Raw genomic sequence first — 72089 nt, 5'->3', positions numbered from 1 at the left:
TTAGCATAGGAGATTGCCTTTGGAATGCCTGTGACTTGTACTGGCCACATTTGGACCATTGCTGCAGGGATTGAGCACCTGAGTATTGTTTGGTGACAGGTGACCCACACTTACACACCCAGCTCTTGTCACGCTGTGGTAATTAATTCCGGGCCTAATTAATTCGGGTTGCTTTTAATGGTCCGATACTTGAGACTGAATTGACTTCACTGAATCTTTTTTATTTTTTTAAATTTTTTGCTCTTGGATACATTCTGAGGGAATAAAGCTTCCTTCTGATTTAGCCTGACTGGATTCAGAAAAATTACCTTGGGGAAAAATGGTGCAACCCCCCTCCCAAAGGCTGTTGATAGACGATCTGTCTTCCAGGTTCCAAGCTTTGCAGCAGCTGCCTGGGAAGTGAGACCTTGAGAGGGGCTGGGGAATTTCACATCCTGTCACATCCATTGTTTGCTCATTCATATTCCCAGTGCAAGTGAGTGGTAACAGCACCTTCAGTGACACAATAACAAGGGAGTTGCTACGATGAAAAATGTTTCTGATGTTTAAAAAAAAAAAAAATTATTACATAATTGATGTTGATATGATCTTGGAAATGTATTTGGTGTAGCCTAGCTCTTCCACATCCCAGAGTGAGACCAGGAGTCTCATTCACCTGTGGGAGGTGATGATATTGTATTGATCTTGTGATCAGGTGTGATGCATTCACTGTTCAAGTTTTTTGGAATGGTTATCCTTCCCAAACTATTTCAGTTATTATGTTAACATTAAAGAATGGCTATGCTGCACATTATACAAATTATTATATAGAGATTCCATTTTAACTGCATATTTTGTGTTGCTGCCATTACTGTATGACTGGGGATGTGAGGGGTTGGAGTGGTGAAAACACTGTAGTACTGAATCTACTGTATTTGTTCTTTCCTCAAACTGGTAAATCTGAAGTTCTTTGGTGGTGAGATGGTATAAAAAGTAAGTGTGATTACTACGTTCATCTGTGAGGCGTTATATAAAGTTCACATTCCTTTTCCCTCCAGCAGAGTTAGACCAATGTTATCAAAGATACAAGTGTATCCTCATATCTAATGCATAACATGACTTTCAAATGTATCTTCTGTTCCTTTGTGAAACACATACAAGGAAATGTGGAGACTTTTTTGGGCTGGGGTCAGTTATTCGCTTTGATGTCTGGTGGTATTATCATAGGGAATGTGCAGGCATAACACTTTTGATGTCCAGCAGCCTATTAATATTCCTGTGACCATGTGCAAGTATGGCCAATTTCAGTTATACAGTACTTAAAAAAAAAAACATTAGCAAACTAGAGGAGTCTGCTTCGGTTCATGTCAAAATATTGAACCCATATTTTTAGTCAATCTTTTTTGTCAATGACATTAATTGCCATTGTTAAATTAATAGATAACAGTGGCAGTGGGGGTTGTCTAGTTTGAACCACAGTGGAGATTGATGCCATTTGCCCATCATTAATTTCAGTTTGAAAACACAAGGAATTCATGAGTGAATGCATCTGTCTAATTGTTCAGCTATATTAGCTGGATTTCCTTTTATAAATATAAAAGAGAAAATCAACAAGTTCCACTTTAAATGACTATAGCTACTGTTCTTCCAAAACGATATACCCTAGAAACAAATGTCCTCAATGTCCAACTATTCTGTACATTGTGTTCTTGGCAGCAAGCTAAAGCTGGCGTTGAGGGAAGGTCTGGTCATGAGTGGAGAAGCAGTGCCCACTGTGTTTCCCAGGGGAGAGCTACACTGGCTGATTACTGCCTGGGGATCTGCTCAGAAACCCAGCCATTCTAATGTTACCATTAGTCAAAATGAACCATGCTTTTCAACTAAATACATATATTAAATCTGTAAGATATGGAGGCAATTATTTTTAAGAGCCATTTAGCCATACGGGTGGGAATCTCTAAACACATTTAATAGAGACCTGTATGTGATGGTGCATATACAATGAGTTATTACTGTATTACTGGTTTGGACTGGATACTTGAATCATTCTGAAAAGAACACCAGCTTCTTTGTTCACGGCAAAGAAAAGATGCAGAATTATTCAAACATGTTATTTTTGTATTCACAGGTGTATTTGTGATGAAAAAAACAATGCAATTTCAAAATGCAATCCTCTAGGTGCCAGTGTTGGTGAACTGTAAGTGTATGCTAAATCAAGGAAGACCAATATCTATACAGCACAATCAATGAACACAACAGGGTAGACCTTCTCCTCTGCCAGAAGCTCCTGGAAGGCAGATCAGATGCCTCTGGCACGTGATAGGATATGCATGAGTGTCTTCACTTAGGCCTACACTCATGAATGTAATCATGTTCCCTGTGTCCTCTGAGAACATGGCCAGGAATACGATTTTGCTTTTACTACCTAGATTCATGTGAGAATGAAAACAATACAGAGGTCAGACTGAGAGCAAACCCAGAGAGAGATGTGATGTAGATGCATGGTGTCTTGGCAGGTGCCTCTCCGGAGTACAACCGCTTGAACACACCGGCGCCGGCACGTGTGAACACACAACGTGGAAAAATAGTACTCATTATTACACGATGGTGGAGAGACCATTGTCGTTCTTGTGCTCGCTTCAGCATTCTCAATCGATCTGCAAACATCCTTTCAATGGTGATCCTTGACTCTGTGTCAGTAGATATAGTCTGTACTCCCTTTGAATGCATCCGGTTCATTATGCAAGTTGCTTGGATCAATACCAAATGGCATGGCTTGAGAGGTTTGCTGGCTTGGCAGGCGTTTTTCGGTGTGCTTGGCAGGCCTTGTGGAACGGTTGAATAGGTACTTCTGTCACATTTCACCCATTCACTGTGCCTCTCTAACTTGGAACATTGCTCCCTTGGAAAGTCTCAAGATGGATGTACACAGGTGGTGTTGGAGGACCTGGTGACATTTTCAACTAATTGTCACCCAATGCCAATCTTTCCTCATAAGGCCAATACTTGATGGGTGAACTTGGAACTTTGAGGGAGATAGCTTTTCAAATGTCACCGGCAATGAAAAATAACTCAACAGTTCCTAGATTCAATAAAAGGATGGACTTTCCGCCCTGGGCTTGAGGAAGTGTTTGCCCTAGACATTGGTTTTAAAGCACACTACTTTGCCTAGTTCCTGGCTGCTGTCCAATATATATTGTAGTAGGATTTGGCATTAAAATGAGCCATCCAGATTAAAGACTTTGAACTTGCAAGACTTCCTTTCTCTATTCATGTTACTCTTCTTCATCAGTCTCTTAACCAATTCATTCTTTTTTTCATTGTAATGTATTTAAAGCTCAATGAGATAACTTTTGTATAGTTCAATGTTCACCTTTACTTGCTATTAGTTTATGAATTGGCCTTAGCAAGTCCCTTAAAATTGTTTTCTTGACATGAGACTGGATGAGACCCTGTGAATTTATTATTTTAGAATTTTGGTGTACTGGCTAGTACACTGGCGGGAAATCTTGTGATGGAACCGCTTCCGCCATGTTTTGTGTGTCACAATATCAGGAAGACAACAAACACTTTGCCCTGCGAATTTATCTACATACACATAAAAGAAAGAAGACCAGTAGGTAAATACTGGTCTTCTTTCTTTTATTTGTATGTAGATAAATTCTCATTGAAGCCATCCTTCCAGAAAATCAATTGAAGTAGCTACAATCTTCCAATCCAGTCTGCTCCATACATGTTTGTTATCATATTTTTTCCCATCATTACAGCGACTGAGTGGGGAATTGCGGGAAGTGTGGTTCTTAAAATGCAGTGCCGATTTTATCATGACCAGAGGGGCCGCAAAAGTGCCAAGATATCTCATGTAGCTTTAATGAATAATTGACATGTCAGTCATCATTTTATTTACAAAAGAAAATAAGTGTTGTCATACCTAAATGAGAGAATTGTCATGAACACATTCACGTCCATCATAGATCCTCATTAACTTTTTATGAGCTGTTTATTCAACCTCCACAATAATTAGCTTGCCATTCTACAATCTGGAGATTCATAGATAAGTGGTCTTTGTAGAGTTTGTTGATGCAGTAAGGCAGACAGTAATAAATGAGGCAACCACAAATGTGCTAACAAAACAGCTGCAAGCAGACTCAGTGTGAGAGTTATTGAGGAGCTCTGTGGTAAATTATCTTCAGTAGTGGCTTGCCCTGGGAAGAGACTCTCAGAGTTAAAAGCAGGAACCGATCCCCCCTCCAGAATGTGTTCCTCTCTGGTTCGTTCTCTGACTGACAGCCATTGCAGTGAAATAAGAGGCTCCAGGCAGAGCCAGGGGGAATAACACCTCCATTGATTCTGATCCAATTTGCGGCAGGCAGGTTACAGACTTGTGCATCCATTGAAAAAGACAAGGCCTCGGAATTGGTATTCTGAGAGGTGCTCGGAATGTGGACGGGCAGTGTTGCATTTTGGGGGATCGATTGTGTCTTTTGGCTGGATGTGGAGCGCACACTTGTCACTCAGCGCCTGTCTAGGCTATGGGTGATGGTGGATATTCTGCTACGGATGAAGTGGGGGTCCTAATCCAGCCCTCTACTGAAAGCAGCCTCCCCAAGAGCTCTACTTCCCCGTGTTAGGAATGCCTCTCTTCCCTGTAATTGGGGTGGGAGGAGAGAGCAGGCTCAAATCATTTGGTTTTTATAATATGTACGGCATGGCAAGTTTAAACCCTACATTTCTGTTTCCACACAGTCCTGCTCAATTCTTAGCTTTCATTGTTCCCAAGCTATCACTTTGCTTTAGTCACTGTAAATTCCTATCTCAAGTATGGACCGCACGTGACCACATGTCAACTCGGGTAGAATGAGTTTGCTGAGTAAGTCTTATTTCATTCAATCAATTGTTAAAGGCTGTCCTTGTGTAAATGAGTGTGTTGCCCAGGGGAAGTGAGATGCAGTTAGATGTTGGTGAGAAACCCCACCTGACTGGGGAGGCAAAGTTTTTCTCAACGTGGAAGCGCTAGACATCGCCCGTTAGATCCCCCGAGTGTCTCTTCTTCCAGCCCTCCCCCCTGATTGATGGAACCTGTCATCTGCTAAACAGATCTGTTTTTCTCCCCCCTACACCATATGTTAAGGGACGACTGTATATAGGCAAACATGCTGTTGAGCTCCGTGTTACAGCGGCCTCTCTGTAACCCCCCCCCCTTCTGAGCTCTCCTTCCCCAGGTTGGAAAGTTGTCCTGTGGTTTTGGAGAACACCAATGCTGTTTCACTGAAAGCAGAGGAGGGTGACTAATAAAGCCGTGCTTTCAGATGTAATCTGCATAACGTTAACAGAAGTGCAGAGAGACGAGCAACAGAAAATATCAAATGGCAAAGCTGGTCCTCAGAGTTCAGTAAAACCATTAGCTTTAATTTGGACTCCACGTCCTGTTTTTTAGGGGCCAAGCACAAAGTGCGAAGCCCCTATTGTTATTGATGGTATTATTATTATTCTTCCGCCATGGGAGTCAATGGCAGCCTATAGAACGGAGTGGTAACTTTTTACCAAAATTTGCATGATGGTAGAGGATGATGTGCTGAGTCCATGGAGCACGACCCAGATCGATTAGCCAATAGGGGGCGCTATAGCAGCCGACTGAAGTTGCGAACTTTGAACAGGCATATCTCAGGCCCCGTTTGACCTACAGACATGACACTTTGCACACATATGTCTCTCCTCATGATGAACAAATTTGCCTCAAGGACCCATAACTTCCGGTTATATAGATTTTCCGCCATCTTGAATTTTTTGAAAAACGCTTAAAATCTATCTCCTCCTAGAAAGTTTCACCGATTCACATCACGCTCGGTAGACAGAATCTAGGGAGTAATATCTAAAGTTCCATCTTGGCACATTTTGGAAAAGTTGAATGAAACAGAAACTATGAGCCAATGAAGATTGCAGAGGGCGTGGCTTTGCATGGCTTTTTACATAAAGGGGTATATTTTCTGAAGGGTTGTACAGAACACCATACATATTTTCAAGGATGTTCGCACATATAAACCGAGGCTAGCCCTGCATTATGGGCTCGATCAAACCCAATGGGGGCGCTAGAGAGCTCATTTCCCGTTTAGGCCTAACCGCCAGGCTGATTTTTCTGAAACTTTTTACACTCGTACCAGAGCATATGTTGAGGGATCTTGTGAAATAGGAAGCAGATTGGCCACAGGGTGGCGCTATAACAAGCCAAAATGCTTAAAAGTGTCTAAAACGGAATCGATTGCTGTGGCGCCCCCTGTGGCCAAATGGGTTTTGTAATGGTTGTATGGGTAGATCATCTCATGTTCTACAACTTACTCATTGGACTCTTAATTATTAGATGTAAATTTGATGTCGATATAAGCATTTTAGTGAAAAGCCAGCCATCACTCTCTCAAAGACATATGACAGGCATATCTCATGCCCCGTTTGACATAGAGTCATGCGACTTTGCCGACATATGTGTGTCCTCACGATGAACAAATTTGCCTCAAGAACCTATAACATCCGGTTATGGAAATTATCCGCTATTTTGCAAATTTTGAAAAATGCTTAAAATCTATCTCCTCCTAGAAAGTTTGACCGATTCACATGCCGCTTGGTACACACAATGTCAGGAGTAATATCTAAAGTTCCATCTCGAGACATTTTGGAAAAGTTGCAAAAAAAAGAAATGATTAGCCAATGAAGTTTGCAGAGGGCGTGGCTTTTTACATAAAGTGGTATAATTTCTGAAGGGTTGTACAGAACACCACAAATTATTGCAAGCACGTCCTCACATATACCCTGAAGCTATCCATGCATTATTGGCCCGATCAACTCAAATGGGGGCGCTAGAGAGCTAATTTCCTGTTCAGGCCTAACCGCTTGGATGGTATTTCCGAAAACAGATATAGTAGTACCAGAGCATATCTTGAGGTAACAGAAGAAATATGAAGCAGTTAGGCCAAAGGGTGGCGCTATAACAAGCCAAAATTCTTAAAAGTGGCTTAAATGCAATTGATTGCTGTAGCGCCCCCCGTGGCTAACTGGGGTTGATAATGCTTATATGGGTAGCTGATGGCATGCTCTACAACTTACTAATTGATGTTTATATAAGCATTGTTGTGCAAAGGGACCCCCCTTGCACTTTCATTGTATTTTCATTGCTAGAATTAAACCAATGTGTCGTCTCTTCTTATATGAAGAATGTGCTTGTTTAACTGAAATAATCAAGATCACTACAATTGAATGCATATGGACTCCACTTTAGTTTGACAGTAGTCATTCAGGTCAATTGGATGGAAATGTAGACCTTCAATTACATAGCCTACTTACACCAAATGTATGGGTAGGAGAGGGGCATTCTTCTGAAAACTGTGAGGTTAAGAGAGAAACAAGAATTGTGAGTGTTGTTCACAGATTGCTGAATTGTCAATCTATCCCTGCAGTGAGACCTGATGGTAAAGGTGGGTCTCCCAGGCAGATGGAAGGCCTGGAGAATGGCCATGTGGGATGTCGACATGCAGAGAAATAGGTCCTAAAAATATGTCCCAAAATAGAAGAAATGTGTTGAGATGCTTAAAAGGACCTGACACTCACTTGACATCATCAGATTAATTAACTGTGAATGTGGTTGTATGATGATGCTGTTGCATGAATTTAACCTGATGTACCTTGTCAGGTGACAAAGACAGTCACATGCATAGCTCAAATGTGGCTATGGCAGATGCCAGCCATGTTTCTGTTACACAAATTCTATCAGCGTTCATAAAGAATTGATGTGTGTGTACATCTTTAAAGTGTGCTTTAAGACTCTGGATATTGTGTAGAGCCATTATAAATGAACTGGCTTTTGTGGGAGTCTGTGTGAGAGAGGCATTTAGTGTAACATTTGACATAGTTGTATAATGATGATGATGATGATGATCATGGTGATGATGATACTGTTGCATGAATTTGACCTGATTCACCTGGTAAGGCGACATAGATGCTCACATGCATAGCTCCAATGAAGCTATTGCGTGTTTTCCTCGTTGGCTTTGATGCGTTCGTTGCGCTTGGCCCCGTTATTGCTGCTTGCAGCTATATTTTCACTTATATTAGTATGTGTGCGCTCTATTAAATGAAGAGCAGAAAATGAAGATTTGATGCAACGGTGTCTCTGCAGAGCATGTTTTATGTATTTGCCACATCGCCTGTCTGCTGTTCACTTTGCTGTGCTGCTTTATTCATGTTCTGGCTGTTTTGCCTGCTGTTTACCTTTTTATTAGAGCGTTAATCTCAATTGAATTGAAAAACAGAAAACCGCCATTGGCTGTACCTGTTCATGGTGGTGGCTCCTTGAGGCCAAGTTCTTCTGGTTTACAGCGTTTAGAGAGCATAGCTCATTCTCATTACTGCCACTGACAAACTGTTGAGGCATTAAGAGATTCTCACATTCCCATGTACACATTGCCATCTATTTAAAAACAGCTATATTCACCATGAACAACTTTTATGAATGAATGAATGTCTTTAATGTCATTGTGCCAAGGTACAACAAAGTTAAATTAGCCTCAACTTGAGTGCGCTGGACAACATACACATGCGCTGGAAAACATACTACTCTGCATTCGGGTGCTCACTCAAAGTAGTAGTATTTTTTGACTATGAAACTGGGGACTGTACCCCGTGCACCAACCAAAAGAGAAAGCATGGCTGTGTGCTGGCTATTTCTACATCTGGCCAAATTGCAGTAGGCCGTGTAACGTTAGTGTGTAGAGGGCCCAGACCGGGTAAAAAACACTGAAATGATATTCTGTTCAGTTTTAAAGTAAAGAAAAAACAAAGCCAAAAGTGAAACCAGAGAGTCTGACTAATCTCTGAGACTATAACTGCTTTCGGTAAGGTAATTTATGACATTCAACCCCCCCCCTTTCCCCCCAACAGCAGTCCATGTTCAATTCCTTTTATTGCAAGGCAACAAAACCATGACAATAAATACCCTGCTGTAAATAAAACATGCTCTTCCACCTCTAGCCATGAATACCGGAGAGATCCTGATCGGAGGTGTGGTGCACCTCCACAGTCTACCAGGCTCACCTCTGGCTCTGCACTCTGATACCCTCTGTCAGCTCCCCAACACTTCCTTTAGTTTTGTATATTGATTGGAGTAGTTGATGACATAGCAGAATGTTCCTTTATCCTCCTCATCCATCTACTACAAGGTACTGTATCTGGGAGCCTTACCATACGGCCATTCCCTTGCACCGTATGGCCTTCCATCTTTTCTTCTATGGCCTCTACAGTGTCTGCACACTTATCATCTTCATATAATCCCAGATTTCCATATGAAACCTCGTTCATTAAATGTTGGATTATCATCTTGATGGAGAGGCACATAGCTGAGTTAGAGTTAGATCCTGCAGCATGATCTGGCAGTATTGTGTGCCGATGTGATTAAAGGATATGCCTGGTGAAAGCCCTTTCAAGGCCATATGTGGCTCTAGGCAACAATAATTACTTCGCCACGAGAGTGGCACGGCACACTTCAAACGGACTCCTAAGATTGCGGTGCCAGACTAGATAAAATGAGGAGATCAAACCCTCTCCACTTTCCTTATCAGGGGGTGCAGGGCTCTGTAATTGCTGTATTTGTGTGTGTTGTTAGAAATTCTTTATTAGGAGTTACCCCCTTGAGATGTGCCATCTCGTTTTCGAGGGGGTCCTAAGGCAAAAATACAATAATAAACAAAGACCAAAGTTGACAATAGGATACTAAAGTGACAAACATAAAGTAAAAAACATTAAATCCAACAAGCATGAGACAAAACATAATAAACACAGAACTGGAACAAAGAAGGGAACAACAGGAAAGACCAAAAACAGGACCCTAAACAATACAAAAAACAACAACAAAAAACAACACCAACGCAGGCTAATGAATCAAAATAGGAACAAAGTATTAGAGAATGTTTTTCTTTTAAATATATTTTGTTTCTCTCTACCATGTAATTTATTTAAAGCTCAGAAAGTTTGGATAAATGAACAAAACAATCACAAGCATGACAATGTAAATAAAATAAAAATGAAACCCCAAATTATAATGTATATGGTTGTTTTTCTTCCACAGGTAACTTCAGACTCGTTTGGCATGGACGACCAGGGAAGTATGAATGAACTTAAGTAGACCTAATTTAAATGACTTAACTAATTATGGCTAATATCCATTTTAACTTAAAGATTTGTATGCTCTTTTTTGATTGATTGATTGATTGATTGAAACCTTTATTTATACTCAGGTGAGCTCTGAGGTGAGGCCACCTCATTTGCAGAGCTGCTGAGTGTACAACAAAATAGAACAACAATGTACAGTGCACTTAGTTAAAAACAGTTACAACATGTATCATAAAGAAATTAAATCAGGCATTTAAATTCCTTTAACTTGGACTGAATGTCATTCCATGACTTTGGGGCTGCATAAGTAAATGCTGTCCTGCCAAATCCTGTACTAGTCCGTGGAACCTTAAGTGTGATCCAGTCACTAGAACGTGTTTGATGGGCTGGAGCATTCCTGTCCAACAGGGCAGCTATATACGGTGGTTGTTTGCCGGTCAACGCCTTGAAAATGAAGAAGAGCCAATGATAGTCTCGCCGAGCTGCCAGGGATGGCCAGCCAACCTTACTGTAAAGGAGACAATGGTGTGTGTCATACCCATCCCCAGTAATACATCTAAGTGCAGAGTGGTACACAGAGTCCAGGGGTTTCAGGGTGGTAGCTGAAGCGTGACGATAAATGACATCTCCATAATCAAGAACAGATAAAAATATTGACTCAACAACTTTTTTCCGACAGAATCGAGGGAATCTTGAGCGATTTCTGTACAGAAAGTCAACCTTTTGGCGCAGCTTAGAAGCAAGTTTCTTCTAATGAGAAATGATATGAGATTTAAAAGTTAACAGATATTTATATTCAGTGACTCTGCTAATTTGTGTACCATTTAGTGATGCTATCTGTAGACTATTGTAATACACATTTTTTGCCCTGGAAAATATCATGAATTTTGTTTTATTAGAATTGAGAACAAGCTTAAGTTGATATAGGGCATCTTGCAGAGCAATAAAAGACAGCTGCAAGTTTTCAGTAGCTAACTGCACAGAATCCGGCATACAATAGATAACCGTGTCATCAGCATATAAATGGGCTTGACAGGATCCATTCAAAGATGATAAAATATTGTTTATGTAGATTGTGAAGAGGACAGGGCCCAGCACCGAACCCTGCGGAACTCCCTTGCCTATGGACAGAAACTCTGACCGGATATGGCCAACTCTCACACACTGACGCCTGGTTGTTAAATAGTCATGAAACCAGCTAAGGGCATTGTCATCCAGACCAATACTAGTTAGACTATGCAGTAGGAGGAAGTGATCGACTGTATCGAAGGCCTTCGAAAGGTCTATGAAAAGTGCTGCGCAATGCTTTTTATTATCCATGGCTGAGCTAATATCGTTCACAACCAGTGTAATTGCAGAGGTTGTACTATGCTGGGCTCTGAAACCAGACTGATGAGGACTAAGCACTGAGTTACTTGAAAGAAAATGTTTGAGCTGATTGTTTACTAGTGACTCCAATACTTTTGCCAAACAGGGCAGCCTAGAGATCGGTCTATAGTTATCTAAATTAACTCTCTCACCGCCCTTATGTAGTGGGAGTACGCTAGCCGATTTCCACTCAAGAGGAAGCTTACCAGAGGCAACAGAGATATTAAAGATGTAGGTCAACTGCTCGACCATAACTGGAGCAGCCAGTTTGATAAAGTAAGCCTCTAGGTCATCTTCACCAGTGGAACACTTATTGTCTAATGATATTACTGCATGATAAACCTCAAGTGAAAATGGGATGAGAGAAAAATTAGGATGAGGCGACATTTGACCCTGACTATCAGTTGCAGCAGCTGACAGAGACCCAGTTATATATTTCTGTCAAAAAGATGTCCTGCCTCAGCAAAATGCTGGTTAAATGACTGACATATGTCATTCTTATCAGAGATCTCACGGTTGTTGATTACAAAATGGGTGGGGAGGGAATTAGAGGATTTGTTTTTGTTAACATTTACTGCACTCCAGAATTTAGCAGGATTAGAATATGCATTAGTAACTAGATCAAGGTAATAATGTTTTTGCTTTTCTTACAGAATTTGTACACTTGTTCCTAATCTGACGAAATAGCACAAGACCAGGCCGAGCTCCTATCCCTAAACAACCGAGATAACTCAGGGCTAAACCATGGTGTGTCCTTAATGCGAACCCTCTTGAATGGAGCGTGTTTATTTACAACTGTATTAAATGAGCCTATAAGTGAGGTCAAGGCTACCTGAACATCAGGCTCTGACATGGCCTGACTCCAGTCACAGTCAGTCATGTCACCCTTAAACCTCTCTGCATTAACGTTTTTAAAATTCCTCTTTGAGACCACCCGAGACCCTGACTTCCTTACATGCACATCCCTTAAACAAGCAATAGGACAATGATCGCTCACACCTAGATCAAAAACACCACTAGAAGGATATTTGTCGACCTTATTAGTAAAAATAAGGTCTATCAGAGTAGACTTAGAGTGATCTTTGAGGTTTGGTCTAGTTGGCGCTATCAATTGGCTTAAGTTTAGGCCACACATTAAGTCTTTAAGCTGCAAAGAAGCATCACTCAGCCAATTCAGATTAAGGTCACCCATTACAAGCAATTCATCAGCAGAGTATTCAGAAAGCATGTTCACTAAAGTAGCAGTAGTATCTGAATCTGCTGATGGAGGACGGTACACTCCTACCAGTCATAGAATCAGGACCATGTTGAACCTTTAGAGCAAGAAACTCAAAGCACTTTGGAAGAGAGACAGCATTTAAAATTGTCACTGGAAAACTAGACTTGACATAAATTCCTACTCCCCATCCCTTGCCTATACAATCCATTCTATTGAAATTATAATTACAAAGAGCCAAATCTGAGTTATCAATATTCTTACCAAGCCAAGTGTCACCCAAAACCAAAATATCTGGGGTCGTCTGTTCAACTAGAATAGTTATATGGTCAAAGTTCTTAAGTAGACTTCTGATATTTAGATGGATTAATCCAAGGCCCTTTCGATTCTTGAAATTTAGTGGCGTAAGGGGAGGGACTGGGGTGGTGACTGCAGTAGTCCGAACAAGGTGTGGAGGTTGAAGAGGTATTGTAACCAAGTTACTCACAATAGTACTTGCATATTTCCTAATACTGGCACTTGCATATTTAGTAGGCCTACTAATTCTGACAGGGATGTTTTCGTCACTATTATTAGGTGATCCTAGCCCAATTGCAATACCAGAGTACAAAGAGGAACTATTGTGGTAGGGGCTGTGATCTGGGGGACGTCAATGGATGAGGGACCTGTCATCTCTTGCGTGGAGACTGTGATGAGTTCTCGGCAAGCCCCCAGGATTCGAAATCTAAAGTGAAGGCCTATTGAACCGCGCCATCTTGGCTAGATTTGTAGTCACTTGGCTATTTCCGGTGACTTTTGACTTGCGCAGTTGAGCTTCTCTGGCCGACGCGCGTCCACGAAAAAGTTCACATTTATCTGAAATGTAGACGCGCGTTCTCGGCTCTCCCCGCTTTGATTTAGCAATGAAAACCGGCTTGCATATTAACCTGTTTTTGTCAAATATATCAATTGGAGAAATTATTTTTTGATCCTGGCATCTTAGTTTTAACAGGTTAAATATAATTGAACATGTTTTGTTTGCTAGTAGATGGTATTCATTCCGTTCGCGATAACGTTATTGCAGCCAGGCTAAATTCCTCCAGGGAGCCAGTGACCGGCGAGTTGAAGAGCTTCACTCCCCGCCAGCAGGAGCTCTGGCCGCGGCTACCGCATCTCGGAAAACCCGCTGAGTTCGTGGCTGCTATTTCACACTCGCCCTTGATCAATCCCAATACCGATCCATGGTAATAATGAATCAATCGTTCAGATCAGATCGGCAGTGCTGCATGCATGTTACAACATCATTGTTACCTTTATTAACATAACCATAGCCTACATTTATCTCTCTAACGTTAGGCTATCCATCTTACACCAGTCGGCCATTCGATAAATGGAAGCGGTGAACGCCAACGTTGACTGAAAACACCCAAACTCAGTGTATCGTTTCATCTTCATGCTACACATCAACTCCTTTACATTGTATGTGAATAAATTCCTGTTATTCTAAAAATATCCCATTTCTGTCCATTCCTGGAAAAGGCTAATAATTGCTGTCAAATGATCACTCCAGTTTATCACCGTATCCCACTACCATTTCAACTATGCACAGGAGGTTGTCTTGTGGTCATTTTCATTAAAAAATGATTAGCCTGATCAGTTTGTTGTATGTATTAAGCCCTTAAGATAAACTGGAGTGATCTTTTGACAGCAATTATTAGCCTTTTCCAAGAATGGACAGAAATGGGATATTTTTAGAATAACAGGAATTTATTCACATACAATGTAAAGGAGTTGATGTGTAGCATGAAGATGAAACGATACACTGAGTTTGGGTGTTTTCAGTCAACGTTGGCGTTCACCGCTTCCAGCTATCGAATGGCCGACTGGTGTAAGATGGATAGCCTAACGTTAGAGAGATAAATGTAGGCTATGGTTATGTTAATAAAGGTAACAATGATGTTGTAACATGCATGCAGCACTGCCGATCTGATCTGAACGATTGATTCATTATTACCATGGATCGGTATTGGGATTGATCAAGGGCGAATGTGAAATAGCAGCCACGAACTCAGCGGGTTTTCCGAGATGCGGTAGCCGCGGCCAGAGCTCCTGCTGGCGGGGAGTGAAGCTCTTCAACTCGCCGGTCACTGGCTCCCTGGAGGAATTTAGCCTGGCTGCAATAACGTTATCGCGAACGGAATGAATACCATCTACTAGCAAACAAAACATGTTCAATTATATTTAACCTGTTAAAACTAAGATGCCAGGATCAAAAAATAATTTCTCCAATTGATATATTTGACAAAAACAGGTTAATATGCAAGCCGGTTTTCATTGCTAAATCAAAGCGGGGAGAGCCGAGAACGCGCGTCTACATTTCAGATAAATGTGAACTTTTTCGTGGACGCGCGTCGGCCAGAGAAGCTCAACTGCGCAAGTCAAAAGTCACCGGAAGGCCAGAAAAGCACAACTGCGCAAGTCAAAAGTCACCGGAAATAGTCAAATGACTACAAATTTGCCAAGATGGCGCGGTTCAATAGGGCTTCATTGTTGATAGCGGCCAGTGAATGGAGTGGCTGTATCCAGTTTAATTAATACATCCATGGTTCTCGGCTGAGAAACACAGGTGAAGGGAGGAGTACAGTGATGGATGCAATAGGAAAAGTTGGAGGAAAGTACTCGGGCACCTGCAAAGTTTAAATGGAGACCATCAACTGCAAAGAGATTGCTACGATGCCAGAAGAGGTCAAAATTATTTATGAAGTTCACGTTGTGGGTACGACAAGCGGACTGGAGCCAGGTGTTTAGGCTTAGTAATCTAGAGAAGCGGCCGAGGCCGCGGCCAGGCGAGGGGGTGGGGCCAGAGATACTAACGCTGTAGTGAAGGTGTTTCAGTACACCAAACAGCTGGATAAAGTCACGCTTTAACAGCTCGGACTGCTGTTTCCTGATGTCGTTTGTCCCTGCGTGCACTATGAGCGAGTCAGCAGCGGGGAAGGATGTCATAATGTCTTGAATTTTATCCGCGATGACCGCCACTGTGGCACCAGGAAAGACCACGGTGTGGGCGTTATGGATTGACACATTGCTAACTATCGAGTCACCTATTATGATTGTCGACGGTGGAGACGGGGACAGCTGTTTTGAGAGACCTGGACTAGCGTCAGAAGGGACGACGTCAGATGGACGAGGCCCTGGGAGTTCAAGTGATCGTGGCAAGGCTGGCTTATTTAAGTAAATATGTATTCTAATTATTTTCAACATGACTCTTATTTTAAAATGAGAACTCATGTGACACAGTGCTTGAGTGCATCCAAATCATGATCCTAGTGCGTCACACATAAATGATGACATTTGCAGATAACACAACATTTATCTTGAAATCCACATGCTGCAAACATATCCCACCCAAAATAATTTTTTAATTATTATTAAATTAAAACAGACGTCAATCGGTCAATTTGCAGAGCTGAGGGGAGCATCAGAGCAGCCTCTGCGTCGGAGGGACGCGGCAGCCAATGAAAACGAAGTGGGAGGGGCATAGAGCTAAACCGGCCTGGGAATCGTTGGCACGCCGCTGGAAGTGCTGCCCCATTTAATTCACGGCCCTGCACACTCTGGCCCTTCCAGCTGACGTCAATTAAGTGCTCAGGTCGCAAGTGCGAGGGGCCGCAAGGGTGGTTTGCGCACTCAGATTGGGATTCAGCTAACGTTTATAGAGGGAAAAAGGAAGTGACATTCAGTTTCAGGATGAAGAGGACAAGGAAGGGTTGTCAAACAGGAACAATTTGTAGTTTTAACACACTGATTCTAGAGGAACGAACTACAAAGTTAGAACAACAGGTAGGAAAACAAAACACATTGGTGAGACTTGAATTTCATTCACAATTTCCCCTGTTTTGTGGATTAAACATCCACAACTATAAAAAAGAAAGAAACAAGAATCAACAATGTGGATAATCAAATTATGAAATATCATAATACAAATAATTAAACAAATTTGGTAAAAACCTAATTCTACACATATGGAAAGGAAATAATATATTCTCCACTAGGTTGAGAATAATAAAGATTAACAAACTCATGGTTATTTAACAAACTCAAGATTATTTTCTTTCTACATGCAAACCATATACCAAAACTCCTCACAAAATTTGGCATAAGCAAGGTAAAAAGATAACATGATTACTAATCTAATACACATTTCATATATTCATTCAGTGGGAAAAACCTCTTTCTTTGTTTTAGAGGAAAAAACCCTTAAATTCAAATTAGAAACATCAGATTATGTATCAAAATATTACAAATCCCCAATGTCAATGGCACAGACTTCATTAAGGTCTTGAATTTAATATTAAATTGAACTTCTTCCATAATCATTAAGGTAGCATAGGTATATCTGTAACAGCAGTTAAACACTTCCCCATACACTTAAGAACATTTCAAAAATAATAATGACGAAAATAATAACCATACAAATGATAAACATAGATTTGAGAATATCCAGGACTTGAAAAAGCATTATCAAAAATTCTCCAAGCATTCCATTTAGGAACATTATTTAAGATCTGAATACCTTTCTTGTTTGCTTCATGGAACTCTTAATGTAGCATTTGGATCTGAACTAAATGAACAGCAGAATATATATATATATATATATATATTCTGTTGATATATATATTCTGCTTCTGTTGAAAATATCTTGAGACTGATCCTGCGTTGGGGAAACGGTGTTAGTCATTTTCATAGGTCCTCCAGTAAGGACGCATACATCTGTGTTGTTTGGTATTTTCTGTGTTCTCATGTTGTTTTTATCCTGTATTGCTTGTTGTGTTTAATGTACTCTGACCTGCCAAGGGGACTGCAGATGCAAATTAGCTTGAAGCTAGAATCGGGAACAGTGCATTATATGTTGTCATAGTAGCCTATGCGTAATGGATATGTTTTAACTGTACGCTGTCCCTTTTAAATAAATAACTGAATGAATGAATGACCTCATGTAGAGCCAGTCTTCTGGTCTGGTGTGGTCTCCCTGTTCTGCATAAAACAGTGAACTCTGGTGTAAAGCAATATCCATTAACATCCTTCACTACCCCTGTTTTTTTAAACATGATCTAGTCAGTGTGCTAATTTGAAAACATATTGAAAGCATGAAAGATGCAGTGTAGGTTATGCTAATTATGAAATGAGCATTCATTCAAAATCAGTGTGAGAGAGGAGAATATCTTAGAGGTTTGAGCGTGGCTTATTGATTTCCTCCACTATGTTGAGACAGTCATGGCTCTCCGCCTTCTGGAGTAGGAAGCAGGGTTAAAACCAGTGCATCTTTGAAATGGAACATTAGACATGGTCATCTGTACATTCTGATAAAGCAGCAGCCTTGCTGTGTGCAGGTGTGATGTTTCTCCCTGTAAAAGAAGAACAGACACAGCATGCGGGACATGGACAGCCTGCACAGTGCTACTAAGTCTTAAATATAGCCGCCAGTGGTAGCTGCAACTGATTTCAAGTAGTTCACGAGTCCTCTGAACAACAGAGTCAAGTCTTTTAGGAGTAATAGGCTACCTTCTATGCCTATTTCCATGTTCCTGTGCCAGCATGGCTGATGTGTAACCTTTCTTTTTCATTCGCAATCAGGTGGTCAGGCCAGTCATAGTCAGGAATACTTAAACAGGGTGCGTTGGTCAGTCTCTGTTTAAGCGTTGTTAGAGCCAGTCGGGCTCGTCAGTCCATGTAATCTTGTCAGGGGGAGCTAGCTTTTGTCCAATGAGGGTTATGTCTGCAAAATCAGGGATAGGCTCTGCAGTAGCCTACAGTCCCAAGCAGTGCATTATTTTATTATTATCACGTGGCCTAGGTAATTGACCTGCTCACGCACCAATTGGATTTTGTTCTTAGAAATTCTGTGGCCATATCCTGAAATAAAACAACACTTTTGTGTCATCAAAACATGACTCCTTGTTTCTAACAAGAAGTTGATCATTTAAACAGGGGAGACCTAACGCATTATGTAAAACAACGCCCCCTAAGGGTGAAAGCAAAAATTCCCTGAAGTCAGGGTGAACAGATGGAAAAAAATGCATTACTCAAACCAAATAACACTAAATGAATAGCTTCATATGTAATTCTCAAATCCTAAACAAATATCATTTATCTAAACCTTTTCTCAAGAGAACACTAGAGGTGTTGCAGGTTGAGTTCTTAATTTCAACAACCACATCTCTGCGTTTGAGACAGTTTTGGGCACGCTTCGGACATGATGGTCCCTTGGGTCTGACAACCGCTTGGTTAATACCCTTAAATCTAGTGTAGGTCATACCTATCTCTTACCCAGTTAGTTGGGCAACGCGGAGTCGAGGCGTTTGGCCATGCATCCTACGAACCAAGGTGTCAGCCCATCTGTATGGGAAGCAGGTTACCCCTGTTGCTGGAGAGTCACCTGGTGTGAGTATCCAATTCCTGGGGTAGCCTCCATCTCTCGTCCCGTGCCCGTCTCCTCTCTGTTAACAAACTCAGAAACTCAGAAAGTGAAATATACAGAACATCCTGTTTTATCATACAGCTGTCTCTGAGTGCCCGTCAGACGCACAGACAGAGCTGCATGGTCAGTTTACATTCAATAAAAGACAGACAAAAGAAAGACATTTCAATTTCTCTTCTCCCTTGTGGTTAACACCAGGTCTTCTCAGAAATCATGTGCCAGAGGTACATAAACATAACAAAGTATATAAACATAACACTAGTTTGCAAAGCAGATCTGAGTGTATTATGTTAATATGACAATAATTATACGGTGAATTGTGTGTGTGAGATTAGCATCTTCTAACAGAACTGTAATTGGCAGTCGTCTCAAATTATTCAAATACTTGCGGTTCCAACCGGTGTGGCATTTATCCGGCAGTCCAAGAACGACAGTTGTCTGTAAAACCTCAGAACCAATGAATGTGCATCTGAAATCAGCTATAAACATGAGATCTTCAAAAAAAACAATTACAATTGGGTTATTAGACAGTGCTGTATGCAGATACAATTCAAGATATTGGCAAATATGAATGATTTTACCCGCGTCACGTACACCCTCACTCATCCTAGATCTGCCTATCTGTCCCATCTAGTCAGAATCCACCACCCTGTGGAGCACTGACAGAAGACTTCTGCATTCTAGCGTAGTCTCTACACTCCCTCTGGAAATGCCCTTCTGCGGTTATAGAAATAACAACGGCAATTAGATCAATCAAACTTGCTGTGTTGTAGTGTATATCTGTAGTCAGCATTGCTCTTTCGGTGTTGTGTTTGCCCAACTCTCTGTAGCTGCTCAGTGTGAGTGTTGCTGTTGAAGTACCCAATCTGTGCTGCTTGCAGTCTTGCAGAGTCTCTTTCGTCCTCGGCCTCACATTGTCCATTGAGTAGACCAAAACACTCTGCAAATCTGATCGGCAAGAGCAGCTTACCAAACTCAGTAAACAGATGGTGATCAACAGAGCCAGTAGTTCTAAGGTTAGCATAACCTGGACGGTCATCTTGTGAGTCAGGAACAGGAACGGAGAGAGCAGGTGAGGCAGTGGAGAAGGTGTGAGTAGGGGCCACCAAATGGAGGCGAGACACAGCAGGAGAGTATGGCTTGGAAAAGGGCACGGAGGAAGGCAGACGACCTAGCTAACAGCTAAGTTAGCTTGGTTGCGTTTGCTAATCTTCTCTCTTCGATTAGTTAGTTACTCATTCTACACTTCTAGCAATCATCTAATATTCACAAAAGTAGCAATAACTGATAATTAGTTTTTCTCGAATATTCCTGCTATTTTTCTCTTCAAAGCAAACTCTCTTGTTATATTTCTCAATCATCCGCCTCTTCAACTAGGCGCTGCGCAGACTGGCCGGGACAGGACGTGCTTTTTTTTACCAACAAACTTCTGCCATAACCACGCCCCCGCGAGTTTTCATTGGACACCCTAACCCAAACCCTAACCCTAACCCTAAGCCAATGAAAACTCGCGGGGGCGTGGTTATGGCAGAAGTTGGTTGGTAAAAAAAATCACGCGGACATGACTTCTCCTCGTGCTACGCGCGTTCTACTTCCTGACAGGCCTCTCAACAAGAAATTCTCTCCTTGGCTCATTCATATCTAATAGCACCAGCGAATCACCATCCCAGATTTCTTACATGAAATACCATTAATGTTTTACATGGCATACTTCAGCTTTCTTGTCAGTTTCCCTGTTTTAATTTATATTAATTAAATTGTTTATTGTTTTTTGTACATACGTATTTGAGTACTATTCGTTTATTTTAAGAATTAATTATCCTACTTAATCATGTGCACATTCAGGGGCGAATTCACTAATGGATTGCGCAGCTTTTCCTGACGCAAAACCTGTGCAAATAAGTCAAAAATAAACTTTGCTATTCACAAAGCCCTCGCAAAGGGTGAAATACGGTGTTAACTGCGTTGCCTTCGTCATAGCGTTTCTCTGCGCCGGTGTTATAAGCTGATATTTAAATTAGGTAATATGGGCGGAGAATGTTCCCCTTTCTATGCAAATGAACATTATTGCAAAATCCGCCCAATTCACAAAGATCAGCGCCAATTGCTTCACACAGTTAAAGTGAAATTCATTCCGTTTTCAGAGATGTGGTGGTATTTAAGCGCAAGGGGTGTGTCATGGCCAGCCTTTCCGCTGATCATGGCAGCAGTGATTGTTGCGAGGCGAAGGCATCTATATTTAGAAGAAGAATGTCACTTTTTGATATAACACTAGAACCACCGCGGCTCACTATATACCTATATTGGCCAGTAGCCGTTCAATGGACGTAGTCTACCGTAAGAACGCATGTTTTTTTTGTTTTTTTTACGGTATACGATCTTAGGATTATACTGTACAACTCAAGGCTTAATGTTGTACTTTCATACTACTCACAAAATGACTATATGGCAATAAAATAACACAACAAAATGTTATCTTCGCACTTTAACAAGAATAGTATAGCCTACACTTCACAAAAGGAAAAAAATCGATGAAACGGCTACAAGAACAGCATTTTGGCCAAGGATCCAAATAAAACAGTAGCCTACTGTACAGATGCAGCATAGAATGTAGGTACATAATAATTATCTAATCTAAGTTAATATATGAGAATGCATCGCTTTTTACGGTAGGCTAGGCCTATACGTCTTGTGATTACAGATGCAGCATAGAACTTTGATATTTAATTATCTAATAAAATCAATAAGTATCTAATTATCTAGTTGATATATGAATAAAACAATAAGCCATTTTATTGGCTATGGGCTACTAGTTGTAGGCTATACACGAGTTGATGCACTCTGCTATTACGCGCGGATGAGGCGGCAGCTCAAATACACTTCGCACATCTGCACCTTGGCAGTGCAACTGCCACAGACAGCTTTGGTGCACTTCGTGCATTGGTATACAGTTCTGTTCTTGCTGCAGCTTGTCTTCACCATGCAGGTTTTTTTTTTTGGGTATTCTTCTGTGGACACTGCGGGGCACCGCCAGTAGCTGTTTGGATGCCAGAGCGCGCAGCTCTTCAGCCAACTGGAGGATGAAGTCGTGTGTGGGGAGGCTCTGTAGACTATGCGTCTCTCCACCAGTCCCCAGCGAGTCCAAGCTCCCCCAATGAATAATACTTATTTATAATAGCCTACATAGCGCGAAACTGTGCATATAATAGGCTATACGCGAAACTGCGCATTCCCTATAGCTGGCGGCTTGCGGCCGATATAGGTATAAATAAAATAAAAAACATACACAATATATTTTTTATTTGAATGGTCTTGTAAATATTTTGCTTTTGTATCATAGGTGACGGCAAGTATCATTTTCATCCATGGATGATGACTCCCATGCGTAATCCTTCCAACGTTGGAGAGGCGGCGTACAACCAGGCTCACATCAGGACGCGCGGTGTAATTGAGTGCACATTTGGAATCCTGAAAAGCCGTTTAGGTGCCTAGATCGTACCGGTGGGGCAATGTTATACACTCCCCCAAAAGTATGCCAGATCATCGTAGCGTGCTGCATCTTGCATAACATAAAATGAAAATGTTTCCTTTGTTCGTCTTTTCAAATCATTCCACCTCCGTTTGCAGTCTTCCGCGTTTACACACACCAATGGCACTGACTGATTGGGAAATTAAACCCCAAATATGATTTTTTGCTGCAGCCGTGATATTTTTTGCGGAAAGCTGTGAGACATGTTTTTGAACCTCGTCCGTGAGGACTTCAAGTTCGCTGTCTGAAAATCGTATCTTTCTTTTTCTGTCTGCCATCGTCCAATGATATGCATACGAGTTGTATGCGCAGTATTTATAATAATTTCCTATATCAGCAGCAAATTGCACTCAGCTGCAAACGCCGAATGGGCGTGTTTGCACTGGGATACTATTAGCGCAATGTCTTTAGTGAATAGGTTTTTACAATGGAGCACATAGCTGGAGCAACTGATGCGCAATGGAATGGTGCAATTAACGGCCGCAATTCCGCTTTAGTGAATTCGACCCTCAGTGTTTGTGTATATTTATTAGGCTCTATATGCCTGGGTTACATTAGCAAAGATATATATATATATGGATCCAGAGTTTGAGAGAGAGATTGAGGAGAGAAAAAGAGAGGAGGAGAAGGAGGCAGCTTACAGGGAGGAGCTGAGGGAAATGAAGATGGGTTGTGTTGTGTTAATTTATTTATTAAACTTTGTTCAATTACATCGGCCTCTTGTCTCATTCCTTTTAATGTATGCCCAGTCAAAAGAGAGCAAATGTCACTCTTCCTAATCCTACTCATTCCTCCTGTTCGCTGAGTGATTAGACCAGGGCCGTTGCTAGGAATTCTGGGCCCCCTTAAAGAATATTGGTGCGGGCCCCTACCCCTCCGACTTTCCGTCACCACTTTTTTTCGACCACTTTTTTTAAATTATGTATCATTTTGAATTTATTTTTTTCTGTTTCTCTATGTTCTTTTTCCAATTAACCTCTCCATAGACACTGGGTATAATTATATAAATAAATTATGCATTGTGTATTATCAGGTGTCTTTATTCACATCTCTTTCTGATTTGCATCATGCATTGTTTTACCTATAGTCTAAGAAGAAAATTATTTATAATTGAGCAATTTCAAGAAAATCTCAAGCATTGGTGTGCAACAAATAGAAAATCACAGTGAATAATTTCTTGCAAATAAAATGGACAACACAATAACATACCCTCTTGTAAAATAAAAAATAAAATAATACCAGAAGTTAGACCTGCACTAGTCTGATCATAAAATGTAACGCCTAGCTTTTTTGTTGGCAAAATCACTTATTATCTTTTTGAAGTCTAACTTCCTGCATAGCTGGTTTTCAACTGAAAGCTTCTGCAACAAGAGACGCTTCTGCCAGAAGACTATCCCATGAGTTGCGAAAGACCTGCATTTCTTCTTTCAATGCCTTTATGTTGGCTGCTTCAACATCTAGTGCAACTCTGCCTGACTGCAGAATTATGTTTCGGTGGATTGCAGTATTTTCTTCCAAACAGTGAGAAGAACGATGGCTTTAAAAGAGGTGAAATAACTCTTCAGACCAATGGCCTCTGATTTGGCTTCATTAGTTAGGCTGCATCTAGCAAGGATGCTGTCAAGGGCCTGTATGATCGATGGTAAGTGATTTGCAACAGGTTTAACAGCCTCTATACGGGCACTCCAGCGGGTATCAGACATGCGGTGGAGTGAGCAGCCAGTCTTATCTTTGAGAATGACCCACCATCGCTCTGGGCTGGCACTGAAGATGTTGTACAAGCGATTTAAACAGCCAAAGAATGTTGAAACGTCTGGACATGATTCTGCAGCCTGTACACCAACCAGATTCAATGTATGTGAGGCACAGGGTGAAAATGTAGCTAGTGGGTTTATTTTCTTTATTTCAGCCTGGACCCCTTTAACTTTTCCAGACATGTTTGCACCATTGTCGAACCCCTGGCCTCTGCAATCTGCAATGTCAATGTGGTGCTCCTCTAACATCTTCAATATCATCCCTGATATTTCATGGCCAGTCTTCCTATTAAATTCTTCAAACTTCAGAAAACGTTCAGTTACCTCCCACTGACCATTCTCATTCTGAACAAGATATCTCAACAGAATTACATTCTGTTCCTTATGGGAGACATCGGGAGATGCATCACAGATCAATGAATAATAAATTGCACACTCCCTTTCCTTCAGAATTTCTTTCAGAACTGTATCTCCACAGAGTTCAATGAACTCGTTTTGAGATGCTGGGCTAAGGTAATGGGTCACCTTTGTGCTTGGCTTTTTCTCCCCCACCTTTTGTAAATGCTCACTTAACAACTAGTGAATGAATGAATGACCCACTGTAGTCTAAGTTATACTACAACGTTTTTGTAGCCTTAAGCAAGCGGATGACAGGAAATCTAGCTTGCAAAGAATACATCTAGATTTGAGGACTGTAATGTCAACGTAAAATAGCCTAATAGTGTATAGCATAGCACTTGCATGTACAATGCTATAGCACTAGCTGGTTAACGTTAGCAAGCTGCAGTGCTGGTCATGTCATGTTGATGTTGTTATTGTTGTGTAAAGTATACTGTAGTGAGGGGGACAGTGGGAGAGAGGGAGAGGGAGGGAGGGAGAGAGGGAAGAAGGGGATGGAAAGAGGGAGGGGGATTGTCTTTCTCTAATACTGTTTAGTTAAGAGCAGCCATTTGTTATGTAATGGTGTGTTGTTATGAAAAGCAGGCTACTTTATTTAATTTATATGCAGTATAATTTATTTTTTGTCTTTTCACATTATGCCCTGTGCATCAGTAGTGTCACAAATTAACAATACAAATTCAGTTCTTTTAAGAATTTATAGTTGTCTTGTCTTTCCATCAAATAGTAGAAAAGTAGGGTATCGATAGTGAGATCGTGTAGCGTGTTCTAGGGTTAGAGCTCTGACTATGACCAGTATAATGTATGATTATACTGCGGTTATCACACATATGAAGGAAAATCAAACTTAATAAGGCATTAAATCAAACTCGTATGGGGCACCACCCTGTTTTGTACAGGGAAACAAGATAACCTTTATCAATAGTCTTAATTATTCATCAATCTCAGTCTGCAGGAGGAGTCCTTGACTCAATCAAGTGACCTAAGATAATGTGATGACGCTCGGACGTGGTCAAAAGTTAATAATATTTATTGAAATTATACTAATCAATTATAAAAATAATATTATAACACAACTCAATAATATATGGAAAAACACATGTGGCAATATGAAAACACAGCAGAAATGAAAAAAATTATGTCAGATTATCACAGCCTATCCTAAATCCTCTAAGCTTACAACACTTGGCATCACACACACATCAAAGAGAATGTTGGGAGTCAACCTTAGTGGTGTGTGAAGCGCGATGTCCGTAGGTGCTGTCTGGCTCGACGAAGGGAAGAGGCATGTGACGTGGTGGTCGCTCGGTTCGATGAAGGGCAGCGCGCCTGCGCTCCCGCTGGAACAGTGATAGTAGCGTTGCTGCGCGAAGTTGATGTTCGCGGAGTTCAAAGTTCAGTTTCAGAGTTCACAAGTTGCAATTATCTCTTATACAACGGTTAGTTCTGGTTCTTGATTCTGATTGTCTGGAAGCCGTGTTAAAATACTTTGTAACACACACCTGGGGCCGCATATGATTCCATTTTCAGTATTAATGCGCCTCCCATTTGATCCAATGCATTGTAATTGTTGCTTGGCAACCCTTTTGTTAGGGGAACTTGTGTCATGGTCACTGATGACAGTAAGGAGGGCCACTGCAACATCGTGAAGCTCTGGATCATCAGGCTCATCCTGAATGAATGAAAAAGACAATAATCACAAATTAATCCATGGTTTCTACAAATATGATTATTTTTACCTTTTTTTTGTTATTGTTGTTGACAAATCATTGCTCCTTATCATTTAAGTATTGGAGGTGCAGCACAAAGCTAGGTGTATGGAGTTATGTTTGTAAGTTAAAGTTCTAATTTTAGTTAGAACTGTTTTTGAGTTGTGTTGAGAACAGACTACTTATCAGTTATTTTTATTAAGCCTTTAGTTAACCAGGTTAGTCCCATAGAGATCAAATGTACCTTTTACAATGGAGACCTGGGTCTCACTATAAGAGGTGAAAAACAGATCAGTGTTCAGCACATAGGAATCAACCGAGTTTTTAAGTGAGAATTTAAGTGGCGGGAGATAGACTGACACTAAGCTTGAGAACACAGGCAGGAAAATGTTTGACTAAACTTATCGCTTTGAACAAAACACCAATCCAAGTCACACAAACTGTATGGATAGACTAACCAAGGGTAAGTCCTAAGGAGACTCACTGTGCAGGTTCTGAAAAAAACAGAGACTTCCTCACGCAGATACACAGGAAGGGCATGGAGAACAGTGGTACGTCTGGTGTGGATGTCATGGATTTCCTATTAAGATAAAAACAGGTTTACTGAACAAAGCTGATATTAAACAGGCCAAATCAGAGCATATGTCCACAAATAACCTGTACACATCTATAATGCAATCAGACTAGCAAACACAAAGTGGACTAATTGTAAAATGCAGAAGCTTATTTTAACCATTGAACCTGTCCAATGTTACAAAGGTTCAACTGATGACATGTATGATAATCTATTCACCTGTTCATCATGGATTTTTAAGATTTCAGCCAAAGCATCTGCTGTGTTCCCAGTTTTGGACGCCTTCTGTCTGAATAACGTCATCAGTCGAGGAAGATGGCGGTCAAGCTCAGCATAGAATCTGTTGGGCAGGTTCTGGTTCGTTATTAGCTGGAACTCTGCATACACCTACATTTAAAAACAGCAGAAGGACAATACATCAACATCAATTAGTTCAACTTGGAGGATCTCTTACAATTATATAAAGTAGCAAATAACCACCAAATGAGTAAGAACCACTTTCACTTTAAACGACACACCCATATGTTAACACAGGAAAAAGAGAGCTGATCCATATTACCTCAGATTCTATTTTGAGAGCAGGCCAGAGGTCCATGAGCTCGTTCACTGGTGGGCAGGACTTCACTATGGTCTGTCGGCGCAGGGCAAATGTGGTCTGCAACATCTTTCTAATGAGGGGCATGTTCTTCTGTCTTCTTAGCTTCTTCGGCTATTGTCTGCATCAACTGCTCAAGACTTGAGGGACCCTCTCCTTGGGGAAAGTTCGGTAGGAAGTTGACTTCTGCTCAACTTTTAATGTTGGAATGTGAAGGTTCACCTTCAGGATTGCTTCTACTTCTTTTTCCAGCATTTTTCGTCTCAACTTGTTCCTGTAATTGCCCATCTTGAACTTGATGTTGTTCTTCCACCCATTCCAGCCAGTCTCAGATCCTGCTTCCTTCAAGCAGGGATGTTTGGCCACAAGAGCCTGAGAAGCCATATCTATCTCTTTATCACTTGGGTAAGCCTTGAAACTATATATTGTAGATGCAAGCTTTTCTAAAATGTCATGTTTTAGGTCTTTTGTCAACTTAAGGTGTCTGTTGTTGTTCTCAAATTCAGCATTACCGTCTCTAAGTTTCAGCTCAACATCAAATGCAAATGTGGGAACTGGAAAAGTTAATTTTCTAGCCCGGTCTGTCTCAACAACACGCAGGATCATGGGTTGTGGGGATTCAGCTGCCATTGTGCTAATGTAAAATAAATTAATAATGTTAAAGGGTTATTATTAACATATACAGATTTTTAATTGCTCAATTACAGAGTGAATAAAGACAATTATTGATTAATAAAATAGGTATTCACCATTAGCTGGACTCAGTTCTGTTTCACTTGAATGAACCGCTTGGGAGTCAGCAGCAGCAAGCCATCTATCTTGTAGGCTGAAAGTGGGACTGTATCGTTGAGACCAGACTGCAGGTAGATCGACAGACTTGGTTGTGTGGTTGACAGCTCATAGGACCGAAGATGTTCTACATAACAGGAATCATAGTCACAACACAGAAAAGAAACAGTTTGATTCACAAGGTAGATCTGTTCTATTTTGCTAAATTTAGACAGTCCACCACTGACTCCGACAGACAGAAACATTCCACAGACATAGTCCGTGCCATCAATGGTCACCTTTGATGTCTGGTAGATTGTGTCACTAGTTGTTTGTCCTCTAATGTGTTCCTGAGCTACTGCTGGTAGAGCTGAAACCAGAACAGAGTCAACCCTGGATGCCTGGGTTTTTGGCCTGAAATATGATGGTGCAGCAAGATGATATGCCATCATGTGTTGGTGTCTGACTGCCATTGTCTTCAAAATATTTTTGAAGTTTTGAGCATCATGCACCACTCTTTTGAAAAAGCGGTGCTTGGCCTCATACTGCATGGTCCAAAAATGCAGCAGGGGCCCAAAGCACTTAACTAGAGTGGGATAGTGCTCCACATAGTGATGTTTAGGGCGGAGCCTAACTGCAGGGAAAACCTCTAGTTCAGAAAATAGTCTAAGGTTTCATCTGTAAATGACGGGCACAAAGCTAACTCTACCACCTCTTTTAGCTCCATCAAAACTGCCCATGTCGCATCACCCTCTGGTACTACATTGCCTACAAGCAATGGAAGCAGTCGGAGCAGAGTGGCATTTTCATGCCCATTGCCTCCTATTGTTCCTCGAGAAAGAGACGTTTTGGGAATTGGCTGAGGTCTATCCACTTTATCAGTGTGCTGATACGGGAATGATGCAATCTTTTGGTTCAAGTACTCTAAAGTGAAGTACTTCTGCCGGATCATCTCTTTAACACAAAGAGAAAGCTCCACAGGAACAATACCTTCCAGAAGATCATGTAGTATATCTGGAGGAAACCCTGTTATTAGATGGAAGTAAATCAGGGACTCGCGCAAGACACAGCCACCTTTAACACCAAAGTGGCTGCTGGAAGTGTCAGCTTCTTGAACAGTTTGTACATGCAGGTCATGGCTGGCTTTGGTTCTCTGAGAAAACTTTCCCTCTCTGACTTCAATTGTTTGAAACTGTTCAATTGTGGCCATACAGAATCTGCAAACATCGCCTGCTCTAAATGACTCTACAAAGCCACCAAATCCATGAGCGGCCAGATTGTCAGCAGAAACACAAAAGATGGTGCCTTTGACATTCTGAACAACTCTTTCGATGAAGACACCATCTTGTTCCAAAGTATGGACATCACGCAGCAATGGGGCAAAAACAGCTGCATATCCATACTTATGGAGGTCTGTCACTTTTACCAGCATTGCTAGCTGTATAGTGTGTAATGCTGATCGGTATTTTGGTGGCACATTAGCGAGGACCCAATATACAGCGCAAAGTTTGTGAATTTTGCGTGATGTGCCAAGCGGATTGGCAATTTCAAGGTCATCAATATATAGCTGAAGTGGTAGGATGAGATCCCCTGTTGACAGTAACTCATTTTCAAGGAAATGAGAGCCATCAGAGCATGACACATATTGACCAGATGCAGTATTTGGTTCAGTAATCTTGTTAAGTATGTCTGTGTTTTTAAACAACTCTTGAATCATTGGAAGGATGGGAACATACATGCTTGTATGTCCAGGTTGCTCCAGCTGATATTCTACTGGCATTACACATGGAAAGTTGTGCTCAATAAAGGTTTTTCTGCGCTTGGATGAACACAATTCTGCACCTTTAGAGGTAGATGTAAATAAAACATTAGAATTCATGACAGCGCCAACAACTTCATCCAGTGTAGTTTCAGCAATATTATGACCATTTCTCTGCAATATGTCATTAACTGCCTCCTTGATCAACGGCTGAGATAAGGAGAAGATCTGATTCAAGTGGTCTACTATTTCTTGAATAGCTGTGTTTGAGACATGGAGGATAGCCTGCATCTTTAGGAATAAGGACGATATGTTCATTTTAAGTTGGTTTCTTAGATTGTCAGTGTCACATTGATCATCATCCCCCACCTCTGTGCTCTGGCCTGGACATTCTTCATTCAAATCACTAGTGACCTCAGAAATATTGGCTTGGAGATTCTGGGGATCTTCTCCGACAATGTCACTTTGAAAGTCTGATGCACGACTTGCTTGGTGTGCTCTGCTTTTATGAGAATTGAATGAAGAGTACACATTTGTGCTATAGTTACAATCCGTATATGGGCATGCCACTGTTTCATGATTTTTTAAATGCCTTCTGAGATGACTGAAGCAAACGGATTCTGAAAAGGGTTGCCGAAATGTGCATAAAGGGCATTTAAATAACACAGGCCTCTGACTCTGCTCTGTACTACTGCCAAGCTGTGCAGTATGATATCTTGACAAATGAGTACTCAGTGCATTAAGCGTCTGAAAGGTACACATGCAATCAGTATAGAGGCATGGAAGAGGGCTAACTCTAGAAAAGTGGCTGTGCTGCAATCTATAGTGTTTGAATAACAGTGTTCTGGAAGTGAAAGAAGTTACACACAACTTACACTGCCAGATCATATTGGACTTGCACACTTGCACATACCTTTATTCAGAACCTTGTGATCGGAGGCTATAGAAGAGCCTGTAAGAGACATAAGACATGTTATTTTAAAGCTATAATTTAAAATCCAAAAGTTAACTGTCACACCCTAAACCTAGCTACCTCATTTTAGGTGTAGGCACACTGCAGGCTCCAGTTGATTCTTCTTTATTACACCTGCTCTGGCTATAGAATTCTGGTTCATCATCTCATCACCATGCAGTGTACCTAACCTGGTTTCCCACTTATCACTAGACTATCATTTGTACACTATTACAGTTGCGCTCATGGCTCTCTTTATTGAGTGTGTCCTGGTTGCTAAGAGATATCAGTTTCACCCTCTGCCTGCCTACCTGACCTGCCCAGCTCGGTCCTTCCCCTGCCACCTGCCTGCACCACCCTTGGGCCCTTATTAAAACCCCATTCACTGACATGTGTGTCCTGTCTCATGTGTTCTGCATTTGGGTTCCCTAGTTTGACAGTAAGAGTTAAAGGACCCGGCCACTGAATAGCAGGTTTAGCTCTTATGTCGCTTTGTCTTCAATGAAACGTGCTATTCAGCGGCCGGGTCCTTTAATAAAGGCCCACCACATAACAAAATCTTTAACATTGCAGAGAGGGTAGTAGAGCAATTTAGGAATAATAAGCATTTTCAACTACTCACCAAAGGAGTATTGCTAAGATTATAAGAGCTAGCACCAGGCTGCAGGTCCCAAGTATAATTGCTGGTGCCAAGCTGTCTGTCTGCATGCTGCAGTCTAGACCTGTCAAACAAAATGCACATGTGAGGGAAGTGACAACATTGCACAATTTCAAGCATTTTATCTATAAATACCTTGGTTATGGTTAGGGTTAGAGATGGGGTTGGTGGTTGGTTAGGTTTTGAAAACATAATTTCCCAAAACACGATTCAGCGCAGTAAGAAGGTGAACCTGATCAAAATGACACTCCCAGACTCCACCTGCTGGACAAAACAAAACAACACCAGCACGGGAAGTCTGAGAGTTCATACACACAGGACATCTGGGTCACGGCACCATTGTAAGTTAATGGTCTACATTTCAGCAGCTGCAGCTTCTGCAGCTCCGAAGGTTTGCTACAATGCATTCCAATGGGGCAACTAGCCAATACGTCCACAAAAAAAGTATTTTTTCACACTAATAGGCTCAGATTGTTAATTATCCGACAGCACTTTTAGTGGACATATTTTGACGTTGGCCAGTTGCTCATTGGAATACATTGTAGCAAGCTTTCGGAGCTGCAGGCAGAACAATTTCAAATATAAGATCCCATCACTCAATTAGATAAAAGTAGATGGGAAAATAGGGTCCAGGTTGAAAAATACCGAAGTTCCCCTTTAATATTTAGGGGGGGAAAAAGCTTCACACAAAACCGAATTTGTTCATCTAAAGCTAGAGCGTTTTGGACACTCGGGTAAAGAGAGGGGCAGAGCTGTCCACTGATCACCATCTGGTGGTGAGCTGGTTTCGATGGCGGGGGAAACTTCTGGACAGACCTGGAAAACCCAAGCGTGTAGTGAGGGTGAACTGGGAACGTCTGGAGGAAGAGCCTGTCCGGAGAGATTTCAATTGCCACCTCCGGCGGAGCTTCTCAGGCATCCCTGTGGAGGTTGGGGACATCGAGCATGAGTGGTCGGTGTTCAAAGCCTCCATTGCTGAAGCTGCGGCTGGGAGCTGTGGCCTGAGGGCCATAGGTACCTCAAGGGGCGGTAACCCTCGGACACCGTGGTGGACAGCGGTGGTGAGGGAAGCCGTCCGACTGAAGAAGGAGGCCTTCCGGGTTATGTTAGCCCGGAAACAGTTGCAGGGTATCGACTGGCCCGGAGGGCTGCGGCTTCGGCCGTGACCAAGGCAAAGCAGCGGGTGTGGGAGGAGTTCGGAGAAACCATGGAGAAGGACTTTCGGTCGGTACCAAAGTGTTTCTGGAAGACCATCAGACACCTCAGGAAGGGAAAGCGGGGGACCATCCAAGCTGTATACAGCAAGGAGGGGACACTGCTGACCTCAACTGAGGAGGTTGTTGAGCGTTGGAAGGAGCACTTTGAGGAACTCCTGAACCCGACTAATCCACCCTCTACGATCGAGGCAGAGCCGGAAGATGATGGGGGGTCGTCAATGTCCTTGGAGGAGGTCACTGAGGTAGTCAAACAACTCCACAGTGGCAGAGCCCCAGGGACTGATGAGATCCGTCCAGAAATGCTGAAGGCGCTGGGTGTAGAGGGGCTGTCTTGGTTGACACGCCTCTGTAACACTGCGTGGAAGTCTGGGTCAGTGCCGAAGGAGTGGCAGACTGGGGTGGTGGTCCCAATATTCAAAAAAGGGGACCAGAGGGTGTGTGCGAATTATAGAGGCATCACATTACTCAGCCTCCCAGGGAAAGTTTACTCCAAGGTGCTGGAAAGGAGGGTCCGGCCGATAGTCGAACCTCAGATCGAAGAGGAACAATGCGGATTTCGTCCTGGTCGTGGAACTACCGACCAGCTCTTCACTCTCGCAAGGATCTTGGAGGGGGCTTGGGAGTTTGCCCAACCTGTCTACATGTGTTTTGTGGACTTGGAGAAGGCTTACGACCGGGTCCCCCGAGAGGTCTTGTGGAGGGTTATGCGGGAGTATGGGGTGAGGGGGTCCCTACTTAGGGCCATCCAATCCCTGTACACCCAGAGCGAGAGCTGTGTCCGGGTCCTCGGCAGTAAGTCGTCTGCCTTTCCGGTGGGTGTTGGCCTCCGCCAGGGCTGCGCTTTGTCACCAATCCTGTTTGTGATTTTCATGGACAGGATATCGAGGCGTAGCCGGGGGGAGGTGGGTTTGCAGTTCGGTGAGCTGGGGATCACGTCACTGCTTTTTGCAGATGATGTGGTCCTGATGGCATCAGCTGCCTGCGACCTCCAGCACTCTCTGGATAGGTTCGCAACTGAGTGTGAAGCGGCTGGGATGAGAATAAGCACTTCTAAATCTGAGGCCATGGTTCTCAGCAGGAAACCGGTGGCCTGTCCGCTCCGAGTAGGAAATGAGTCCTTACCCCAAGTGAAGGAGTTCAAGTATCTGGGGGTCTTGTTCACGAGTGAGGGAACCATGGAGAGGGAGTTTGGCCGGAGAATCGGAGCAGCTGGTGCGGTTCTGCAGTCGCTATACCGCACTGTTGTGACGAAAAGAGAGCTGAGCCAAAAGGCAAAGCTCTCGATCTACCGGTCTATCTTCGTCCCCACCCTCACCTATGGTCATGAAGGATGGGTCATGACCGAAAGAACGAGATCACGGATACAAGCGGCCGAAATGAGTTTTCTCCGGAGGGTGGCTGGGGTCTCCCTGAGAGATCGGGTGAGAAGTTCAGTCATCCGGGAGAGACTCGGAGTAGAGCCGCTGCTCCTTTGCGTCGAAAGGAGCCAGTTGAGGTGGTTCGGGCATCTAGTGAGGATGCCTCCTGGGCGCCTCCCTAGGGAGGTGTTCCAGGCATGTCCGGCTGGGAGGAGGCCGCGGGGTAGACCCAGGACCAGGTGGCGGGACTACATCTCCGCACTGGCCTGTGAGCGGCTAAAGATTCCCCAGGCAGAGCTGGTTGATGCTGCTAGGGAAAGGGATGTCTGGGGCCCCCTGCTGGAGCTGCTGCCTCCGCGACCCGACCCTGGATAAGCGGATGAAGATGATGATGATGATGATGAAGCTAGATGCTAACGTTAGCTGGTCATTCCTGACTACATTATCAAGCCAGTCAAATAACGTTGCTAATGCTATCAAGCATACTTAACATTTATTTGTAAAGACCAGCAATCTGTTGGTATTCCGTTTTATAAGTGACGGGTTTATGGTAGTAGAAACACAGTTTACTTGGACAAAATAGTCGTTGCATGCCCGTCCTAATGCAGACCTGCAAACTCCTGAGAGTGAAAAAGGTGACAAGGTCCAGAACCAAGTTATGGTAGGGGGGTCCGGGGGCATCCTCCCCCGGAAGACATTTTTAGTGATTTTAATATGCAAATGACGCTTTTTGGAGCGTTTTGAAACTAGAATTTCTGTGTGCGAGTACATACATGGCTCTTGCGAGGCGCATAGTATATCCATCCCAATTACAACCCCAAATACAATTATGTAGATATCCAGATTCACAGTTGAAACATTTTAATCAGAATTTCAATGTTTCTTTTTCTCTAAAAAGAGAGAACAAATATCTCATAAAAAGTTGATTATTTACTTAAGCAACCAAACAATTACTTTTTTACACATTATTCTCCCTGTTGCCTCTCAAAAAAGACAACCAAACTCCATTGCCTGAAATGCAGGAAAGAATGAGACAGGGAGACATGAGCTTTTAGGGATGCTCCAATCAGATTTTTTTGGGCCGATACCGATTATTTTCCTCAGGACCGCCGATACAGATACCAATTTATAAAAAAAAAACACACAAAAAATGACCCATATTATTGTATCGATATGATGACTGTCTTTGCTTGCATATTTTTAGATTAAGGTTGCCCATTATTATCACTTATTAACTGATGAATAGGCCCTCCAAATATTATTCTGTATATATCAGATTCAGTAGACTTCATACTTCAGTATACAGTATACCATTCGGACCAATGCCAAGTGAGTAAAAAAAAAAAGTTGTTTTTTTTTGTGTAATTGTTTTCCGTGACTTTTATTTTGGAATTCCTTGAAAGAAAGCTAACGGAAAAGTTTCGTTTCTGCTTGAGGGGCAACTAGTAGTGTCCTCTATCCTAATTTTAAACCGCAAAATATCCAAACTACAGCTGATCAGATATTTTGTTAACAAGTGATTAGCAGCAGCAGCTTTGGAGATATTTGGGCTGTATGAGGAGATCCTGGGAGAAAACTCGCGCAATTGGAATGGATGTTGGACGCTGCAACTAGTAGTGTCCTCTATCCTAATTTTAAACCGCAAAATATCCAAACTACAGCTGATCAGATATTTTGTTAACAAGTGATTAGCAGCAGCAGCTTTGGAGATATTTGGGCTGTATGAGGAGATCCTGGGAGAAAACTCGCGCAATTGGAATGGATGTTGGACGCTGTTGACATGACGTTATTCAACTGGAGATCAAGCAACGTTACATCCAACAGGATCTGTAGGATTTCGTCTACTGTGGTTAGTCACTATTTCACGTTCTGAATAGAATTGACCCACCACAACTCTATAACATTTAGCTTGTAGCATCCAAGTTTGTACTTATATCTATGCCAAGCTAACCAGTATTATAGCCTGAACATCAAACACAGTCATTCTCCCCTCACCCCCCCCCCCCCTTTTTGGAAAACTCCCCGGATCTGCACGATTCATGTGAATGACCCAATTGACAAAAAAAACGGCGATTGTAGCCGAAAGGTGACTAGTTTGCAGGTATGTAATGACTGAAAGTTCCATTCAGGTGTGCGGTCGGAAACCCAGGCAAAGCCAGCTGGCTAAATAATGACTGGCTAGCTAACTATTCCCTTACACATGTTGCACGCCCGTTCTAACATTGAAGAAATCCAATAGGACTGATTTGGGTTTCGGTTTGGTTTATATAGCGAGCAGTAACCAGAGTTAGCTCTCAAAAACAACTCATTTTCGCATCACCAACCATTTGAATAGTGCAACGTTAACATTACCCAGAAAAGGTGTCTACAGCAGCCGAGCAGCAGTCTCCTTCCTAGCTCCTGGTTTCCTCTCCCGTAACGTTCTGGGTTTGGTCTCGAGCTGGTTTAGTCAGCTCAACAGCATTCATTTTCCTGTAAATATTAATATAACATGAACCAGCTAACGTTACAGCAATTTAACCAAGAGAAGTTTGCACCGTCCTCCTCGCCACAAGTCGTGTGTGTGCACTTAACGTTAGCTAGCTATGCTAGCTACACCATCATGTGCACTCGCTACAGTAACATGCTACTAGCTAGACTAAATGTAGCTAGATAACAACTGAGCGAAATTATGTTTTTTAGTCAGGTAGATTAAATTAGCAGAAATAACTAACTACAGTATAATTGGTATCATGTGTGATGCATCTAGCTATAAGTTACTGAAAGTAACATTAACCTACATACCATAACCATGCAGCTTGCACAAAAGACCGAGCGCATGTTCGGGGCTTGGGCAAGCTAACTATCTATTGCACTACAGTAACTAGGCTATCTAAAAATTATTTTAGCCACAAAGATTAAATGACCACGGATAATCACAAATTATAATTGATGTGTAATGCAGGCTATATAGGCCTAATAGTTATTTGGACATGAATACTGTGGGTACTCACTGTGGATAAAAGACCAAATGCGACGGTTGAATGGACAAAATACCGCCAGTTGTCTTGGAGACGGCAAGTCCTATCCCACAATTCTGTGCAGTCACGGACAGCGTCAAAATATAAATTCATTTATTATAAATTGTATAAAGCCATTATTTCCCTGCGGTATCAGCTAACAGATGGAGATGAGAGCAAAGATAAAATATGCTACAAAGTTCTTCCTTCATATAGGCCTATTGTTTTTCTAGAATCTTCTTTGTAGCCTACAATCTAGAATTGCATAGGCCTAGTCTCCTCATCCTGACAGTGGTCACATAAACAGGTTGCATGCTTTCATCCATCACCACCCCCACTATAATATTACTGACATCAAACAGATATAAATAAGTGGAATTTATCATTGTTAATGTCAAATTACTTTTTACTATCTAATTATTTTAAGTTGTGCTTAAGTTATGCTTTTAAGTTATGCTTAGTTAATACACAAATAGTTCAAGTCAATCCAAAATTATGAGTTTAATTTACTCAAAAAGGAAGAACATGTCTCACAAACTCGACATTTTTAAGTTAATAGAACGTTTTTAAAACATTAAGTATACACTACTTAATCTATTTAATTACTTTGAGCATTCGGGTTTACAGTGTAGTATACTACATTTATTTTGCATACTGCATGGAGTAGTAGGTAATATACAGTGGGTACTATATAGTATGCAGTATGCACATTAGGACACGGCCATGGGCTTCACCAGTGGGGGCAGGTAGGTGGCCCAGAGAGGGGTACACTGTCCCCGACCAGCTCTGACGTGAGGGGGCAGAGTCTCACCACCACGCCACTATCCACGCCACAGGCCCCACAACTCAGCCCCTGAGTGGGCTAGAGACACATGGTCTTCACCGGTGTGGGCGGGTAGGTGGCTCGGAGAGGGGTACACTGTCCCCGACTAGCTCTGATCTGAGGGGACGGAGTCTCGCCACCACACCACTGTCCACACCACGGACCCCACAATTCAGCCCCTGAGTGGGCTAGAGACACATGGTCTTCAGGGCGGGTAGGTGGCCCGGAGAGGGGTACACTGTCCCCGACTAGCTCTGATCTGAGGGGACGGAGTCTCGCCACCACACCACTGTCCACACCACGGACCCCACAATTCAGCCCCTGAGTGGGCTAGAGACGCACGGTCTTCGCTGGTGGGTGCATGGAGATTGCCCGGTCTGTAGTAGTACTAGCTATACTGAAGCTGTTACATACAGCTTCAGCAGCTAGCCCACCTCACATTCTCATTTCTACTTTCTAGTTATTATTTTTATGCTGATGTGATAATTATGTGTATGTAATGCAATGTAATGTCATGACCAAAGATTTTTTAAAAGCTGTCCAGGGACTACCGATGAAAACTAGCCTTCTGGCTAATTCTGGTACATTCATTAATGTACACTGTCCCTGCCAAATAAACAATAAAAAAATGCATTCATCCCATCCAAGCTGTCCTCCTCCAGGGGGAGCTCGGAGCAGTGGGAAACGGGGAGGAACACGGGGAGAGCATGCAAACTCCCCACAGAAAGGCACGGAGACCTTCTTGCTGTGAGGTGCCACCATGCCGGATGTGCGCAATTTTGGGGTTCAGTGTCTTGCTCAAGGACACTTCGGCACACAGCTGGGATCAAACCGGGGACTTTGCAATCTCTAACTCCCAAGCTACATGGCAGGAGAGGTTTTAGCGATGAATCCACCCTAGACAACAACCCCATTGTTGACAGTTTTAGGGCTTGCTCACTGCCCGGGTATTCTTACAACCCACTCATACGGTTAGCCAGATGGTGAGAGTTAGCAAGCCCCAACATTGTCTAGAATGGCATCGTTGTCATAGGGTTGATTCATCCCAAGTTCATACACAGGCTCAATGCAACCTAACACCTTCACTGAAACTACATGGCTGGGTGATTCTTCAATCACCTCACCAGTCTCTAGGTGGAACATAAAAGTGTCAGCTAGATCTAACACTGACTCCTCAAGTATCTCTGAGATTTACTAAAGGCCTGCATAAGTGTATCTGCCAACCCCACCAAGAGATCCCACTCCTCAGAAGCTGCATCAACAGAGGACTCCGCCCCAAGCAGCGTGCGGAGTGCCACACAGACCACTTCTATCCTGCTTTCTCACCAAGCGTATAAATCCGGTCATCACACTGCACCAGCTCAAACAATGCTGTGTCACAGAAGCTTACCATACTAACGACCAGCTCACAAAACACTACAGGTTACAGGAGGACATACTTCTGACCCACCAGCATTATCAGAATCAGGACCAGAATCTGTTTATTGCCATGCGGTTTTTCAACGTACTAGGAATTTGCTTTCAGTCATGCTGCATAACATGGAGACAAAATTTGACAGGTTGGAGGGACGAGACAGGACAGTGCAAAGACAGGACAGTGATCCACCTACAGGTTGAGTTGGACATGTGCAGCTAGGAGAGCTCCTACTCCAGTGTGGGCGGGAGGATGGTGCTGAAGGCAGAGCGGAAATTCACAAACAGGATCCTGGCGTATGTGCCTGTGTGTTCCAGATGCTTCCGTGAAAGGCAATGTTTATTGTATTGTCCACAGACCTGTTTGCTCTGTGGGCAAACTGCAGAGGGTCCAGGAGTGGGTCTGTGATGGATTTGAAGTGCAGCAGAACAAGGCACTCAAAGACCTTAATTACTACAGAGGTCAGGGTGAAGAGCCTGTAGTCATTTCGTCCTGTGATCTTTGTTTTCTTGGGGGACAGAGATGATGGCGGAGGACATGGCATGTCTCTAGTAAGGTGTTAAAAATGTAAATAAAGTATATCCTCTAATAGTGTCCGGGGCCTTTATTTACTGAGCTGCAGAGAGCCCTAGGCCTTTATTGGAGGCAGGCCTATATTAGAGGCAGGCCTTTATTTCTTAAAATTAAACTCTCATGGACTTAATCCCTTAATTTCAGGACTTTTATTGCAAAAACATTGCACAAACCAAAACATATGCCCTGTGTCATCCAACAAAACAAATCAAAGAGGCCTACCAGTATGTAAACAGCCAGTTTACCTATTAACAATATAACATTATCACATTCACAGCACATTCATTCACACACTCCATCAACTACTGAAGCGTAGATCTCCTTCGCTTTGTTTTGTAGTGGAAGGGGCTACGTTAACACTCACTCTGAGGCGACAACATCACAAAAACTGTAAATGTATAAAACCAGAAAACGTTTGGTGATAACAATTTAGCTTACTTTGTAGCCCAAAGTGTCCACAAACAATTCCGGTTTTCAAATCTAGTGGCGTTGTGTCGGTTTTAAACTGGGTTGCTAATTTTGACTATAGTACTGCAATTTGGAATCCTGGAGGGGGGCTCCGTTAACTCCCTTTCCACCAACTCCTATGTACAGTAACGTTGGTACAGTAATATGGAATTCTCATATATAACTAAATATGCAAATAACAAGTGAAAAATATGAAGGTAGACTGTCTATGATATGTAATTGTAGGAGAGTCGTTTACTTTTCCGTTGCAGTTTAAAATGTCCAAAGCACGAGCCCAGAAATCAGTCTTTTCACTGCATTTGGGCATTACGACCGCCTCTCCCGAGTGCGGGTGTTAATACCACCTTATACACTATCATTTTCCTCGAGACTCGGTTGTGTTTGTCCCGCATTGAGTAGATCCAGTCTGAAAGTTTAGCTTCTAGCTCCAAGCTAACTTTCTTCCGCCCACCACCAGCTAACCGTACTCTTTCCTTGTCAGCTAGACGCAGTTCATCCTTCTGCTTTCTCCAGTATCTGATTCTCTTCTATTCTCTTCGGGTCGATGCCAAAGTGCTTTGCGGTTTGTTCTCCCAAATGTTCTGCAGCATACAAAGCTCTCTCTTTAAATTTCACATCAAACTTTTTTCTGGTCAGCGCCATGTTTGTTACCACCTCAAACAACGTGCCTAGCAACCAAAACTACCGTAAAGCCCGGAGCTTTTTCCCCCCTCACTTTTAGACCCGGCCTGTATAGGGAGCAGGCCTGTATTTGCCTGTGTTGACCGTGCCCCCCGCCATTATAAGAGACGTCTCTGTATAATTGAATACAGGCCACTATTTTATCGATTTACCGTAGTTTGCCAAATTTGTAGTAGAACTCGTTCAGATCATTGGCCAGGCGTGGGTCGTCAGTGAACTGGGGGGGATTTCTGTTTGTAGTTGATCTGTTGGCTGTCAGACTCAGTGCGTACTGATAGACGGGGCCTGAGAATAGCTGAGTGTTAATGGAGAAAAGGCAGACTTTTCTCCAGAGGACCTTCTTAACTTCCAATCTCTTCTTTCCACATTGTCCTCCCTATCTGCTGCAAAAGCATTCTTCTACTCTAAAATCCTAACCTCTGCTTCCAATCCTAAAAAACTCTTTGAAACCTTCTCTTCACTACTCCAGCCCCCACCTCCTATTCCCAACTCCTCCCTTCTCCCTGACGATTTCGGCAACTTCTTTGACAAGAAAGTTAACAATATCAGATCCCCTTTCCAAAATCCCCCGGTCAACGCTCCGTGCACCACCTACACTACATCTCTGGGCTCTGTCATTCGCTCGCATGGCTTCTCCTATCACTGCTATGCCAATGACACCCAACTGGTCTTGTAATTTCCCCCTTCTGATACACAAGTGGAGACGCGCATAGCTGGGTGCTTGGCTGACATCTCGGAGTGGATGACGACACATCACCTCAAGCTCAATCTGGACAAGACTGAGCTGCTGTTCCTCCTGGGGAATGGCTGCCCGCACTGGGGCCTGGCCATCACCATTGAAGACACAGTGGTGACGCCGACTCGGACTGCGAGGAATCTGGGTGTGACCCTGGATGACCAACTGTCATTCTCTGCACATATCACATCCGTCACACGCTCCTGCAGATTAATGATCTACAACATCAGGATTCACCCTTTCCTCACTGATGAAACGGCACAGGTGCTCATCCAGGCCCTGTTTATCTCCCGTCTGGACTATTGCAACTCCCTCCTTGCTGGGGCCCCGGCGTCAGCCATTAAACCCCTGGAACTTGTCCAGAAAGCTTCTGCTCGCCTGGTGTTCAACCACCACAAGTTCTCCCACACAACTTCCCTTCTCCTTTCCCTACACCGGCTCCCTGTAGTGGCTCGAGTCCAGTTTAAAACTGGCACTAAAGGAAAGGAAAGGAACAGCCCCCTCCTACCTCCAGGCCATGGTCAAACCCTATACCCCCTCCTGACTGCTATGCTCTGCTACCTCGGAGCGACTGGCTGCCCCATCACTCCGAGGACCCTGCGGTCGATCGACACGGTCACGGCTCTTCTCTGTCCTGGCCCCGCAGTGGTGGAATGAGCTGCCCACTGACTTCAGGACTTCGCTGCCCATCTTTTGTCACAGGATCAAAACTCATCTCTTCAAGAAGTACTACAACGAACCTCCCTCTTAAGCACCTATTGTATTTTGATTGCTATTCTTGCACTTTGCCTTCAGCACTAGATTATGCTCTTAGATAAAAGTGTCTGCTAAATGACTAATGTAATCTGTCTCAGGCCTTTCCAGACAGAGGATGTGTCCCCCCCCCTGATGTTGTAGTTCTTATCTCTGTTGCGTTTCTTTGACTTTGGCATGACAACCACCAGCTCCACTTATTATTGGAGTTTTTTATTTATTTTTATATACCATACATGTTAAAATCACAAAAATGACCGTTTCAATCAATTCCCTGTGCCAAAATTATACAGAAAAATTGGGTCATTGTATGTTTGTTTGTATGTTTAGTTCAAAAGCTTCCTTCCTTCTATACTAATACTGTGTGTAGGTGAGTGCGTACGTGGGTATGTGTCGTAGGCTGGCCGACGGGATAGTGATCAACAGTGATGGGATTTACTTAAGTAGAAATACTTCGTTACTGTACTTAAGTACAAAATGCCATTACTTTGTACTTTTAAGAAGTTTTTTTTTTTCTGACAACTTTTTACTTTTACTCCCTACATTTAAAACAAAAATATCGTACTTTCTACTCCCTACATTTTTAAAAAGGGCTCGTTACTTTGACATATATATATATTTTTTTTTTTTCAGTATCTTTGCGTAAATCATGTAATCCGCATTTGATTTATCAGCCTGGCTGCCGCTAAAATTTCAAAACGCGCATGTAGCCTACGGCACGCAAGTCGACAGTGCCAGCAGTCAGTCAGTAACTTAGGGACCTAAGTAGTGTGACTGTGACACATCAGAGCGGGTTGAAGTGGAAGTCAGTGTTAGCTTGCTGCGATCAGATCAATCCATCACACCATGGACAATGGCGAAGAACCAGAGCAGGCTGAGCCTGAAAGAGCAGAACCTCAGTTACCTCACCCATGGCCGTATCTTAGTGATCTTTTCGGGTTTGTAGGGGAAAAAAACCAATCATGGCGAATGGTGTGCTTGCTGTGCAAGCCAAAACGGCATGAGGTGCTTGCCTTCAAGAATTCTCCATCGAATCTCAGGAAACACATCGAGGTAAGTTTTAACTAGCTAGCTTGCTAGCTATTATTAGCTTAGCTAAGATATATGTTGTAACAAAACAGCTTACGTAACGTTAGTTAAAAGTATAGGCTTAGTAGTGTACTAGCATGTTGCTCAGTCAAACGGATACTACGCAATGTTTGTGTGGCTAGATATGCTAAAACGATGATGGCCTGCTAACGTTAGTGCCGTAGTGGTAGTGCTAATTTTGTTGCTGATGACGTTAGCCCGCGTCTAGCTAGCGTGGCTAGCATGATCGGCTAAGACTTGTTCACCAGAATCACCACTCGTTTCACGGGCTGGCTACATGGTGATGTTTTCGCAAAACTAAGCTAACGTTACCGTTAGTTTAGCGGGCTCGCTCAAGCCTAACCAATGCCATCCATTGTTTGCTAGCTAGCTAGCTAGCTAGATTGCTACGGGGATCTCTTCATACAGTCTAGACGTTGCTAAAAAGCAAAGAGCACCGCTCTGCGTTGTTGCAGAATAACGTTAGCTAGGTCTAGCCAGTAGCCAACATTAGCAGGTGAATCGATAGCAACAGCCTTAGCTTCACAAAGTAACGTTAGAAGGGCCACTCTCTTAGTCAACCTTGCCAAGCAATGTGCCCACTCTTCGCCAAATGAGCAGGTGTTCTAACAAATAGACCTTCTTCCTCGTCTAAAAGAACGACTTAGCTACATAGCTCATTCATCCTTTCAAAGACAAAGCCAAGGTCTATAATCTCATTGGTTTTATCCTCTACCAATGTAAGAAAACATAGGGGTAGGCCATTGTTTGCAACATTTTGGGAGATTTTTTCCAGCCTATTTCACATTTCTGAATCCTAACTTAAATCTCTGGTCCTGTGTGCCTTTCAACTTGTAGATATCACCATGGAAATCACAGAGTTGATTATTCAGATTAAACACACACAAAATGCAAATGAGGCATTATTCAAATAGTCCCCAAGGCAGTAATATGGGAATAATTTGTAAAGCAAAGGTTAGTTGTTTTGAAGTAATAGATCACCTCTGAGTTTTATGGTGATATACTGATATCAACACATGAAAAGGTTGACCAAAGTATGAATGGAAATGGGGTAAAATATTTAACATGTAGATATCACCATAAAATGTATACAACCTTAAAACTCAGGTGATCTATTACATAAAAGCAACTAACTTTTGTATTAATTAGTTACTTTCAATGTCCAAATTTCTGCCTTTGAAATGTGTGTAAGTTGCAAACATGATGTGGATAGGTCCTTCTGAAAAGTAGCACAAAATGTCAGGACACTGCCTTGTTTTCAGATGGAAACATGCTTTGTGCCAAACAGGCAACACGAGCTGCTTACATGTTTTTGTATGAATTAACTAATGTTGGCTCTCATTGTTTTCCCTCTAGAGAAAGCACGCAAGCCACTTGGAACGATACACAAGGCTTACATCCAAAAGAAGTTCCAGCGAAACAGCGGGCAGCTGCCCACCCAAACAGCTTAAAGTCTACGAAACAAGGCGAGTCTCACAGAAGGGTGTGGACGAGCACATCCAGAACTTCGTAGTCCATGGCTTACATGCTAATAGTACTGTTGAAGAGGATCATTTTAGAAAACTTATTAAATACCTTCAGCCAAGCGCCAATGTGATGTGTCGAGGGACTTTTACAAACAAACTAAATAAAGGAGTCCAGGAAATGAAGAAAATACTAAAGGCTGCCATGCGTGAGGTGGACTTCATTGGAACTACAACAGATTGCTGGACGGCGTACCGAAAGGGTTATAGGTGTCACAGCTCATTGGATCCATCCCACAACTATGGAGAGACGCTCTGCTGCATTAGCATGCAAGTACCTGGAAGGGTCTCACAACTTCACTAAGCTAGCTGACGCTCTAACGGAAATACATTCAGGTAGGCCTATGTACGCTTCTGTTTATATTTTAGAATACTATCTAATTGTTTAACCCACAGTATGTGTGAACCACTCGGTAACGGAAGATAAAAAACGTTTTTTTGATCCCTGGGAGAATTGAAAGGATAAATTTGGTATTGGTACCCTGGAGCTGTCTTCCTGCTTGACTCTTTGTCCAACTCTGTCCGTCCAGAGTACAACATCGGAGAGAAGGTAGTTGGGACAACTACTGACAGTGGATCCAACTTTTTAAAAGCATTCCGAGTGTTTGGGCCCACCAGTCACACCGACGATGAGAACAACAATGCAGAACCAGGACCAGAAGGTCAATCAACCTCAGGTGAGTATTACATGCAGACATCTCTAGAAGTATACGGGATAAGGAGGTGCCCACAATCCATTGAAAATCCTCTATATTGATCGCAGGGTGTCATAGTCCAAGAGAACTATTTTGATTAACATGGGAGGGGTCCCACTAAATTGCACAAGTCAATTGTCAATTTATTAACTATCATCATACATGTGTAAATCATAACAAAATTGAGTGGTCAAACATAAACATCCGTTTAAAAAAGTAAAATAAGCTATTTTGTAAAATACCTACCAAGTATGGGTCTTGAAAATAAGGGAGATTTTGCCCTCCACTCGCCATGCCATCCCATCCCAGAGACAGGTTTGAAATAAGGGAGAATCTGTAAATTAGGGAGACTTGATAGGTATGTTTTGTCGTCTATTAGCCTACGGAGGCAGCTGCGTTTGAACATACGTGCGTGCGAATGTGCGCGCTAATGTGCGCGCGGACAATGATTTGACCAGCCCAGCGCTCTACCGCACAAGTTGAAAGGTCAGAACATTCACAACAAAATAGCGCATTTAACTTTTTTAAACGAACCACGGTTTATCTTTGACTACTCGATTTTGTTATGATTTACACATGTATGATAGTTAATAAATTGACAATTGACTTGTGCAATTTAGTGGGACCCCATTCTTTATTCTTACTGGAGTATCATGGCGGTGTCTCAGCGTCTTCTTTCAGTGCAGCTCCATGAAAGGTTAGGCACAACATAACCACCACCTACTGATTAGATGTCATGGCATGATACCAAGTACATGGCAAGCCAGGTTATGGAACTCAATAGGTCAGGGTAAATCCCCCAAATATCTGGGGGAAAAACAGACCAAGTGAGACACCCATGGAGTTATCGGGGATACCCATAAGTCCAGGGGGAAGACCCTGCTATCAAGATGGCCGATGCACAAATTGTGGCCTTCCCGCATGTCTCCTTTAGTCATTTCATCCATTTCTATGATGAGGCCTACACATTTGATGAGAACGTGTCATGGTTTACCTATCTTGAAAATCAGTCGGAGAATATAGTTGTGTCCCGAAAAGCGCACTGTGGACGCAAATTGATATATTGATATTTTAATGAGCAGCACAAGATGCCCAAGATGACACCGGGGTTGAGCCTGTGGCAGTCGGTCCCTTGTTGGAGGAGGATGATGGGATGCAGTACCAACTGCCAAAACATCACCGCTGCGCCTGTCACCTGATGAACCTGGTAAGAGGCAAAAAGCAACTTTTTGTTAAAAAAATCCCAAGTATCATTATAAATGTTAATGTGGAGGACACAGGCTAGTGGCCACGGTGAAGTTTTGAAAGAAAAAAAAAAAAAGTTGCCTGTTTCCTCTTTAACATGATCCTTTGATAACAGGTGTCAACAGTTGACGTGAGAGCTGCAGATGCCAATCCAACGTACAAGAAGCTTTCTCGTTCATCCTTCGCCAAGTGCCAAGGTCTGTGGAATAAGACCAGTAGATCCACCCCAGCTGCAGAGGTCATCAAGGAAAACTGCAAACTCCAGCTCGTCAGGCCATGCGAAACAAGGTAGGCTACTTATTACACCCTGAGATCAGTTTAGTACTTTGAACCAGTTACAAATGTAAAGGGCCATAGCAGTAGTTCTCAAACTTTTGTTAAATGCATATCGGCCTGCATGGAAAAATGCCAATCCAGACTCCTGATCCATTTTTTTTTTTTTTTAATCTGGGTTTTGTTCTCGAGCACACCCGGATTTCAGGGAGTCTGACAACAGAATAAGTATCTATAATACACGCTTAGATTGGGTGGTATTGGCGGATACTCAAACTGCAACGTATGTATCAGATCAGAAGAGCAAAAAGCTGGATCGGGACATCCCTGTTATGAATGTTTTTTTTTGTATGTACATTTTTGGCTTAAGGTGGAATTCTCTTTACTATGCTGTTGAGCGTATTGTCCGGATCATCAGGGAACAGGGAGAGGGAGCCATCGCAGCTGTCTGCAGTTTTGTGAAGACTACCATGTAAGTTTGCTTTCCATTCACACAACAGCGAGCTCCATCCATACACTCACACTCGATCTCTCTCTCTCTCACACACACACACACACACACACACACACACACACACACACACACACACACACACACACACACACACACACACACACACACCAAACACAGACAGACCTCACCACCAGTCAAACCATTTACATAATGCAATAATATGAAACCAGTCACTTCCCCTAATGGGACTTCCCTTTGTAAAAACTAGTGCAGTGCCCGTGTGTGCTGCTGTTTGCATTAAAGGGCCACTCCACTCAAAATACAAGTTAATTTCTAATGAATCCTTACCCCAATAGGATCTCTGTAACAGTATTTTTTTCCATATTAGCTTCCTGGAAGCTAATATGGAAAAAGAAAACGGCTACTGTTACAGAGATCCTATTGGATGCATTAGAAATTAACTTGTATTTTGAGTGGAGTGGCCCTTTAATGCAAACAGCAGCACACACGGGCACTGCACTAGTTTTTACAAAGGGAAGTCCCATTAGGGGAAGTGACTTAAGTTTCATATTAATGCATTATGTAAATGGTTTGACTGGTTATATATTGATGGTGTTGTGTGTTTCTCAGGCTCACTCCTGCCGAGATTGCATTCCTCTCCGAATACGTAAAGACCATGAGACCCTTCGCAAAGGCGCTTGACGTTCTTCAGGGGGAGACCAACGTGCAGATGGGGTGGCTCGTACCGACTATCTCACTGCTGAAGTCCAAGCTCGACACCCTTCACACCACCTCCAAATACTGTGGGCCCTTGTTGGATGCCCTCCAGTCAGGCCTTGACCGCCGCTTCGGAGACATGCTTGCGGATCCCGAACTGATTGCTGCAGCAATACTGGTCCCCAAGTTCAAGACCCGTTGGACCAAAGATGAAGGTCTCCTCCAAAGTGGTATGTCCTGCACCATGTTTTTGTTTCATATGCGCTTATCACCATACAAGTTATTACTTTCAAATCTGTATTTAGGCCTAGATTCAAACAATGTGGAACAAACTAATTACAACGGACTATGCCACCTGTTTATGCTGCAGCACCCTACACCTTCATTGTACCTCCTCGTCTCTACCCTATTCCCCTTTTCTTTTGTGTCTTGGTCCTCTTGCTCCCTGGTGCCTCTTGGCCTTTCCCTCCCGTGCTTTATGTATAATAGCATTTTTTTTTCCCCCTCATAGGTCTGGACTACATCAAGGCGAACATGAAGGAGCAGAGCAGTCCAGTGCGACCGGGTGAGCCTACCCCTTCTTTGGAAGAGGAAGACTTCTTTTTCCCGATAAACCAAGAAGATCAACGAGACGGTAACGCAAAACAATTGCAGCTCTACCTGTCAAGTTCTAGTGACACCATGGACTGCCTGAAAATGTTTCCATCTGTCTGTCACTTGTCCCTTAAGCTAAACACACCACTGCCTGCCTCAGCGGCCTGTGAGAGACTTTTTAGCACAGGGGGAATGATTTTCAGACCTCGGAGGAATAGGTTGGAACCTGAGAACTTTGAGAGTTTGCTTCTCATGAAGTTGAATACAAAATTTCTCTAGATTTTTTGTCCAGCCTTCACACTGACTGTAACTGACATGATTGGGTGACTGACCTGACTGACTTTTTTGCTCACTGACTCATTTACTTATTAACTGAACTCCCTGATCAACTTAATTGATGATTGGCTGACTGCCTGAATGAGACTGACTGACTGCCTGAATGAGACTGACTGACTGACTGCCTGAATGAGACTGACTGACTGACTGACTGACTGAATGAGACTGACTGACTGACTGCCTGAATGAGACTGACTGACTGAATGAATGAGACTGACTGACTGACTGCCTGAATGAGACTGACTGACTGACTGACTGACTGAATGAGACTGACTGACTGACTGCCTGAATGAGACTGACTGACTGACTGCCTGAATGAGACTGACTGACTGACTGCCTGAATGAGACTGACTGACTGACTGCCTGAATGAGACTGACTGACTGACTGCCTGAATGAGACTGACTGACTGACTGCCTGAATGAGACTGACTGACTGACTGACTGAATGAGACTGACTGACTGACTGCCTGAATGAGACTGACTGACTGACTGACTGACTGAATGAATGAGACTGACTGACTGAATGAATGAGACTGACTGACTGAATGAATGAGACTGACTGACTGACTGACTGAATGAGACTGACTGCCTGAATGAGACTGACTGACTGACTGAATGAGACTGACTGACTGACTGACTGACTGACTGCCTGAATGAGACTGACTGACTGACTGCCTGAATGAGACACAATGACTGCCTGAATGAGACTGACTGACTGACGGACGGACTCACTTACTTAGTAACTGAACGTGCTGATTGATCTTATCCTTACCGGACCTCCCTCTCTCATGGTAATTTGTTATTGTTTTAGTTTGTCTTATGACATTCACCTCCAACTTAAACACACACATACGTGCATTATGAGGAGATGCAGTAGAGTTCTATACTGTTGTGTAAATGAGGAGATGCAGTAGAGTTCTATACTGTTGTGTAAATGAGGAGATGCAGTAGAGTTCTATACTGTTGTGTAAAAAAGGAGATGCAGTAGAGTTCTATAATGTTGTGTAAATGAGGAGATGCAGTAGAGTTCTATACTGTTGTGTAATTGAGGAGATGCAGTAGAGTTCTACACTGTTGTGTAAATGAGGAGATGCAGTAGAGTTCTATTGCACGGTTGTGTAAATTAGGAGACGCAGTATACTTTTAAAGTAATTGAGTACTTCAACTTGATTCATTGGCAGTTTAAGTTTTATGTGCACGACATGCATATGTGCCTTTATATTTGGTTATTTAATTAAAATGGGACAGTAAGTATTTAATTTGCACAGTGGGCAGCTTAAATTCATTTGCGTTCAATGGGACGATGCACTTTGTTACAGATAAAAATCTTTGCCACTCAATGCTCACGCCATGAGAATAACAAAAAGCACTACTGTAACCTTCAAGAAGAAATTGTACTATTAAAAATGTTGATTAAAAGATGGGCCTATGAGTATGATTTCATCCCGGTTAAGATAATCCTGAACTCATCCAGTACACAGAAGTGTGATGTGTGAATAACAAATGGATCTAATGCTACTAACATTATAGTGAAGTACACTACCATCTTGTCTGGTAGGTCTTCTTGAACAGAACTGGCAATATTGATCTTAACAGCACAAAGGTAACCAATTTAGAATTGTGATCTTTGGATCGCGAAAAACTACTTTTTACTTTGTATTATACTTTAAAGTACATGTCAGAGTCTGTACTTTCACTTTCACTTGAGTAGATATTTGGATCAGTACTTATTACTTTTACTCAAGTCAGTTTTTACATGGGTATCTTTACTTCTACTCAAGTAAACATTCCGTGTACTTTTCCCATCACTGGTGATCAAGTTATTGCCATGCTGCCCTTGAAGCTCTCAATTCAATGGTCTGCTTCTGAAATGTCAATAGTGTCATAAGTGCTTCAACATGTAATTTCTTCTTCCACTGAAGAAGGTTACAGTAGGTGTCCAAATTTTGACTAACAACAGCGACAACAACAACAACAACAACACAGTCGACCAAGGAAGTCATCACAGAAAGCTATCTAGGGTTCACAGAGCAGCACCATCTACATATGTTCGCACTGTTTCTTTAGTGATGCCACCTTGTCAGGTGAGGCGGTGTGTGTTGTTTCCGGGAGACCAGGCTCCGCCCCCTGCTTCTCCCAGCACTGCTGTAATTATTTGGCTGCTTGAGTAGAATGCTGGCTGACATATTGTATTCCCTTGCATGCCATTGAAATTGGAACAAACGCAGGCATTATTGCTCACTATGCGCCCAGCTTATTGCTTTGGATGTATACATCTTGGTTTCTAGAGAGAAATTCTGCTCGCTGTGGAAATTGTTCCAGTCCTCACTGTAAATAAGGAACATTTTTATGTAAATAAACTATTACAGGACCTGCTAAGAGAAGTACCTGTATTATTCCATTGTGCAGTAAATACATCATAAGACAGAGGCATGCTTTCAAACTTAATGCAAGCAGGTCTATTCAGACAAAGATGCAATACACATGTATAAACACACACATACACACACATGCATGCACATATGCATGCACGCGCACACACACACACACACACACACGTGCACGCACAAATGCATGCATGCACGCACACACACACACACACACACACACACACACACATATATGGTTCAATCCATTAGAGTATTGAGTGTAAACACTTGGGCAGGTTGCTTAATCAGAGAAGACTGGTTCGGTATGATGTGACACTCAGAGACAAACACAGATTATTTAGACAAGGCTCGCTATGAACCATTATGTTGCTTTACAGTATCCTCTCTTCACTTCAACACTCATGAAATGTCATGAAAACAGTGCTTAGCTAAACATAGGCAACTTGCACTTGCAACTTGCAACACACATTAACTCACATTTAACTTATATGCTATATCATTACTGACATATTGTTACTTCAGTGCTAATCAAAAAATATCAGTAAAATAGATGTATCATAGCAAGATAATTAACCAGGGCACTAAATAGAAATCATACAGTGCGATTCAAACGCATGCATTATTTATGTTTTCCATTCAGTTCATTTTATGTATATAACGTTCTAAATCAAACCACAGAGGCAATTACTGTGAGGAATTAGCGTGAATGTTCTCACAGTGGTGTCACTCCATTCATGTAACATGTCAAGCTAAACAGCAGCAAAGCAGAACCTCAGTTTCTCTCAAGTCATCAAATAAGTCATCAAAAAAGAGGAGAGAGCAAATTAGCCCAGTCTTAGCTGCTCTGCATTGGCTTCCAGTAACATTTAGAGTTGAGGTCCTCCTCCTTATATACAGTACAAAGCCCTAATGGGCGAGGGCCAAGCTAGATTGCTAACTCCCTTGTCAACTATGTGCCTTCAAGACCACTGCGATCATCCACTGCTGGTTTACTAGAAGTTCCTAGCAATAGTCGGAAGAAGATTGGGAGTGCAGCCTTTGTCAATTATGACCCAAAGCTATGGAACACAATACCTATAGATATCAGGGAAGCCAGCTTGCTAAATAGTTTTAAAAGAAAGCTAAAAACGTATCTCTTTACTTTAGCCTTTAACTAAAGGACACCCTAGCAGCCTATCTGCGCATGTGGCGCCTCCAGCTCAGCATTGGCAAGACAGTGTCAGCAGCTTACCACCTCAACAACAGCGAGGCAAGAAGGGAACTGGAAGTTTTTGTAAACAACAAGCGCCTGGAGTGCCAGCAAGCCCCGCGGTACCTCGGTGTACGCCTGGACAGGACACTCTCCTTCAAACAACACCTTGAAGAGGTGACGGCCAAAGTGTCATCAAGGGTCTCACTAATCCGACGTCTCGCTGGAACTAGCTGGGGTGCAACCGCCAAGGTGCTTACAATCTCCACCCAAGCCCTGGTCTTCTCTGCAGCTGAATACTGTGCCCCAGCCTGGTGCAGAAGCCCTCATGCCAGGAAGGTCGAAATTGCGATAAATAACGCTCTGCGGACCATAACTGGCTGCCTGAAGCCCACTCCTGTGTGCCACCTGCCAGTACTAGCAGGAATTGCCCCGGCCGGCCTCCGACGAGAGGCTGCTACCCTCGCCCTAGCAAGGAAAGCCCAAAGACACGACTGGCATATCTTGCACAACACCACCACAATGCCACTGCCCCCCCATAGACTCAAGTCCCGCCACCCGTACAACAAGGCGGCACAAGATCTGCTCAGGTCCATCCCTGAGGACCAGTCTACAGAGGCATGGCTGGCGGCAGCCTGGAAGCAGGAGTGGGAGTCGGCCGGGCCTACACGCATCCACCGTTACATCCAGGACCCGGGAGGCGGTATTCAAGGAGAGGAACTGCCGCGCCGGAAATGGACCCTGCTGAACCGCCTGCGAACTGGGGTCGGACGCTACAGAGCAACAATGAGGAAGTGGGGCCTGGCAGACGGAGCAACGTGTGAGTGTGGGGAGCCGGAGCAGACAGCTGAGCACATAATCACCGCCTGTCCCCTGTATAAACCACCCTCGGAGGCTGGCCTCTTCGATGTGGGACCTGAGACGAGGGCGTGGCTATACGCTACTGAGCTGGACATCTGATGATGACACACGAAAGAAGAAGCCTTTAACTAGCCCCTTTTGCACTTGCGGGCTACTGCACTTTTCTTTCTTTTTTGAATGTATATCTCCAGTACATTTTTTTTAAATTTCATTTTTACACTGTATTTTACTTGATCTCTTATCTTTTTCTTTTTTTGTGTGTTTTATCTTCCATCTTATTTTCCTTTAAAAAAAAAAGAAAGTATTTTATGTCTATTTTTATATGAACCACTCCGTGCATGCACACTCTGTTGTAAAGCACTTTGAGCTGCATTTATTTGTATGAAAGATGCTATACAAATAATGTTTATTATTATTATTATTATTATTATTATTATTATTATTATTACTACTACTACTACTACTACTACTACAACAACAACTACTGTACTACTATTACTACTACCACTACTATTACTACTATTACTACTACTACTACTACTACTACTACTACTAGTACCACTACTACTACTACTACTACTACAGTACTACTACTACTACTACTACTACTACTACTACTACTACTACAGTACTACTACTACTACTACTACTACTACTAATAAGAATAAGAATAATAGTATTGACAAAGGTGGGTGAAAAGGTTGGCATGTCAACTCCCCTCATGTTCTTCCAGAGTCCAAACAACCATCTTCCAATCTGTAAGAAGGAGTAGGACTTCAATTTCCCTGTACATTAAGATCCATTGCTTTACTTTTCCATGTATCCAAGCCTCTGAGGGTGTGCCCTAAGGCTGTGGAGTTCTGAGGGTGTAGGTGCGGCAGCTCAAGTGTCTATAATATGCAACATCAAAACCAGGCTTTGCAGACACCAAAGTTTCTGTGATCTCCTGTCAGACTGTCTTCCAGTTAGTTAAAGTGATCACAGGACAAGAGCTTTGGGCCCAGCGGTCCTTCTCTAACATGACACATTGTGTTTTTGCAGCTTCAAAAACTCTTAAGAAAGAGTTAAAGCCATAATAGACATTTTGCTGGGAGGGGGCTTCAGGACTAATCTGAGGCGCCAGGTGGTTTGTGAGCTCGCAAGGTCAGGTTGGTCTCACAAGGCTACTTCAGGACAAGGATGCTGGATGGATGAAGCGTAGATGCTGAGAGGGAGAGTGTTGACCTTCCCGATATTGTTTCATCTGATTCAGTTGATGTGGTCAGACGAATAGTCAGGCAGGCGCTTGATCCTCACTGACTGACTGAACCATATTGATGCTGCCAGTTGCCATAGTTTCCAAAGTTTCCATGCAGACCTGAGAACTCGCTTGCCAAGGACATTGAACAACAACAACAAAAATCCAGCATTTCACACCTCTCATGTAAATGACACTGCACTGGAGAGACTTTTGAGACATTGGCCAGAAACTCTTGCTAACCTAATGATGTTTCTGGAGGAAGAAGAAATGTCCAAAATCCATTCCAGTTGCAGCCTTTTAAAGTCAAAGGTCACATACATCTATCTTAGAAAAGCAGAGGACTCAATATACTGGCCAATAAGACATGGCCCATAGCCATACCCCCCCCACACCACAGTGAAAGGACATGAGGGTGCAATATAAGCCAACAGGTACAGTAATACATTTTGCATTGACCATATATTTGCCCTAGAGAGGGATTCTTATCAATTGGCTCATGGGGCCGTGTCTTCTTATGAGGAGGCTCTGCCTCACAGTCTCACACCTTTGATCCCAAAAGGTTTTTTTATTGCCATTTTGATCCAAGGGTGTTAATGTGAGGATTTCAGTCCAACACAGATATTCAGTTCTGAACAAAACACCATTAGCCCTACATGAGATTATGCAAATCATCTTTTTTTAAATGAAAAAACAACATTCTTATAAAAGAATAACAGCCGAACCATGTCTCTCTGAGGTATCTGAAGGTCATTTTAGAGCTATTAATATATTCCAAATAAAATCCCACATAATGAAATCCTTTGAATATGAATGAGAAGCCTTTTTCAGCTGAAGAGTTGCGCAATTAATTGCAGTGGGCTGTGATTATTCACTGGAGTTTATCATTAGGGGAGAGTCAGAAGTGCTTTTCATGGGGTAATACAGTAGCAGCCCCCCCCCCCACACACTCTACACACACATACACACACACACACACACACACACACACACAGACACATGCACACACACACACACACACCATTCAGCTGGTAAGCAGCATGGTCAAACCGTGCTGTATTGTGGTTAATTACTGTATATTTGCACTATGCTAATGTACTCAAGTATCAAAACTATTAAATACTAAGGCCCAAATCCACAAAGAATGGATTGCTCCCACTAATAGCTCGATATTTTGCACAGCGATTGCAACGGCAATCTGCTACAGTTTAGCACGATATCCACAAAATATTTTGCTCTAATGATATGCCCGGGCAAAAACGCCCACAAATTTGCCAACTGTGTGCAATTTGAGCCCAATTTGCAACTAGCCATGAACGCATTCTTGCGCTCGCCTGGCATGACGGTGCCTTCGTCTGGATATAATTACTACTGCCATGATCCCTTCGAGGGGGCTTGTTCAGGCTTAGCCCCCTCAGTTTACTGTAAGTTTAATGTAACATTACACTAACGTTATAGAAAAATAGCAAAAACAACAAAAATATTGGTGAGAGATAGGTGCCATCGAGATGACAATGAGACACTTTCTTTGAAGTTTTCCCCCATTAAATATTGGAAGTTTGTTATCTGATCTGTCAGATGTAGGCTATTTATTAAATTGAACCTCTCAGTACACTGTAGACGCTATGTGATTAAAACGCTGTAAAAACACGTTTGAAATGGACCTTACGAAACGATTTCGGGAAAAAGACTGGAAGGGTCGTTTACTCAGGAAGTTCAACAAACAAGCAACAAGGTAGCTACAACTCTAGGAAAGGAAGACAGAATTTAGCTGGTTTCTTTTTCTTGTCTTTATATTTTGCTGGTTTGGCATGTAGACATATAGCCTACTTTTGGCATAAAGCATAAAGCGCTGTCCCTGGCACTATATGGAGAGGATAGATAAAACACACATCACTTGGTTCAGCCCTGCTTGCTTTTCGTGGCTGTAAATAGAACCTTTGGCCCTAATTCTATTTTTCCCATTGTACTGTTAGGCCTACTGGAGAAATCCACAGAATGGAAACGACAGGGTTAGTGAAGTTTCAGTCAGCGAGAGAGGGAGAGAGCTGCATGAAACGTGATAGCCTACGAAGTGAACGCCTACTGTATTGACCAATTATCATATTGTAGCGACCCGTGTTTATAATGTTGTTGCTGTTTGTGTGTTGGTGTGTGCGGGTTGTGGTTGTAGAGGGAGGGGAGCGGGCGCTGTGTGGGATATAATACTGTAGGTGGGCGTTCCTCCTCGCTTTTCCTACTGTATAGCCTATGTTTGATTTTGGGAGTCAGTGTTAGCCTACCCCTACTAACACAATCCGGTTGCAGCAACGTGCAATGTAGACGTTTGTATGGTCCATTCAATATCAAGTTAAATGTGCATGCAACGCAAACGCAGTATCTGCACACAAGTTGCTGCAATGTGCAGGTCCAATGTGCCCACAATGTGCACACAACGTTGTGATTTCCGTGATGATTTCGATGTATATTTTGCACGTTGCAAATATGCACGTATATTGTGTTGCCGTTGTGGCAACGTGGACAGGAAGTAACGTTGTAGTCCTACCTGGCATAGATGGACATTGTCACAACATCGGCTGATAGTAATGCTGCAACTTACCAAACTGCAACCTATGTGCAATGTTGCTGCAACCCACTGTGTTACAGGCCGCTCACACGCTTGCGTTTGATGCATCAACATTGACGGATGCCATTCACTTTCAATGGCTGCAGCCGAATGGCATTCTGGTTCCTTTGTTGTCCCGGTGCGTTGTGTTGCCTGCGTTGCTAGCGTCGAAAGTTGAGCAATGTTCAACTTTCAGATGCGTTGCTGGAGCTGTCGACCAATCAGATGTCTTGACGGAGAAAGACGTCATCGCAAGGCGGGATTTGGTTGTTGTTGCGTGCAGCAGAACGTCTGTGCCGCTGGGCGATTCACCCTTCTGAGTTTTAAGCTACGCCTCAGTCTGCCTTATTGATGACATTACAATGTTTTTGTAGCCTACATTTGTTCTTGTATATAGATATAAGATCTTGGATATAGTTGTATCTTTCCCCAGTGTGTCAAGCTTTTCTCCATATTTCAGGACACAGATTGGATCATAATGAAAACGACAGACCGTACTTTTTTGCAGAAAATATCAGTTCGGTTTGTGTCTGTGCATCGCAGCTGGCAGAACTTATTTTAAAATCTGCCTCTATAAATATTTCACCCATAATATCATCCAATATCAATTTAATATCATTCAAACTTCTGAGGAGAGAGAGAGAGTGCGAAAGAAAAGCAGTATTTGCACCTCCCTAACTGCGTGTGGCAGTTAGCTCATGGTGTTTGTGGATCAGACACAAGGCTTATTTGGGGCAATTTTGCACGGAAGTACCTAATTTACTTACATTCAAATGAGCCTGGCGCAGCTGTGGTGCTATTTGCTCATCGGTGCAGTTTGCAATGCTTTTCCCCCTATCAGGGGCGTTTCTAGGATTCCAAAACATTAGGGGCTAAGGGAAAAGCATCAGGGGCTGAAGTTCAGAACAGGTGAAACCTGCAGGAAAATATATTTTAGGGCCCCATTTGGGTTTGCCACCATGCACCAAACACACACACACACACACACACACCATAAACAGTGTTTCCCACAGGAATTTGGGCAGCTAGGGGGTGTGGACCTCCGACCCTCTAGGGGGTCTGGGGACATGCCCCCCGGGAGAAATGTTTTAACATTATTAATTTAAATGCATCAATTTGGAGCACTTTGAGAGCAAAATCAAGAAGCCATAGCAATTTAATCATCAGACCAAATTTGGTTATGAAAAGGGATGGCAAAGAAGTAATCATACACAAATCATGGTAAACAAGACGGGACTTTAATAAATAAAAATCAATATTAAGTAGCATCCAGTGTTGTGCCTAGTCTTTTTTAATGAGAATACAGGTAGCACCCTGACAAACAACTCAATGTGCCACATTTACATCTACTGTACAAAATACTATTTAATGCAACATACTGCGGGACATGAGCCCTTAAAAAATGTCAGTTCTGAAAAAGAAAAAGAATCTGGGGGGAAATGTGCCAGTGGAAGCTGAAATGACTGCAGTTGCTTAAAGAGCCAGCTGACCATCATCTAATAGAGATCCCTCAGAGATGACCATCATGCAGTCTGAGCGAGGCTTCCCCTCTGACACTAACAGCTGCCACACACCAGGGCAGAGGGCCTGGACATCTCACTGGTCTAATATATCTCCCACCCTCTGAGCACAGCACAAAACACAACGGCGTTCAAGTTTTATTTTTAATGAGAAGTCAAAACTTTTGATAACCAGTGGCGTCTGGTGGGTCCTAGAACCGGGTAAGTCAGGACCAACGAAACACGCGTGCAGCACACACAATTTTTTGGGGGGTGTGCTTTCAAAGCATGCCTTGATGGGAGGTTTCACCGCACCAGAAGGGCGCTGAGCAGTGGCATTATTATATGTTAAAAACATACAGGAAAACTACAGTAGCCTAGGCTACTGATGTTTTTTAACACGTCAACAAAGGCCAATAATTTGACAGCGAGCGAATAAGCGGGCAATATTTAGGCTGAAATGAGCAAGCTTTTAGGTAGGCCTACACACTAAATAAACTATAGGGCCATTGGCTAGATAGCCAAGGCATTTTAATCATAGTTATAATGTATTAGATATGGATATACACAATTCAGACCTTGTTTGCTTGCTTGCGCTCTCAACGTGCCACAACGCAGCAGCAGTAGGCCTAGTCATTATGTTCAGGGCATCGACCCCTATGGCCGCCGTTAAATTCCCACACTGTACCAAATGTTTTGGAAAAGCAAAAATTGTACATTCAGCTAAAGCTAACTCTATGTAGGTAATATAACAGTTCCTTCTCACCATACAATAGGCAATTTAATTTATTTTCATATCAAATAAGCACCACACGTGTACTTTGCTGCGCTCCTCGCACCTTGCAGAGTAGCAGGGAGGGGCTTACATGCGTCTGAGTGGAGGAAAAAAAAGCAACTTCTCCCGCTTTGGAATCTGTCTCGCGACGCGCAGTGACTTTGCACACATGTAGCCTACTGGACTCGCGGGGGTGAGGGGCAGAGGGGGCGGGGGCTGTAGCTATAACATACGACCGACACGTGAGAGTTTTGACTGTCTGACTCGATTTTGGAGTGGAATTTGATTTGCGTCCATTTCTTTATTAAAATATGTACTTTTTGCTGGGAACTGGGGGTCAAAAAACGTCCGGGGCTAGATGAACAACATTCGGGTCTCGAGCCCCGGAAGCCCACGGCTCCCGATGCCAATGTCCCCTATGCGTGTGCTTTGTGGATTGGGTGCTATTTTTTGTCTCATTTGCACGGGGTTTGCCGCCGCTAAAGCCATGCAATCCTTTTGTGGATTTTACTCTATTTTCAAACCAAATGCCCAAAAGTAGCACTCTGAAAATTGCTAAATACTATTAGCATTACTTGTGAAATTATTTTTTCTGTCTTGAAGTATTTTGTACCTTTATTAAAACATCCATGTAAGTATAACTGTGTTGACACTTCCAACGCATATTTTTGGCTCTGAACAAACTAGCATATGGTGCCCTGTGGGGTTGTTGTTGAGCAGTCTGCTCTGAATGCACTGAATCCACATTGATTTTCTACTATAAAATTGTAGACATCTATTTGGATCTGCATGATGTGTCACAGTGGCCACATGGGCACTTTCTGAAGAAGCCTCCTCCTGCTCAGCAACTCCACCAAGGATTCCCGCAACAGCTGTTTGCTCTATGTCTGTACCCAGGTAATGTGCCTCTAAACTTGATGGGGCAGAACAGCTTGTTCCTGGGCTGTTCTGTTCAGTCGGATAGACTCACTGGGAACTTAAGTAAACTTGTCACAACATCTACCGTCTAATCCAGTACAGAGAAGAGAAGTACTAAGGTCAAAGGAAGTTGCTGTAGCCTACTTGCAGTTAGCTCATTAAAAATACAAAAAAGCACATACAGTACATGCACAGTAGAAGATTCTGTATAGTGTGCAGCATGTTCTAAAGGTGTCTCATTGAAGCCATGCTCTATGTGACTGACTCACAAAATGTAAGGTTGAACATCCGAAACTAAAGTATAAACAAGATGGTCCTCTTGAATCAGAATCTTTATGTGATTGCACTTACAAGTGACTATATGGAAAGGCAATTTAAAGAGTTTTGCACGTTCTATAAATTATTGAGAATTTGATGATGTGATATGAGTGGAGATGAGTAATTTTATAAGGTCCCATACAGCGCTTCATGAAATGGAAGATTAAACCTCTTGCCCTGTTTTTATGAGAAGAGCGGCCTGCTCTGACAGACACTAGTCAAGGTCAGTGATTAATATTATATCTTTGATGTCATAAACATTCCAATCTCAACTGAATGAGTTTTGACCAAAGTCCACGATCCAATTCAAATCGATGTAGAGGTTGTCATTGAACATTAATGTAATTTGGCTTAATATGTGAGAGTGAATCCAAACCACCCTCTAACATTGATTTCTAGTTAACCTACTAACCTAGCCCTATCCAGCATAACAGGCTCGACTGTGCAGGAAACATTGAGGCCATCGATGAGAAGGGACAGAGTGGAATCTATTTTCTGCAGAGGCTGAGGTCCTTTGATGTATGTAGGAAAATGCTCAACATGTTCTACCAGTTTGTGGTAGCGAGTGCCATCTTCTTCACTGTTGTGTGCTAAGGCAGCTGCATTAAAGCAGCGAACACTAACAGGGGCGGGCTCTGTACTGGGGGTCAGCCTGGATTCAGTGACGGTAGTTGCCGAGAGAAACTGAAGGCCGTCATGAACAATGTCTCTCACCCTCTCCATGACCATGACACACTGGTCAGGCATGAACTCTTCAGTGGCAGACTGATTCTGCCATTGTATTCCACTGAACGCTTCCGTAGGTCCTTCCTACCTGCTGCCATCACACTTTTTAATCAGTCCCTCCAGAAAAACACGGGCAAAAATCCTTGATTATGCAGGCAAAAATCCTTGATTATGCAATGGAATATGCAGGGTTTTTATGTGATTTTATGCGTTGAAAATGCAGGGATTTTCTGAAGTTGCGGGAACTTGCGAATATTGCGAGAATATGCGAAAAATGCAAGAACCTGTCCTGTATTTTAGTGCACACCCCACTCTAATGCATATAGCCTACACTACGTCTTCACATGCTTGGAATGATACGAGAAATAACAAAACCATAGCCTATGCGAGAGCGCCTAGACCAGGTACGGTATAGACCGGCGTCATGATTGAAGGCAGCCTTAAAAGGCAGCATTGGAACTTGTGTTCCGTGAGCATGGGACTGCTGGCAAGGTGTCCCTTATTTTTCCCAATTGAAGGTGGCAACCCTACAAACGAGGTGAAAAACATTAAAACTTGAAGCAGAAAAATGCGGGAAGTATGAAATCAAGCGAGCCCCGCATATTCCACGTTTTTTCGAGTTCAGTGATTATCGCGGTGAAAATGCGCTCTTTCTGAAATTATGTGACCCTTGAATAATCTGCGCCTTTTGCCTGATTATGCAAAGAATTACGCGATCGCATAATCACATTTTTCTGGAGGGACTGTTTAATGCACCCCCTGATTGGCGGAATGCCATGGATTTCACTGACATTTTAGATTGAACTGACATTTTAGATTTTTAGATTCTGGTTTTATTGTAGTTTATAGTGTCAATTGTGTCTTTGTAATGCCATTGTCTATGCCTTTATGTCTTTTATTGTTTTTCATTGTGTTGTACTGTATGGACTGCAACTAAGGAATTTCCCCATTGGGGATTATCTATCTATCTACTGTATCTATCTACAGTATCATTGTTCACGATATGAGTGAACTTAAATGTTTTTAAGGGTTTTTGTTTGATTTGTATTATACTGTATTTAATGTTGTATTATCTTTACAAAAGCAGTACCTCCACCTGCAGTGGAACTGAAATATACTGCATGTAGTACAATAGGTATTATGTGACTCTATTTCTCCCATTCTCCCCTAAGAGGTTGTCATACCCTTCCTGTCACATGGACATCCTTCACACACGTCTCAAAGCACTTATCAATCAAACCACTCCTATCTCTGAACATATCTGGCATGGCAATCTGTGTTGAGTGCCTGCTGCTCTGAGATGACCAGGCTAGTGTCCAGGGCTCTCTGTCATTATCATGATGAGAGTCAACACATTCTATAGGCAGCTCTCCTAACAGCATTGTTCCTAAGGTCGCTCTGCATTCTGATCAATAGATTATGCCCTTGATTAAGTGCAGCAAACATTCAACATTAAACATTGAATGGTTTTCTGTCCTACCAGGTTAACTGCACCTGGTGTCTCAGGTCTAAATCAGTCCCTGATTAGACAGATGGATATTCTATCTGGCAGAAAAGAAAAACCGGTAGCACTCTTGATCTAGAGAACCAGATTTGAAGACCACTGGTCATGTTCCTCGTCTAGACAGGTTCACATGTAGTGTACAGTATATACAGTATAGAGTGGAACAATAGACACTGTAGTTCATAGACACATCCATCTGTCACTCTCTTCAGAGGATTTAGAAATAGCCCATTAGACCATGTGTAATTTACCCCCTGGATCAATAAAGTACCTACTACTACTACTGCTGCTGCTGCTATTTCTGATGTTCACATGCATGCTAACCTGCCTCTGCACTCCCCCAGTCTCTCACCCACTTCTGAAAAGGTTGTTCTCTCCCTCTTCTCTGTGCGTCTCCCGGCTCTGCTTGACTGTCTGCTGAATTCCATGCTCTCCACAGCACCTCCTTGGTCGAGCAATCGATTAATGCTGCACATACTGTACTCTAGCCCCCTACAGGTTCTCCCAGCAAAGTAGTGGTTAGACTGCACTTCCTGTAGTGAGTTAACTCAGACAGTTCTCTGGTTATTATTTTTGGAAACTTCATGGCTCATCTTGGCAACTGCATCCTTCCTGCGTCACCCTGCAGTGCTGCTCTCTCTGGGTAGATTACTTGACCTTTTGTTATCACCTTACATTTTGACCTTCTAAAAAACCTCCACAGACCATTATGTCCTCGTTGTCTTGCCTCCTGCCAAATTGACTGGTGATAGATATGCAGGAGGCACAGACTACAGTATTTTGATAACTCTGATACAAAGCCCATGCCCATCATGCAAATCCCTTTAAGTGTAATTGCACACATTGATTGTATGCGCTTAGTCAAAATGAGGCTTAGCATAATGTTAGGTTAATGAGGCTCATGTGATTCAGATTCACTGGCCAAAGTGATGGACAGGTGCAAATGATCATATCACAAGAACAGATATTAGTTTAAGATTGTCAGCCTATGTCTTAACAGCCTTTTTTTTACAGGCTGGCCATTCTCTGCTGGACCTTAGTATCAGAAAAGTCGATATTAATGATGCAAAATCAAACAGAAAGCAGATGCTAGCTAATTACAGCCCCAACCTGTTGTGAATGACCTGTGCCGATATATAATGAAGGGATATTCATAGTCTAGGCATCTGTTGCCATAAAGCACCACCAACTCATGGCAATAAAGTAAACTACCTTGCACTTCCCAAATGCACTGTGACATACTATAATGCTACTTGTAAACATATAAAATATAATCTTAAGACACCCTGAACATTTACTTATAATATGCTTTTGTAAGGGTCAATACACAGGGGGAAGTGAATCTATTGTGGTCTACATCAAAACTAGAGGTAGAGAAATAATTACCTCTAAAAAAAGAGACCACGTGCTTGGATTGATATATCCCCTTGACTAAATAGCCATGATTAAAGAAGTGATATTTTATGTTCCATCTACAAGGTTGCTAATTAAAATCCATACCCTTAATGAGTTTTTAGCACCCCTATTGGTTAACATGATTACTAAAGATAATAGCAGTAAATTGAGGTCCTTTTAATTAAGTGTACGATTTACTGGCCTTTCTATGGAAGACAATTTTAAATGGGCTCTTTTGCTCTGCTTTATGGTCAAACAGGGTCAGCCCTAGCTCATTCACTCAATAGTATTCTTACAATACCTATATCAAATATTACCGTAGGCCTAGTTGGATACACCTCATGCTGCAAACCAATCAAATCACATATTTAATGTATATCATCCAAATGATCCCCAGTCTTGTCAGAAACAGCAGTTCCTTGCAAACATGTTCAGTATATGATTGCTCTAAATCGACATCACTGCATATGTATCCTGTCTCAAGTATAAAGAGACATAGTTTACACATGGAAGACATTAAGGACTGTATCAGATGGCAGCAAACATTGGCCAGGCCAGTGTCACTCTTGCCCCATAAGGTGTCTGTAGCCTGGCCCCTTTGTCTAGGTCACCGAATAATTGCTTTTCTCCAGTGAGGTTATTCCTGTTCTGAGATAGGTTGGCCTGACCCGCAGCCAGCAGAGCCACATCCACAGTTGGATTGTTTCAATGCTTTGCCTCTGAGATTGTTTCTCTGGAGGTTTGGTGCCCACAAGGCATAATGTGAGAGCAACGCCGACATATTCCATAGAAATGTCCAGCCTGGTGTGAAAAAAAAGGTCAGCTATTTTATTAAAACTCATCTGCCCTCTGTTGGGCCTTTCCCCAGTTTATTTCTGTCTGCCTGTGGAACCCATTAATTCTTCCCCAGGACCCTTGTTGGCAAAAAGCACACAGTTGGGTCTTCTGTGTCTGCTAATGGGATTTTTAAATGATTTATTTTTTCCTCAGATTTTCCTCTGCTCCGTGTTTAATTGCTTTCTATGAAAATATTAATAATGACTCACTGTGCCGTCACACTCTGTGTGAAGCTAAGTAGAATAATCAGCATTATTTTTTTCACATTGTGAGCAACAACAGGACGTGTCTTTTTGGCTGATTTTGGCTGCTTCAAGGGCAAGAGTTGGCACCCAGCAGTACATTGTCAGCGATATTGGCAACCCATTCATTCTACATCCATTTGATGTGAGAAGTGAGCCACTCTGTACAGACCTTCTCTGTACAACCACTCAGAAATGTTTTACTTCCCTGGCCACACATTGTTCTGTGCATTGTGCATTATGTATGAGATTGATAGAATAGTAATACACATTCTCATTCATTCCATAGTTATTTGAAAGGAGGCTTGTTTTGATCTCTAGGCAACTACCAGGTGTGATAAGAGGCTGTGCGTTGGATGTGTACTCTGTCTTTTCGTCTTCCATGCTGTTCACTCCTATCAAGCTCCGATGTGATAAAAGCTTGTTAGAACAACGAATGTATGCTTCAGTAATACAGTAAATCATCAGAGAGAAATGGGGAACAGGACCAGATAAATCTAAACAATTGTTGTTGTCTATTGCCGGTGTACTCAAATACAAATCCTAAAGGTCCACTCCCCCCCCCAAATAATCCAAAGGTCCATATTTTAAGGAACAATTATAATACAGATCCCCCCCACACAACCACCCATCAAAGGTGAATCAGACCATTTCAAGTCCTTCTATCCTCTCCTGTCTCCTCTCTTCTTGTCTCTTTCCTCTCCTCCTGTCTCCTCTCCTGTCTCCTCACCTCCTGTCTTGTCTCCTCATCTCCTGTATCCTCTCCTCCTGTCTCCTCTCCTCCTATCTTATCTCCTCCTGTCTTATCTCCTCACCTCCTGTCTCCTCACCTCCTGTCTTATCTCCTCCTGTTTTATCTCCTCACCTCCTGTATCATCTCCTCCTTTCTGATTTCATCCCGTAGATTTTTCTGGTTCTTAGTTCTGAATGAGGAAAGGTCGCTTCAAAATGATTATTTTTGTTTCATAGTGGTGTTTCAAATTGCCACTTCACAAGAGTTACCAAAATCATGTTTAGCCCTGTTTTAAGGTTACTTATGATCATATGCAATGGTTCAGATCAAAAAGTTAACAAAACTAGCACTTTTGAGAAAGTTGACCGTTTAGGTCATACAATGGATGTGGGTGGGCACCGTGAAAAATCATTCAAAGACATGTTAAACTCCCGATTTCAAAGACAAGAAGCTCACAGAGGGGGTAATTGGTGTCCGTTGGTGTTCTGACATCAAATTTGTCGCAAAGTATGAATCCTGTAGGGTTTTATTGATCATTTTATGAAATCCATTGACTTGTATTGACGTGACCTTGTTGATGTGTAGCTATTGTTATTGTTTATGTTGCTAGGCTAACTAGTTTGCGGACGTTTACACACGTATGTGCTGCGACTAAATAGTTCTATGCTAAATATTTTTTTAAAAGCCTTTCCAGATGAACTACAATCTTACTTTATGGCGAATTATATGTCAGAACGCCAACTAACACCTCGGTGAGTTTCTTGTCTTTGAAATTGAGAGTTTAACATGTTTTTTGAATGATTTTTCATGGTGCACCCACATCCATTGTATGACCAAAACGGTGGTAGAGCAATTATCAGACTTTCTCAAAAGTGCTAGTTTTGTCAACGTTTTGATCTGAACCATTGTATATGATCATAAGTAACCTTAAAACAGGGCTAAACATGATTTTTCCATTTACTACTCCTTTAAGCACATTGGTTTGGTGATTTTTCGATCCATTCATCTGAATTGCTTTCTTCTGGCCAACTTTTAACATGCTATTAGCTACACTAGAAATAACTGATGCTAAAACATATACATCCTATACATCATCCTAATACATATACATCCTACTAGCTAGTAGGGGTGTGCCGGGATCCCACTATTTGTATTTGTATTTGACAGCTAATTATTCGGATTTGGATTCGTATTCGGACGGAACCGGAAGTGGGCGGGCTTAAACCGGAAGTCGGTTCAAAACGGTTTAAACTGAGGGGAAATGTAATTTATTTAACCTAATATTAATTGGCATTGCAATTGCTGTGCTTCCAACGCATCAGAATTGCTGTTTATATATATATTATTATTATTATTATCATTAATTATGAAGTATAATTCCTCCTCCTTATCATCCTGTATGTTTTATGAAGTGTCAGAACTCCACCACCACCCTTAACTGAGGGACATTCTACATTTAGTTAGAAACTGAAAAACATTTTTCTAAATCAAAATATAAGTCCTCATAGCAACTTTGCTAGAACAGCTATAGTAGCTCTATATCTCCTGTGTCATAATATCTAATATATTATCTGCAGCCATGTGACACAGGCTGCATGGTGTACTAGTAATGGTTTTCACAAACCCAGCAATAAACATGTATTACCATCCATCCATCTTCATCCGCTTATCCGGGGTCGGGTCGCGGAGGCAGCAGTTCCAGCAGGGGGCCCCAGACATCCCTTTCCCTGGCAGCATCGCCATCTCTGCCTGGGGAATCTTTAGCCGCTCCCAGGCCAGTGCAGAGATGTAATCCCGCCACCTAGTCCTGGGTCTACCCCCGCGCTCGGTCAAATTGATCAACTTATTGGGTGGAAAAGTGGTTAAAAAGCCTTTAATCAATATGTAGGCTACAATAAAAACCGAAACATGTTGGTGTATATAGCCTGATCGATTAAAGGCTTTTTAAACACTGTGCTTGTTAACCCAGAAATAACTCTGAAAGTTGTCAGGAGTCCGTAATCCAAAGTTTCTGCTTTCTATTTCCTTTTCCAAACAAATCGGAGGGGTCATATCATGTCACTGCTTCAGCACAACCATTAAACACAAATTATATAGGTCTATTCAAATTAGGATCATGTGTGAGCCACTACAATAACGCGTAGGCCTAAATGGTTCAAAAAAGTGTGCGCCTCTAGAACGCGCTCGGGCCTATACGCTAGGGCCTATGGACGAAAAGAACATTACAAATGTTCAATAAACAATATTCCAACAATGCAAATATTTAATTTATAAGCTACATATTCAATCAATCATGCATTTGCACAGCAAATATGACATAAAGCCAAATTAAATGTAGCCCAGGCTATAGGCTAATAAGCCGAGGAAAATGACTAGGCCTATAGGCAGTGGCGGTTCTACGGGATGGCACCTGCCACCTCAGAAAAATGCCTTGCCACCCCAGTTGCCACCCTAACTGTAGGCAATGAATCTATTAATAATATTTTTTTATGTTGATTATAAATGTTGGTGATATTTCCCCGTAGTTCAAGTTTTACTCACTAGTTTAAAATTAACTTTGCCCCCACTCCTAAATAAAGAAAAAAATGGTTGCACCCGTGACCCGCCCACCTGACTGACCTGCCAAAACCACAACAATACTAAGCTAACGTAAGGTTACGTGGTGACTGGAGCGATCCTCACTACCACATATTTCCAGAGTGACAGTCAGGTAAGCAAGCTATAATTTGTTTGTTGTTGCTCTATGTTTAAAATGTTCAAATGTTCAAATGTGAAATATGTGATAGAGCTCAACCACATGACTGGTGTAGTTATTCTAAACTCTTGCTAGCTAGCACTAGTGAAATGAGACAACTGTTTCCCTCAGCGTGCGCTGTTGTCTAAATGATTAGCTAGCACTAATGAAATGAGACCATCATGGTTTTCCTCAGCGCGCGCTGTTGTCAATAAACGTTACAAAAGCAATGTAGGAGCTCACAGAAACAAGTTGCAACGCAAAGTTGCGTAGCTGGGCCATTCCACCAAATCGGTGCCTTTTCTGTCCCCAGGACATTACATGCATAAATATGCATGGAAAGTATCTGTATAATACATTATATTATCAAGCAAAGTGTCTTGTCCTAATTGCAATTATAAGAAAGATCATGTAAAACATTGATAAAAACTACATACAACACTGACATTTTTTTATTTTAGCCCGTCCCTACGCTCTAACACTACACTTCACCATGACATATAATTAATAAAATCCTTCAGAAAACTTCTTTTTTTTGTATTATTGTGTGACTCCATTTCCAATTTAGCCATAAAATACATGTTCTTGTCAGAAATTCATAATATGTTAGTTAAAATACACATTTTAGTCACGTCCCCAGGTTTTCACTCAGTCCTGTTACCCTGACACATTCCCCCCTCTAAAAATTTGGAACATTCCACAAGTGACAGAATCAACAGGAAGTTGCTTCATTTGACTCTCCTCAAGGTCATGGGAAGACCAAAAGTAAGTTCTCTCACTCTATTTTCTGTAATTTTGAACATTCTCAGTTTAACTGAGAATGTCAATCTCAACATACAGTCCTGTTACCTAAATAATTTCTTATATGTTATGTTTTTTCTTTTTTTTAAGATAGTTTTGGTGAACCACTTGAAGGTGCTAAGTGTTCTCATGCTATTAGCACTGATGTCATATGTGCCATGTAGCTGCATAGCTAATGCTAATGCAGAAATTCCAGTCCTGTTACTTTCAGTCCTGTTACTCATATAAAGGGTAACAGGACTGAATAAGAGTAACAGGAGTGAGAGGTTTGAATGAAATTGTGATTTTAAATGTGTATCTGGTATAACATTGATTAATTATGATACTATTCTCTTTATTTTAAGCTTTACAGTTCTCTAGATGTTTTCAGTTTTACAATGTGAACATAATTACTTTCAGGGAGCCAATTGATTAAGTGCTGCAGAGAAGCAGCGGCGCTGTCGCGCCCGACGCGATGCCGACCCAGAAAGGAGAGAGAGATACTTAAAGAAGGAGCAGCAAAAATACATGGAGGACATAGCATCAGGCAGGAAGAAAACAGTCAATGACATTAGTAAGAGGGAAAAGCGCAGACGTCGCAAAAAGTGGAGGGAGACTTACTACAGTATCAAGTCCAGGAAAGAAGCCCTAAAGCACCTCACCACACCTCCAGATACTCCCCAGGTTTCACCAGACAGAACTAATCCAGAGCCAAGCACTTCTATGTCAGGTTGAGAGTTAGTGCTAGTAGTGTATGAAATAGATTATGTATAAAATGAGTGATGTAAGTATATTAAAGGGGCTATCCGTCTTCCTAGATGCTAAAAACATGAATAAACATTTGGGCACCATGCTGCCAGCAGAGGGCAATTGACCTTTTACACTCAATAGAAAATAAAGATGTCGGACTGCATGGAAGCGGCCCGCGCCTCTTGTAATAAATCCATAAATACATTCCCATATGTAACCGAGTTGAATTGGTTAAACTCAACTCCTCAGTATAAATACCGCCCACCAGTGCCATCGAATTACTAGGTTTTCGTTGGCATAGCTGGTTAAAGCGGTGTTTATGAGAGGTGGCCACATGTTCGTAAGTCAGAGGACCCGAACCCAAATTTCAAACTATATCAGAAACATTGTTTCAAATTAATAATTGGGATAAAACAATATACAGTACATTATTATTTTAAATGTTGTTAGCATGCCTCCAGGAAGACTGATAGCCCCTTTAATAACCCGTACTTCATAGTGAAATGTGTAATACATAGATGGAACAATGTACAATGTACCTAGGGTAGCATACATCGTTTAATTTATAAATTTAACAACATTGTAATTTTGTACTTGTGTGTTTCAGGCAACATAATGAAGGGCTTAAAAGGAGGAGAAAGACATCAGAAAAGCTCCATAAAGAAATTAAAGAGTTACAAAAGCAGCTACAGACTCAATACCGAAAAAAAGAGAAGTATAAGAAAATAATTCAACGTATGAAACAGAATAATCCATCTCCACGTACAAAACTG

General features: G+C 42.3%; 1 protein-coding gene across 1 annotated transcript; it reads left to right on the top strand.

Moving 5' to 3' along the window:
- Nucleotides 1–43672: 43672 nt before the first annotated feature.
- On the top strand, nucleotides 43673–49657 carry LOC311324430 (zinc finger BED domain-containing protein 4-like; the record flags this gene model as incomplete). The annotated part of the gene is made up of 9 exons (XM_084456884.1): nucleotides 43673–43950; nucleotides 45343–45845; nucleotides 46040–46186; nucleotides 47287–47411; nucleotides 47565–47737; nucleotides 48093–48194; nucleotides 48807–49123; nucleotides 49405–49458; nucleotides 49623–49657. Exons 2-9 carry the CDS (start codon nucleotides 45752–45754, stop codon nucleotides 49655–49657), a joined length of 1047 nt encoding a protein of 348 aa, XP_084313010.1. The 5' UTR covers nucleotides 43673–43950; nucleotides 45343–45751.
- Nucleotides 49658–72089: the final 22432 nt, after the last annotated feature.

This window comes from Borostomias antarcticus (assembly GCF_949987555.1).
Source record: "Borostomias antarcticus genome assembly, chromosome: 23".
NCBI classification, from domain to species: domain Eukaryota; kingdom Metazoa; phylum Chordata; class Actinopteri; order Stomiiformes; family Stomiidae; genus Borostomias; species Borostomias antarcticus.
This window is presented reverse-complemented; position numbering and strand designations above follow the sequence as displayed.